The sequence below is a fragment of the Alnus glutinosa genome, chromosome 5, assembly GCF_958979055.1.
Source record: "Alnus glutinosa chromosome 5, dhAlnGlut1.1, whole genome shotgun sequence".
Classification (NCBI taxonomy): domain Eukaryota; kingdom Viridiplantae; phylum Streptophyta; class Magnoliopsida; order Fagales; family Betulaceae; genus Alnus; species Alnus glutinosa.
The window spans coordinates 12827796-12893388 of record NC_084890.1 but is presented as its reverse complement, the minus strand read 5'-3'; the positions used below and the strand labels follow the sequence as shown (position 1 = coordinate 12893388).

At 35.4% G+C, this 65593-nt stretch overlaps 2 protein-coding genes and 1 non-coding gene across 3 annotated transcripts; 2 read left to right on the top strand and 1 right to left on the bottom strand.

The window, feature by feature from the left end:
• The first annotated feature begins 8580 nt into the window (after window positions 1–8580).
• On the top strand, window positions 8581–8868 carry LOC133868987 (precursor of CEP14). Its single transcript, XM_062305975.1, has one exon. It carries the CDS (start codon window positions 8581–8583, stop codon window positions 8866–8868), a length of 288 nt encoding a protein of 95 aa, XP_062161959.1.
• A 7851-nt stretch (window positions 8869–16719) lies between these two features.
• Window positions 16720–16793, top strand: TRNAI-AAU (transfer RNA isoleucine (anticodon AAU)). The gene has a single exon. It is a non-coding gene; the product is annotated as a tRNA-Ile (tRNA).
• Window positions 16794–20352: 3559 nt separating this feature from the next.
• On the bottom strand, window positions 20353–39345 carry LOC133868819 (conserved oligomeric Golgi complex subunit 3). The gene is made up of 24 exons (XM_062305835.1): window positions 39144–39345; window positions 38797–38997; window positions 38663–38707; window positions 38500–38574; window positions 38312–38407; window positions 38043–38120; window positions 31015–31100; window positions 30784–30850; window positions 30232–30294; window positions 30006–30107; window positions 29692–29796; window positions 29448–29540; window positions 28935–29023; window positions 27310–27529; window positions 26485–26571; window positions 25260–25376; window positions 25124–25156; window positions 24749–24835; window positions 24593–24655; window positions 23622–23738; window positions 22927–23019; window positions 22286–22411; window positions 20880–20980; window positions 20353–20674 (listed from the first exon to the last, which is right to left on the bottom strand). The coding sequence occupies exons 1-24, from the start codon at window positions 39228–39230 to the stop codon at window positions 20542–20544; spliced, it is 2364 nt and encodes a 787-aa protein (XP_062161819.1). The 5' UTR covers window positions 39231–39345; the 3' UTR covers window positions 20353–20541.
• Between the last annotated feature and the right edge of the window lie 26248 nt (window positions 39346–65593).

Genomic DNA, 65593 nt, shown 5'->3' with positions numbered 1-65593 from the left:
CCTTCCCAATTCACCAAACTGGGAATTGTGTCGATCTTCGATCTTCGATCCGGTGCATGTGGGCGGGCTAGTTTTCAACGTCGTGTTGGCAATTTCTATCCGTGTTTGGCTTGTACACAAGTCAACAATGACGACCTCTGTGTTGTTGCGGTGAGGACATGTTACAAAAATGGTCGCGGGTGGTCCTCGTGGCACCAATTGTTTTTCTTGGATTGCTAATGCAGATCACGAGGGACGATTCTCTTCCATATAATATCAGCACGTCGTGAGCCTTTTGCTATTTATTTTTTTATTATTTTTTTTAATTGTTTGCCCGAAGGCTTGATATATAATTAAGGCGAGTTTATTGGGTTATGTAATTTTATTTTAGTTCTATTTAATTTTTAAGAGTTCATGAATTGTCTGTCGAAATTCGATATATGATTTTGTAACTTAGTCAATAATAGGCTTGACTTAAAGTCAGTTAAATTAAGGTTAGGGTTAAGATTTTGTCATTGAGTCTAATTTATAAGTGAGTTATTGTACTTCAATAGAAACAAAGTCGATGAATATACAGATTTTGTTCTTTGACTATCCCTACTATTCATACTTATTTATCATATTCATTTCACATCTGTTGACGTGACGTATTTTAAGTAACTGACATGAAAAGTTATTTAAAACACGCAACATTAGTGAATATGATAAATGAGTATGAAAAGTAGCATTACTTTTGTTCTTTTGAGGTGTGACTCATCTTCTTCATTTTCTCTCTTCTTTCTAGGTGGTGAGACTATACCGAGTTTTTCTTTCCTTTGGGTTGTGCGACTCAATCCCTTTTCCCTTTTCCTTCTTCTCTGATTTTTCGGACTCAATTCGATTGTTATTTCCCCCTTTTTCTGTTCTTTTTCTTTCTAATTCCTTTTTCATGTAATTTATAGAGAATCTGAATTAACGTGGGAGTTTGTCTTTATTTTATTTTGTTATATATGCTTTGTTTCCTCCATCAATATTGAATTGCTTCTTTTACTTCTATATTGGATGGCTCCCATAGGAGCACCAGTGAAGGTGATGAGGATTATAGACGTGTTGATGTCCTTCTAACTGTAGAAGAAGAAAGCAAAGCCCATGGAAAAGGTCACAAAGGTGAACGAAAACCTGCTAGATGGCCAATGGGAGTATGTCATCAAGAATCTTTTACCAATAATCTAATGGGAAGAAGATATAATATTTAAATGGAGGTTTGTCCCCTTGATGAGGTATTGTTTGGGAGTGGTTGCTGACTTTCTCTATCCCAAACAAACCATATTTTGAGCCCAAATAAAATAACAGGCCAATTGTGCAGTTCGTGACCGGCCATAAATCATGATCAGCATGGGATGGTATTGTTTAAGAATGTGACCAAAAAGAAGTGATTTCGTTTGTCCTTTTTTTTTTATTATTATTATTAAAAAAAAAAAATTCAATTAGCTCTTGATGTGTCATAAGTTTTGGGTATTTCATTTTTCAGCTCTTTTTAATTTTCACTCATCCGTTAAGATTTTAAAATTTTTTTTTTATAAATTTTAGAGAGTATATATAAGGAACATTAATTTCACTTGTTAGCTAATTAAACTAATGCCAAACCTTAGCTATACGGGTGAAATTAAAAAGGACTGAAAAATGAGATACGCACATTGCAGCCCCGTAACATATGAGAGCTAAGTAAAGTTTTCTCTTAAGTTTTTAATTACATGCAATAATTGTGAGGGTAATTTAATTTAAAAAATAAAAAATAAAAAACGGAGAGAGAGAGAGTTTGTTATGATCTGCTTAGTCTGAGGAACAACAGTATTTAAGAATGTGATAGCTCAACCCACGACACTCTTCAATATAGTGTAATATCTACTTCTAAATGGACATAAAAGGAATATCTTTGATAAATTTATATTTATCTCACAAATATAAAATTGGTTTTGAATTCATGGCCACTTTTTTTAAATCAGAATATATTATCAATTATTTTAAACCTCAACTTGAATATTATTTAGGGTGCGTTTGAAATTGCAATTTTGTAGACAAAATGTACGATTTTAAACCAAATTATAAAAAATGAAGCGTTTGACAATTGAATTTTCAAATCACAAGTAAGATGGTACTTTTTTGAAAACACAGAATTTAAAAGCTAATATTCGATTTTAAAAGCTAAATTACGATTTTACCAAATGCTGAACTGCAATTTTAAAAAATATTCTTTTAAATCACACATTTTTAAATCATATTTTTTTGAAATCCCTTAACTAATATTAATAACCTTTATCTCGGAAACATCTCGATTAAAATACAGTCCCACTTCTCACAGCTCTCATTGACCTTTTGGCGCTAAAATCTAGGACTAAACAGTTTTTTTCCCCATTATATTAGTAATATTACTTATTATTTATATTAATTAAGGAAATACTCATAGTAACTCTACCAACTTCAAAGTCAAGATTTGCATTTTATACCTTGACGAAGATTAACACTAAAAGTTAAGAAAATCCAAGAGATGTAAGAGACAATAATTAATCAAAAGATTCTGTTTAATTAGCTTCTCAATCAACCATCTTTCTTGTTTTGTTTTCTCTACTATTTGAGATGGGTTTTTTTTTTTTATTCCTATTCAAATATGAGAAAAATGAAAGGTAAAGGTAGCAAAACACAAATATAAAACAGTAAACAATAGACTATGGTAGTCATCTATTATTCCAGAAGAACCATAAACAAGTCGAGCCTTTCCTTGAATTACCGTCTCCCAACTCCTTTGAAGTCTGATTTGTTAGTGGAGACTTTTGTAACCGGAATTCGTTCTTCATCAACAGATCCTTTTTGGTCTTTGACAATGTTTCTGTAACAATAATCATCTCCCGGTGGTCATTGCCTTTAATGGTTGGGGCTCGACTTTGAGCCCTTTTGCCATTTGAGATGAAGTTGCTACTAAGCCTAGAGGTAAGATTCTATGGACCAATATTGCAGGCTTCAGTTTAAGTCTCCCTGTTCCCCTAGTTGAAAACACTTTTTTTTTTTCCCGAGCTAGGTGAAACCCTTTTGCTTGCTAGACAAAATGTCTCTTTCCAAAAAAAAAAAAACGAGGAGGAAAATGTTTCTTTCATGATGATTAAGTTTTAATAGAAGTACAACGGTAGATATGGTTTCTTGATTATGTAGCTAATTAGAAAGCCGAACCACTTCCTTGTCTTGAGCATTCTAATAGGATCTATTATTGGCATTGGTAAAAGTTTAATTACCAATGCTGTGCTAAAGGAATCCGATTCAGCAATTTGTTCTTCAGATTATTAGCAATTCGAACGGCAGATATGGGAGAGTTTTTACTAGGCTTATTTGTTTGGACTGATGAATCACATATTAACTCTCTAATAATCCGAGCAACGAAATTTCTGAAAATCTATAACTTTTCTAAACTAGGCCTTTGCCGCCACCAAGTTTCAGCACATATGCTAGGCTCTATTAATATGATAATAGAGGTCCTTGGCTCCATGCCATTGCCCTGCTCTTCTGTATTTATGTATTAATACCCACCTAAGCCCATGATCAAACTATGTTTTTTCCATTCTCGCCGGCTTGGAAAAATAATGGGATGGGTTGGGCTAAATTATTATTTTTTTTTTAGCAGAATAATAAAATCTTAAGTTCATAGGAAACTTGTCATAATTAAACCAGTCTCGGCATCTATGTCATTAGGATTTTAATTTTTATTAATTAATTTCCCGGAGTTGTTGGGACAATCCATGGGGAATTCTCAATCTTACTTGAAATCCCACTTACGGTTACATGTCTTCTGACTTCTGCTGCATCAACCAAACAGAGGGGAAGACAATTTGTGATTGCATCAATATTGGTGTGCAATGCAGTTCCTATGTTGAATTCATGATTTAATTAATTGGGTTAGATCCTTCGATCTTAGTCCACTAATTTTATGTTGAAATTTTGTCGGGTTCGCGAGTCGTATCAAAAATTGACAACCTTAAATGCTGTGTGTTAAGTTCGGATGATATCAAGGCATGGATATAAAAATATATAGTTGGACCATAATCCGACCCATTTAATTAAATGGCTCAGAGCTCTCAACTCAAACCCACTAATTTCGTAATGAGTTCGTTTCAAGTTTGGAGATCGTGTAAAAAATTGTCGATTCTTGATAAATATAAGGAGAAAAAAAAAAAGTAATTAACAAAATGAAAGGCTTGATGGCATCTATTATGTCACAGTCAACAAATATTTAGATGTCATAAGGGAAGAAAATTAATTATAAGATGAGATTGAGAGTCCATTGACAATGCAAATGTTTTGAACATGGGAGCTCTCCAAGTAGCTATCAGATACATTAATGGAATTAAAAATTAAGAACGTACACCTCGAGAGTGATTATTATTCAATTCTTCTTACTGTTACGGCTGTGCTTTTGGATGTCCACATTCCAACAACCAGCAGGAAAGAGGGGCCTCAAGATTGTTAATCCAAGTGATATCTTTGTTGGGTTTTTTTTTATTGAATGTCCTTTGGAATATCGTTAAGGTGCTAAAACAAAATTCAAGATCAAATAAAATATAAACTTTATGTTGGAATTGTTTGCCCTTATAGGTAACGATGATTGATACTAGAAGATGAATGATGCTTTTTCTTTTTCTTTTGTTCATGCGATTTTAAATATTAAACTGTAGTTTTGTTAAACAGTTAACTGCGTTTTTAAAAATCACCTTTTCAAATCGTACTTTTTAAAATTGCAAACTCAAACGGACCGTAAAGAGTCAAGAGTCTCCTGTTAGAATTAAAAACGCAACATCTCCTTCGTCACCAGAGTTGTAGATTTGGCAACAATTTTCCTTATCACAAGAATATGATCAATTCTTAAAAGGAAAACAAAACAAAATAAATTCACCAACCAGGCAAAAGGTAGGCATAGTGGGAAAACTGGTGTAAATAATAAAAGCTGGAAACAGCAGCCATGAGATGGGCGTGTGTTTTCTTTTTGAATGCCAAAGCGTTGAAAACAGAGGAATGTGGTTGAGAGTGTAAGGTCCAATAATGCTATAAGTACTTTTTGTATTATTTCTGTGTCTCTTTAAAAATGAGGTGATTTTTAAAATTACTATCGAGCTTATGATTGATCACTATTGAATTTTAATCAAATTGTAATTTTAAAAGTCACTTTATTTTTTAAAGAACACAAAAAATAACACGTGAAAGAGTTCTAAAATTAGTAGTATAAAATCATTTAAAAGTTGATTCCCAAAAATTTGCTGAAGGAATTTAGATTAATAAATATGGGAGACCATTTTGAACCATTGGGGGACCATTAAAATTCAATGAGATACTTCAGCTTCACGGTTTTGACTTCGTCCTGCCAGTTGCCAACCACAAGCTCTTTACAGCTTCTTCGGCTTCAAAAACCATATAGCTTGCTGGGGTTTAAATTCCCCCACATAATTTCTCACACACTATGGCCTTAATTGTTTCCTTGTTTGACACTTTTGCATTCGTATAATACGATTATTATTTTTTAAGTATTTGTATTTGTATCTGCATCCGTATGGTTATTAAATATAGTTATTATTTGCTATTTGTGTATAAGGTAATCCATTAGGTTACTATTTAAATTTATATACAAAACTAAATAATGCGGTTATTACTATATGCAAGCTTAAATAAATTAAGATTTCACTTGTTACATAATTCATGATTATAAATTATAGAGGATCATTGCCTCTTAGAGTAATCGGGATTTTGATTACTCAAAAAAAAAAAAAAAAAAAAAAAAAAAAAAACCTAACATAACTGAAGGTCATAAATAAACTTATCAAATTCAAAACGACATTGTTTTAATAAATTTATTAATTAAATATATATATATATATATATATAACATATATTATATATAAAGGGAATGCGGATACGTTTATTAACCGCATGCATAAACCTACCTTAAAATTGCTATCCACATTCGTATATGCAGATAATAAATTTAATAACTGCATCCGCATATACAGATAACAGATAGAAGCAGTTATTATTTACCCGCATTTCCACCCCCAATCATATGTGAGTAGAACTGACTATTAGACTTCAAATTTATTAGTGGCTATAGGGGTAAAAGTAATAGCTTTTGGCAGCATTCCCTCTTACACCTGAATTTTAATATTTTAATAAGCCCAACTTTGAAAGCTGAGTGATTTTCAATTAGAGTGCCATATTATTTAACAAAATTTCAATCACCAACAATGCATGAGTCGGTGAAACTTTCAATGGATTGGAAGTTGTTTGTTGCATTCATTTTTAGACTTTTGGCCTTTTTCAAGATATGATGGAATTTAATAATTAAGATGGTACTTTGGGGAAGCTTTGCGGGAATTGCAAAAGATTTACCGGGGAATTACGTGGAAACAACAATTAAATTTTTACATTTTTGTTCAAACTACATATATACAACGATTTTAAAATATGAAAAGTTATATTTTTTTTTAAACGACAATCAAATTTTGTTAAATTGTTTATTTATTTTGTTAGTTTATACTCTTTAATATTTTTAATTAATTTTTTTCAACTCAATTTTTAAATTTGATCTCTCCTGCATTGAAATCCTAGTTCCGACACTGTCACTTGGTTCTTAAACTACCAAACTTTAAAAAACGACACTTGATCCCTCCAACTATAACGCTAGTACAAGTTACATCGTCCGTTAGTATAATGCTAAAATGGACAAAAAAATATGTCACACGTAACATGCGACTTTTTCTTATTTGAATTGTTCAAATTATTCCTAAAATTTATTGAAAGATTAATTCTTTTAAGAAAAAAAAAATTGAGAAGAGATGGCTGAACCATCTCTTAGCTACTCCCGTCTTAACAATTTTGAGGGTGGCCAAATCACTCCAGAAACCATTTTTAGGGTGACCGAACAACTCTCAAAAGCTATGGAGGTGATTCGGCCACTCCCTTAATCTTCAAGGGTGGTTCGCCCACTTCCTTATTAGTTTGGGGGTAGAAGAACCACCTATCAACCCTAATCTGTTTTTTTTTTTTTAATAAATTTTGGAGATAATTTGGATAATTCAATTTTATTTTTTTTTTCAAAATAAAAAAATGACAAACTCGTTCTTTTTATCCATTTTAATGGCAGACGCTAACAAATGGTATAACTTGTTAAAGGTTGTAGTTTGAGAAAGCTAAGTGTAACTTTTTAAGTTTGTTAACCATACCAAACGAGTTTAGTTTGAAGGACTAAGTATATTTTCCTCTTATTTTTATGTAAAGATTTTGCTTCAAATAATAGAGAGATTGTTGTAGGTAGTAGGTACAATAAGTTGGAACTTGATACTTAGGGACGGAGCCAGGCATTTGGACGGAAAGGGGCCAAACAAAAAAAATACATTAAAATATGTGGTCAAAGTATAAATATTTTTTTTTTTAAGACCAAATAGAGCCAGACATTTGGATGGGATTGTGAGGGAGCAAATAAAAAATATATTAAAATATGTGGTTAAAGTATAAATACAATTTTTTTTAAGACCATTTTTTCTTTTTTTCAAATGAACCCCGCCATGACCCCTATCGGGCCACGGAACTAGGGGGTCAGCAGGGGCCATGGCCTCACCCCTCAATTCTCAAAAAAAAAAAAATTAAATTAAATTAAATTAAATTAGTTTATTGATCCTTACCAACAAATTTTTTTAACCCCGAGCCCCTACCCATAAGAGCTTCTAGCTCCGTTCCCTACTATCGGCCACCCCAATTTCGTCCCTGTTGATACTCTATGGTATATGGTTTCTTTTTATATGGACATACGGTATGCATGCGATATATTATATCAAATGTTTATTTCCAATATATTAGAAGAACAAGGATTTTGGGAGGTTTCATAAGCTTTTAAATATCAAAGAATTAAGATCATAGATCGTCTAATTAATCTAAGTAGGACCAACCAGGAATTTGCTTTTACTTATCACTTAACTTAATTAATTTCTCGTGTTTATCATGGGGATCCGGATCTTTATGTGACGACCACAATAGTCTAATTTATTGTTTACCCATAGTCAATTTCAGTTTCCCTTTGACATAATTTTTGCGGGAAGAAGTGGAGCTAATTAGCCGGAGTCACAAGCTGCGGCTAATCAAGCCGAGTCGAAGGGCTACAATAAATGCCTGGGTGTGGATCTTTGACGGTGCATGTAAGTACGAAATTACTAGGAAAAGGAAAACTGTATGGCCGGCGGCTTTGGCTCACCCTCACCTAACGCTCCTCCACGCGGCGCCCCCACATTCTTTTTAGTATGAAATCTCGACGCTCGGACACTCACAAATTCGCTCAAATTTCAAACCTCTTGCTCTTGACTTGGCCACCCCTAACTTGATCTCCACGCTTTCCCCTCTCTCTCTCTCTCTCTCGCCGCCGCTGACTGACACGGTGTGCATGAAATTGAGAAATTCTCCTTCTCCTCCACTATTTAACCACGCCTAACCCCTAGAAATCTCTCCCCATAAATCTTTGCCTTGCATTTCTTTCCCACAATAAAACCCAGAATCTCTCTCTCTCTCTCTCTCTCTCTCTCTCTCTCTCTCTCTGTGATGGCTCGGATTAGCACTGTGCTGCTCTTTTTCTTGGTCGTGTTTGCTGCATTTGCCTCGCGTTTAGAAGGCAGAAGGCTGCTGGATGTGAAGGAAAGCAAGAAGCGATCGGTGGCTTCTTTGGGGGACAGTTTGATTCTGAGTGCCCTTCCGAAGGGTCAGGTGCCTTCTTCTACACCTAGCAAGAAGGGCCATGCGGTGGAAGTCGAGGAAAAGCTCATAACCCGCCACCTTATTAGCGTTGATCGGATTCTGCGGTCTGTCCCGAGCCCCGGTGTCGGCCACTAATCTCTTCTTCAGGATTGTCGGGTTTCATAATCTCTCTTTGAAACATTAGTTTTCCGATTAAGTTTTGCCTCATTTAATTAGGGCTGTAGAATATAGAATTTGTATTAGTAGAAAAATGTATAGATATATAGTAAGGCTTTATTTATTTATTTATTTATTTTCCTTCATTTCCATCCCTGTAGATCAATGAGATTTCTTGTTTCTTCCAGAGTTAGATCGAGGGAATTAATTATCTTCTCTTTTCATTTTTTATTTTGGCTATAAAAGTGTAGAGTTTCAAAATTAAAGAACAACAATACGTTATCTAGTTGAGATTTAACATTTGATGCTTCTCTGTGAATATTCTTGTTCAAAAGGTCCATATTAAATCTACTGTCTAAATTACTATCAAATTATTGAACACCGATCCCGATCTTTATCGGAGATGGTTAGAAGGTTACAACCTTGAAGGGTTGTCGGAACCCCACTAGGCTCTTTATTGGGTAGCCCCTATAAAAAATTAGGCAAAGTATGAAAGGACGTTTCTCCAATATTTGTAAGTTGAGGGTTGAGACATTAGAAAAAGTAGAATAGGTGAGACATGCAATCTAAATCAGAGACGCTTTTTTCATTTGAAAAGTTTCCACAAAAAGAAAGACGACCGTACCGGCCGGCCCCGGCCAAGCTCTGAATTTAATCGAGAAAACTACGAGTCAAGAAATGGTCTGCCTGCCACTTCACTTCTTGCTTCTAATTTTTGTGGAATTAATAATAGAATCACAAAAAAAGGAGACCAAAACGCGTCACAGGAGGCTTATCCCTAGCCTTCACAACCCAACCGTCTAATATCGCTTTTTATAAAGATGGTGCTACTCTTTAATTAATTCAATCAATTTACCCATGATTTCAGATCATATATATATTAAGGGACCCAATCACTTCAAAGTCCATGGTTGATGCCATGCAATTGCCACACCTGTATAGGTTTAAGTTTTTTTTTTTAAAACCATATAATTTATATTGATGGTAAAACCATATAATTTGATTAATTGAAGTGGTAAAAGAGTGTTGACCATAAGACCAGCTAGTATAAAAGTTGCCAATTGGCTGTGGATATATATATATGTAGTTGAGTCCTACAATTGACTGGAAAAAGAGAGAAAAGAGATGGCCGGTGACGAGAAGGAAAATTAATTGTGTTTAATTTGAAGCCGGGCATCAAGAATGACTAGCTTGAAAGGTTGGGAAAGCATGAATCCACTAGAGACTAGAGTCATGATGATGATGATCAGCTAGCTGCTTCTATTTATTTTCAAATGCTTTAATAATTAGGTCAATAATTCTGAGATTAGTTGGGTTTACGTCGTCTTCGTTTCCATCCATTTTCTCGATCTTTTTAATTTAGTCAGTCTTCCTGTTGGACAAAGAGGATATTTGACCGCATTAAACCCACCCCCGCAGACTTAATTCCATGCCATGATGATATATCTCTTTCAATTCTCGATCTGCAATCTTTTCACCTTATAACGAATTGAATGCTTGTTTTAATCTGTAAAATCTCTAAGTGGTCCTTAAAAGTTAAAAAAGCACTCAAAAAGTGCATGCTCCTAACTCTTATCCAAATTGAGTTGAAATAAATCCTTAATTAACGCCTACTTTACGTACAACGTACGCAATTGCTCATGCCTTTGCCCTTGGGCTTAATTTGGTGGCAAACGACGTACATTAAACCCACTCTTTTGGCATTCTTAATTGGCTAGTATGAGTTTGACAGTTTTGACACGATTATTAAATTTGATACGAACTCAATATGAAATTAACGGGTTCTAGTACTTGAGGGGTTTGGCCTGTTTAAATATATCCAACCTATATGGTTGATCTATATAATCTTATATCCCTACATCGACACTTCCCGAATGTAACATGCATGCGATATAAGGACTGTTAATTTTTTACATGACTCATGAACTCGACAAAAATTCAATACAAAATTAGCAAGTTAAAAGTGAATAGTTTGACTATTTAATTAAATTAATCGAGTTAGAATTAACCTATATAATTTTATAGTCATGTCGAAACGATGGAATTGACACCCCGGCCAATTCTTATATGCAATGCCTTCACACATCTTGCATTATATATATTTTTTTTCTTTTCTATTTCCTTGTTACCTCTGGCCGGGCCCGAACTGTGAATTAATTCATTATCATTTTAGTATTTGCTGAATATTACGAAAATAGGATCAAATGTTTTCAAATTATAGATTAAAATATTGAGGCTGATATTTCTCTTCAGAAATCTTTTCAATTAAGTTTATGTTCTTGATCGAGAGTAAAAAGCATTAGAAATTTTATTCGCAAAAGAGTGTATAGTAGTCATGCACAAACAATTAGTCAGTCGCTCTCATGATTTAATTTGTTGGGAATATATAAGGAAATATTGGAAAAATATGAAGGCAAAAATAAAATTAAGATTTCAATGGTCGATTATAATTATAACGACAATATCTTTATAACGTATTTTGTTCCCTTTTAATATATTAAAATATTTATATTGATTTTTGGACTCATCCAATGGTCTAAAATCATTCGATCCAATTGTCACAAATTGTAATAATCAAATTCAACTTAATGTACACTTTAATAGCATATTAAATTATTAATCTCTTTTGGTAACCTCCAAATCTTTAAATAAAATATATCTCAACATTATTTGAAATAACAAAAAATAAATTTTATTTATTTAAATAAATCTTCTAACATGGTTAATGGATATCTATTTTATAATTAAAAGAATATTTTTATTTATATATGATCTTTTATAAACATCTCTAATCTATATTGTTGATTTTGCATTAAAGTTAAGATACATAAAAATACAATTATTCGAATTTGATCAAGCAGGTTTATACCACTTCTGTTGGTGTTTGGACTTTTCCAGCTCATGGCAAGATTCTAATTTGATGACAAAAACAGTAAAATTCCATCCAAAATTTGGTAGTGTATTTATGTTTTTTCTTTCTTCAAGCTACTTTAATTTATCCAACATTTAGGGTTATCTTAATTATGTCAATTAGTCACTTATTAAGAATAATATAATATCATACAAAAAAATCTTCCCTTCTAGTTCAATAAGATAAACACCATAGAACAAATATTCAAAACAAGACTTTATCTCGTCCATTATGCTCATGTAAATTCTAGCTGCAGCTCACTTTTAGTAGGTAAGGTTTAACACATAAAATATTTAATTGAAACGAGAGGCAAATGAATGAGACGTAGTTTGAATTCAGGATATCTGCTTTAATACCAAGTCAAATCATATGATCTGTTTGGGTTTGCGACTTCAAAAAGTGCAATTTAAAAATAGCTGTTTTAAAATGTGCGATTTGAAAAAGGTTAATTTTAAAAACACAGTTAAGTATTTGGCAAAATCGCAGTCTAATTTTTAAAATCCCAAGTTAGCCTTTAAAATTATACGTTTTCAAAAAAGCACCCCCTTGCATGCGATTTGAAAAAGTAGTTTTATATGTTTTCAAATTGTAATTTTTTAAAAATACAATTTTCAAACAGTTCATTTTCTGCAATTTAGTTTAAAATCTCACTTTTTGTTTACGAAATCGCAATCCCAAACACACACTACACTAAAAAAAAAAAAAAAAAAAAAAAAAAAAAAAAAAAAAAATCATCAATACTTCAACACATCTTAAACAAATTTGTAGCCATATCACATTAAGGACTAACAAAAAATCAATCATTAGAAAAATGCATGGATCATATTAGCTACCAAAAATAGAGGTTTAAAAACGCAATTCTATGCTTTATTTATTTATTTATTTATTTGGTTTTTAAGTAAACTTTGTGCTTATTTGAAGCAACATAAGGGCTCCACAAACCGCCCGTCACTTGGAAAATTTCAGCAACCTTGGATTATTTTGCCCAAAAGGTCGGTAATCTATTTATTGATCCAAAAAAAAAAAAAAAAGTCAGCCATGAAAAGAAGAGACATTTACAGCTGAATCTTTGGCCAGGGTATTTTTTCAGCAACCTTGATTTTCTCTCCAGCTGTGGGCCTGCAGGTTACTGGAGTAAGGAGACAAACCAAATGTATATACGCCCAGTTTATGTCATTCATGATATATATATGCTTAACAGCTAAGAGTTTGTGGTCTTTCCCACCGAATGGTTGAAGTATCAAAGAGGATAAGGATTTTATTGGATAGAAATGAAAAATTAAATGAAGTGAAACAAGAATTTGAACTGCGCTAGCTATTAGTATCCGATTCTGATCATGTTGAGATATGGATATACAATTAATTATATAAGTGAATTATAATTTGATTTATTTAATTAAACGAGTCAGATCATTCAATCCTAACTCGATGATTTTGTGCTTGGTTCGTATCAAATTCACTGGCCTTGTTAAAAATTGACAGCCCACATGTCATGTGTCGGGTTCCGATAATGCTGAAGCATTGATATAAAACTATATAGGTCAACGTTAACCCAACTAATTGAACTAAATGGGTCAGACCTCTCGATCAACCCAAACTCATTAATTTCATATTAAATTTATGTCGAGTTCACGGATTATGTAAAAAAATTTCGGTCATAATTTAAACATGTATGCCATGGGGAATAACAAAAAAAACCCACTTGAATTCCAGATTAAATCCTTCTCTATGAGATCAAGTCTTCACATTTGTTAACCACTGAGGGTGTCGTCTAGTGGCATTTGGGTCGTCACAATGGGGGCTAGGTCCCAAGTTCAAATCCCTCAATAGGAAGCGCTTAGGACTAGGGGTATATATGCAGGTGGATATTAACTGCCCACATCTGATATTCGCAACTAGCCGATATCAACTATCTACTATCCACATATGCGAATGTGGATGTGGTTAGCAAAAAACACTATCTGCATATGTAGATAACGGTGTATAATACCAAAACGATGTTATTTTGGATTAGATATAGGTTATGTTTATATTGATTTAGCTGGCCATATTTCTTTCTCATGTAAAAAATAAATAAATAAATCAGCCTAAATTATTTTCAAAATCATTTAAAATAGCCATAATAAAGACCGAAAGAAGGCCCAAAAAACTAAACAGACGCATTACCTAATATGTAGATAACAGATAATAACCGCGCAGATGCGGAAAGTAAAAACATAATGTGGATGCAGATATCTAAAAGAATTATCTGCATTTTACGGATGCGACTGCGAATATTGCAAATAATCGCATCTACATGTACATCTCTACTTGGGATTATTGGCTTGTACGTCATTGGCTTGGATGCTGCTATATCCCTCAGTGTGGCTGGTGTCAAGCTATGGTTCGATCGGTCTTGAATGAACGCCTGTAGTTTCCACCGTCTAAACCCCTCATGAATGATGTCTAACAGGCAAATGCTACCATGGTATATCCAAATAAAATTGTCACTATGATCGCCCCTCCAACCTTTCTAAATTTTTTTAAAAAAAATTAGTCAATCTCACCTGTTTTACAATTTCAAAGATTTTATCACCTTGAGGAGATCTCGAATAGCTATTTTTTTATTAGAAAAAAAAAAATGTTATGGGAACCAGTTGATAATTAATGGCATATGAGAAAGAATATGAGCTAAGAGCCGTGAAAGGATGCATCAAGTTGCTTTCTCAAAAGAAATACTCAAACCTTTTTCCCGTCTGAATCAAATGAATATGTGGGATATCAAAAGTTAGAAGAGCTCTCAAGTCAATGTCATCACGTGGGTACACAATAGACATCACTGACACCTCGGGTTACACCACACGTGTAATTTTCCTACTTCATTTGCCATGGAATTTTGTACAACAAAAACATTCTTCTTCACTTGGGCTAATCCATGTATATTATGTGTCCACAGGTATTTACTATTTAGTACGATCAATGAATTATCATGTTTATATTTCTTTTTCTTCTTTTTTTAATAGTTTAGATTTAATTTTATATTTTTTATAAATAAAATTAAATCTAAATCCTTGAAAAAAAAAAAATATAACACGTTTATTATAATGTTTTTTTTTTATAGCATTTTAAGTCAAATTCAAGAAAAAAACGTGAAAGGTGGTCAGATTATTAAGTATGTCGGTGCAAATGAAATTCGCTGGGAAATTGGGAATGGAGTGCATATGGACTATTACTGAACCGTTGGTTTCTTCTTCTTTTTTTTTATTCTTTTTTTTGGTTGCTTTTTTCATGAGCGATTCGTTGATTTCAAATGAGAAGAAAATTTCATGAAAAGTCATTTTTTAGAATTTGACACGGCATCTACTTTGACCGCCCTCCCCCGGTTTCAAATTCTGCCTAAACTACTATCAACTAATATAAATGGGTATAGCTATATACCTCATTTTTTTTATTTTATAATTATCTTATAATATTGACTTGTCAATTTCAATTAATTTCATTATTATTTAAACAATGATTAAATTAAGGGTTGATTGGTACTGTCACATCAGCATTGTGAAATAATTGTAAGATAAAAATGTGTTTCTAGCATAGAAATTAATGAGTAATGCTATATGCAAGACTCATATTTGTCCTTTATCCTCCAAATGTAACGTGTGGGATGGATCACTATTGAATTTTGAATCAATGATAATTTTAAAAGTTACATCACATTTGGGAGAATAAAAGAGAGATAGGAGTTTTGCATGTATCATTGCTCGAAATTAAACCTTTTTTTTTTTTATTTTTTTGAAACAAACAGAGAACTTCATTTCTGAATATAAACTCTAGAGGGAATTACACTTGACCAAAAGGCTAATACAAGACAAGAGAAGTTCATACATGCCCGAAGGCAAACACCACTGCCCGAAGGCCATTTGTGACCGGAGATAAATTAATACTTACGGTTGCATATTTAAGCAAGATATCCTCCTTTTTAATGTATTGTACATGAGAATCATATTTTTTTTAGTAGCATTAATAATAAATAAAAAAAAATGATTTTCACATGCTCAAGGGACACATGGCACTTATAGAGACTAGGTTGAATGGATTCTTACGACTCAATTTGTAAAAAAATTATATCCTTCGAGCAACCACGATAGCTTTTCCATCTATTTTTCATAACATTTTTCCCTCTATAGCTCATCCCTCTCTTTGTTTTCGCAAATGTACTTTTTTTTTGGGAGGGGGGGATGACTTGGGTCCGCCCCTAATTGAGAATAAGATGATAGTATAGGGAGTAAACTATAATTTACACTTTTAATATGTCCAAAAAAAATTGAACACATGAAACCACATTTTATGAGGTATGATGCGGGGTTTTCTAAAGAGTTTTTAACCAATCGGATTAGAATATAAAGAGAAATGCTATTTTGTATTTTTTTCATCTTTTCTTTTTAAAAATTAACTATTGAATTTGTTGGACACATTAGTGAAAGTATGGGTTTTACGGATCCAATCACTAGTTTTTTTTTTAAAAAAAAAAATATATAAGAAAATACTAAATAGCAAGTCCTATAATATAAAACATAGGACTTGAATTACGATGAAAAACCCATCAACATCCATAGTTTGGCTTAAGGTAAAATGAATTGGCCATCTTTTCTTTTCTCCTTTTTTTTTATTTTTTTATTTTAAATGACAAGAAAAAGTTTGGTCGAGTTAACTTGGGATTAGATTAGATTAGATTAGGTTAGGCAAATTTTTAATTAACCAAGAATCAAATTAACCCATGGCAGCCCCCAAATTAGTGTGTTCTAACCTCTACTTTTTTAGGAAAGCATTTACGTGACAGACAAAATAATAAATAAAAAAATAAAAAAACAAAAACACCTGTAAAAGAGGTTACATTAATATATTTTTATTTTAAATATTAATCTGTAGGTGCCATAGCAGCTGGCCTATTAGCTCAGTTGGTTAGAGCGTCGTGCTAATAACGCGAAGGTCGCAGGTTCGAGACCTGCATGGGCCACCAATATGCTTTTTATATCTTTTACTCCTACAAGCTTTGCTAAAAGCATTCAGACGGGTCCAGTCGTCTAGACACCACTTTCAATGTTTATCCTGTTATCCAATTTATTTTTTTGAATGTCAATATAATCCCCACACTGAATCTTACGGGCTAATGCCAATTGTGGTGGAGTTCATACACCAAGATACAAAGAGGTGGAAATACAGGGCTTATCAAATAAATTTTTCAAGAAGAGGAGGCTCGAATAATCTGTCAAATTCCATTGAGTCCTATGCAGGTAAAGGTCTTCCTCATATGGCAAGGTATTTTAAATGAGCTTTTCTCGGTTCGTAGTGCCTATCATATGGAGAAGGAATTACAGCCGTCCAACGTAGTGGAAGTTCTCGACAAGGCGAAGGGAATATTATTTGGAAGACTATCTGGAATCTTAAGATCCGTAACGCAAGTAAAATATTTATGTGGAGAGCATGTAATAATCTTCTTCCCACCAAATCAAATTTACTACGGGTGCGTTTGGGATTGCGATTTCGTAAACAATAAGTACGATTTTAAACCAAATCGCAAAACTTAAATCGTTTGGAAACTGCATTTTTAAAAATTGCAATTTGAAAACACAGCAAATTTGTTTTTTCAAATCGCAGGTAAGAGGATGTTTTTTTGAAAACGCATATTTTTAAAGATTAATTTACGATTTTAAAGGCTAAACTGCGATTTTGCCAAACGCTTAATTGCGTTTTTAAAAATCATTTTTTCAAATCGCACATTTTAAAATTGTTATTTTAAATCGCACTTTTTGAAATCGCAAACCCAAACGGACCCTACGACGCGGTATGGTCTCAGATGATAAATGTCAACTTTGCACCAGAGAAGCAGAAATTGTGAAGCATATTCTTTGGAGCTGCCCTTTGGCACAAGATGTATGGGGCTGTGGTCCCAAAAAATTCAAAAAAGGTACAGATGGTATCATACTTTCATTAATTTATTTGAGGTATTTATGGAGCGTTTTGATATAATGGAGCTAGAGCTTATGGTGGTTGTGGCTCGGAAAATCTAGTTTCTTAGAAATGGGGTGATGCATGGAGAGCATTTCTTCATCCTCAACAAGTGTTCTGAGAAGTGAGCATATCTCTTGATGATTTTCGAAGGATGACTGGTCCTAATTTAGATGCTAGTAGCTCTACCTCTATAGCCTCTCCATTATTATTATGGTAGCCACCTCTCACATGTATGTATAAAGCAAATTGTGATGTAGCGGTGGATAACAAAAATAGGCATATTGAATTTAGAATTGTTGTACGTGATTATGAGGGTGTTATTGTAACGGCACGAAGTACCACAAAGAATATTATGGTTGCTCATGTGGTAGCTAAAGCATTGGCAGCTTTTCAGGCTGTGGAGCTATGCAAGGAGATGGACTTCATGGATATCGTTTTGGAAGGGGGTGCTCTACAGATTGTAAGTGCAGTTAAAGCAATATGAAATAACTTGAGCATATTTGGACATATCGTGGATGGCATCATAGCTTGTTTGAGCCAGTTAAGATCCTAGAGAATTGAGCATGTGAAGCAGGATGTGAACCTAGCTGCTCATATCATAGCCAAAGAAGTTATTTTGTGATAGAGTTTAGGTTGAAAAAACCCCAATTTATTTATATCTGTGGTATTATTTCTAGGGAGCTCTATACCCCTATGTGATTGAAGTTTATTCATACAACTAATGATGATGCGTTAGTAAAAAATCTCAATCTGTATAATTGTCATTCAACTAATAATGTGTCAATAAAAATCAATCATTGGATCACTAACAAAAAAAAAAAAAAAAAAAAAAAACTAATTTTCACTGCCACATTATTGGATCAGGATTCTCTACAATTATTTGTCCGAATTTGAGAAAATTCGGTCATGTGATTGTGAGAGACAGACTCACTTGATCGAATAAGTAGTTGGATAACCCAATTTTTATTTGATCAGATAGGTTCCATAAGTGATCTCTCACAATCATTTGCCAAATTCTCTTAAATTCGGGCAAATAAGTGGGTCTATGTGGCCTCGCCGCCAAGTGACATCGACAGTGACTGAAAAAGGCAATCACCTCTTTTTTCTTTAATATATTTTTTTATTATTATTATTATTTATTTAGATTTGGTCGGATGGGTATCAAATTTAAATTTTAAATTTTATACTTGTGACAAGTTTTCTACGATGGATCTAATAAACGGCCAAGATTAAAAACTTTGAAAATCTCAAATTTAAAAAGAATTTAAGAGAATCTTGATCCTATATGCTTCTTTTTGATACTACTGCTTTATTAAAATGGTCATTATGTTCATTTACCATCTAAAAAAACAAACAAATCTTTTGCCATATTTAAAAAAAGTCGTAAAACCCCATAAAACATTGCTACATGTATATTCTTATCAATTACCATACCAGCATATCCCTTACAAAAAAAATAATAATAATAAATAACTAAATAAAATTTAAAAAAGAAAAAAGAAAAAGAAAAAAGGGGGACGGGGAAGGCATGTGGGGACAAATTCCCTCTACATGATGTAGTAGGGATTCCTTGGCAACTTGCTCCAACTTTTACGGAAATAGTTCGTAGGAATATCCCTCATTCTCTCCCATATTAGGTGGGTCGTGTGAGAAAGGGTGGGCCACGAGGAAACAACCCACCTTTGGGGGGAGGGGGAGGAGTTCCATGCAACCCATCCTCTTGCAACCACCACCTTAGGGTGGAGCGGTCCACAAACCACCTTCGCAAAAGTGGATCAAACGCCTCCATGACCTACTTATGATATGGGAGTACCCCGTAACTCACCAAACCCAAGAGAGAGTGGGTTGTAGGGGATTTTTCCCACAACCACCTCCGCGGGATGGGAGGAGGTGAATGCTAGAGTACGAAAGTTCTTTGCAAACCACCTTCGCAATGATGGGGATTCACTCGAGAACCCCTACCACCACATGCAAAAAGAGATTTTCCTCTACCACACCCACGAAAGGGATTTTCTCTCACCACCATCCCTTCCTTTTCTTTTTTTTTCCCCCTATTTTAAGAAATGTTGATATAACAAGAAATTCTTTTTGTACATGAGACAAAAATTTCATTGATTTTTTGAACGACAAATAGACAAGACCCTTTTATAAAGGTCAAAACATGATCCAAATTTGTTAGTTTTAGAAATCAAAGAGGCTTTATGATGTAGTAAACATTTAAGCCTAAAAAGAAATACATAGACAAATGCCTAATTGCAGAGAGACAAGATTTAAAGTTGATACATCTAATGATGTACATGATATCATTATTTAAATTTTTTAAAATGCGTGTCAACTTTAAGATCATGTACACTACTTTAAATCCTGACCATAATATCACTTTATATTTTAACCATGAAATAAATAGCATCCATTTTATTTGAAATTGAGAGGATCCTTATTTGACTCTTAATTCTTATGCTGCATACTCCAGTTGTCAACTTTACGCATAAATAGTTATATGTTGTCAATTGCATACAGTTAATTCTGCCAAATCAAAATGTGAATAGAATCAAAGCATCAAATTAATCAGATTCCATCTTCTTACCGACTTATGATTGTCATGCGAGTATTATCACAAGCAACATGGCTATAAGAAAAAGTTAACTACTGATGGAGATAATGAACATTTTAATTTCCTATAAACCTATCAGCAACGTCAAGATCATCTCATTGATGGAAGATTAGGCATTTTAAGTAATTCAATGGGCACCTTACAGGAGATTATCAAGTTGTGCTTGAAGATCCTGTATGGACACCATATTGATGATGTTTTGTATCTCTTCAGGGGAGTACTCTGCTTTTAACATGGATTGTACCTGTACATGGGCTTCCACAATGTTTGTCCTGCATTACCCAAATGAAAAAAGGGGGGGAAAAAGCGCTGGATTATGATGAATTCTTCAATTGAACTGAGCAAGAAGAAAATTTGACATAAGTCACAATGAACAGAATCGCAGATACAAGATTGGATGGTCCTGAATATTTCATGGATTCATTCACATTGACATGACCTTGGATTGCAAATTCCGCACGTGAATCATTAACTTACTTTATTGGTTTGAAAAGTATTGTTCGTGTTGATGGGTTCTGCAGATAAAGCTTCATCTTTGCCATTACTGGTGGCAACTCTTGCTGTATAGCAGCACTTACCTGTTCCAATAATACAGAATTAACACGTGAGCCTCGGACATCTTTTTTTCTTTTTTTTAGTAAGTAATCGAAATATTGTTAAAAAGTACAAAATGCACACTCAAATACACAAGAAGTATACAAGAGGAACACCTGACTAGAACGAAAAAGAAGATATATATATATATATATATATGGAAAGTCTAAAGCAGCTGTCCGGTGAAAAAGAGTATTGAAGGACTTTAAATTCACCACCGTCCTCTCGCGGTCTTTCCCTCTAAATATACCAAAAAAGATAGGATGGAATCATCTTCCACGCTGTTACACTCTAGGGATTGCCACTCAACCCTCTCCAAAAAGCGAACAGGTCAACCACTCTCATAGGCATTACCTGAGTACAACCAGCACGACTAAAGATAGCACTCCACAAGGCATTAGCAATCTCATAGTGTAGAAAAAGATAATACACAGACTCTCCACATCTCTTATACATTCAGCACCAATCCACTACAATGACATGCCACTTCTTAGGGTTATCCATGGTGAGGATTTTCCATAGGGCAGATGATCAAGCAAAGAATGCCGCTCTCAATGGAACCTTATTCCGTAGATACACTTCCAAGGGAAAGGAGTATCATCACGGGGGACAAGGACATTATAGAATGATCTAACGTTGAACAATCCTCTCTTTGCGGCAGGCCTTCCAAGAGAGGATTGTTTGACGGTATATCATTCTATAACGTCCTTGTCCCCCATGATAATACTCATTTCCCTTGAAAGTGTATTTGCAGACTAAGGTCCCTTGATAGCGGCACTCTTTGCTTGATTGGCTGCCTTATGAAAAATCCTCACCATAGATAACCTTAAGAAATGGCATGTCATTGTAGTGAATTGGTGTTGATTATATAAGAGATGTGGGGAGTCTGTGTATCATCTTTTTCTACACTAAGATTGCTAATGTCTTATGGAGTGCTATCTTTAGTCGTGCTGGTCGTACTTGGGTATACAACAAATTGAAGAATGAGGCAAAGACTTCTACCTCCCAATCATGAGCCTCGAACATCTTAAACATGACTTAGACAATGTCCATTTGGATACCAAGCAAAATGACCCAGGAAATCAAACATGTTACGCCAATGTACGAGATCTATTATGCGCATGTACATGGTTGAAAAGAATTTATCGTGCAACACCCTCATGCTTAATATAGTTTGTGTTGGCAAAGACAAATGGGTAAACATTTTAGAGAATGTTCCTCACTTACCTAATTGCAACAAACAGCTTTTTTATTGAGATGTCATAAATCAATAAAACTTCATGACATACCTTCTGAACAAGTTCAGCCACCTTATCTGGAGAAGCAAAAGCTTGATCCTTGAGTGGTTTGGCCATAACCGACTCTAGCTTTTGATTCTGATTGCCCGAGGATAGTGCAAATTTCACAGCTGTCACCTACAAAACAAATTGGTAACATTTACATTTTATTGTTCTTCTGGAAAGACAACGAAATTTCCTCTAATGGAAATTCCACAAAAAATAAAGTTTTGATGTGTGTGTATATATATATATATATATATATATATGAGAGAATTTTTTTCTACGCAATACATGGGAAACAGGATAGGGAATATATGAGAGAATTTAAATAACTGGTGTTCTACTTATCAGTAATTATAATGGTTAGACAGTAAACTTACACCTTAATACTAGAAATCGTGCAGTGGAACAGGGTTTTATGATCCTTTTGTGCGACATACAGACTTCTCTGCAGTCGTCTTACAACAGCAACAACAACAAAAATATGGGGTTGAAGAGGCAAGGTGTTCTATTTATAAAAATGTAATTTTCTCATGTCTTTCCCGGGGAATAAGCCAAGTCACATCAGTTTTTTGAACTAACTAGTGAAGTTTTCAGCATTATATTCTGAAGTCAGCCTAACAACATACCTAATGAGGAAATAGACAAACCTTGGTAACAAATGAAAGCATAGGATCCACGACTAGCTTAGTGACTGACATAATGAACTCCTCACATGTTGCTTTTAGGCTTTTCTCAAGTTCCTGCAAACAAATGAGTACCCGCCACATATTACAGTGCTACCTGGAATAAGGAAAATAGCAATACAAAGAAATAGTTCCAACAAATATAAAAATGACAATGATCCATCCACAGAACTTCGGTTATTCTCTCAAATCATTAGTTGGAGCAACTGGTATCCTAATTGGAAGAGAAACAAACCAATCACCATGGTCATGTAAAATTATAAGTCGGTGCTTGCATAGTCAACATCCACAGGTACCAACTGATAAATTAAAGATGCACAAATTAATGGCACCAACAGGTTTCAGTAACCAAAGCTTTTGCAGAAAGCATAAGCACTATCACCATCAATTGTAATAGTATATTAATTAAAAGCTAAAAGCCATTGCAAAAAATCAATGAAATTATATATACAAATTTAATTGAATGACTTAAGCATATAAGTTCTATGCCTTCATTATGAAGCACACTTAAATGACCTTTTACTCAGGAACACAATTTATTATCTTGCCTTCCAAACAAACCATGCGAGTGGAAGTACCACATGCTGTCAAAATGTCAACCAAGAAATATGCTGTAAACAACTCATATAAAGATTGTGTTTTAAGGCAAAGCCACAAACCTTCTTGGCATCTATTTGACTTTCCAAAACTCTGGGAGATAAAGTCCTTGCCAAAGAAGTTGATCTTGACCAGTCAAATAGCGAGGCTTGACCTCTAAGTATACGTCTTAAATGTTCCTGACAGTAGAATTCAACCAAAATAAAAATCCACTTAAGTGAAAGATAATAAAATTTCTCTAATTAGGAAAAAAAACCTGTACAAATGGCGGAAGAAATATTACCCGGAGAACTCTATGATCAAAAAGGTTTCTTTTTTTATTAATCTTTCTTTTTCAAACCTTTAATGCACCACGTTTCAGAAAATAATCCTACCACTTTGAAGGATGATTATTTAATACTTTCAACCTTTTTCTGCCATCTCAGCTTAAGTATCCTCAGTATTCTATGTAAGTGTTCCTTTAGGGTATTTAAAAGAATATTTTCAGGTAAATTACCTCTGGAAAAAAGGCCAAATGAAGACTGGAGACCAAACTATTAAGCTAACAACTCAACCACTTTTTGCCTTTGTAATCCATAAAAATCTATTCAAGAATCAACAGAATAGGTTGCAGCACCCTGATACAGCCTCTTCTTTTTTTTTCTTTTTTTTTTCTTTTTTTAATTTCTGTTTGACCTTTACAAAGTAAAAAGTACTCGAAACTTGTAGAAGCTAAACAAAATGAAGAAAGGCCAGATCGGATTTGAGGTACAATCTCAATAGAACCAAATGACTTGTGTTTGCTCATCCTCTAACAAATAACTCCAATACACATAATGGACAACAATCATGGAAGCTAAAGATCATAAAGTTCAATTATAATGCACAAGAGCATGCATTTATTCACAATGCGAAAATGATAAAACAGAGAAAAAAAAAATGAAAGGACTCAACAGAAGGAGTGCTCAAGCATGTGATTTATTCAGATGCAGATACAAGAAACACTAGGTAATGCTCTCAACTCTGGGAGAGCTTTAGCCTCAAAGATACTTACCAGCAAGTGGGAGAAATCAAGTTCCTTATGTGTAACTGAAAATTCAATATCAAAAGGTGCAATCTGGAAGACCACAAGTTATCAGTAATCACTTAAAAAATATTGTCTAATAGAATAACAACCAGAGAAACAAAAAAGAGAGAAAAGAGAGATCACCTGCTCCCTTAAAATAAGGAGATACTTTATAAGGAAGAGCTGGCCATCCATTGGTGATGATCTCTTTACAATGAGTTTGCTTGCTTTCTGTAGCAGATAGAAGGAAGCATAAATGACAAAAACTCATAGCAAACTACTACACATAAAACATGGTTTTTTGTTGACACACTTGAATATGAATCACAGGTCAACATATGAAAGCAATAATCCCTTCTTTCCATTGAAAAAGATAACACAGTAATGTAAAAACAACCTGATTTTCAACTGATATGGATAACATCATAAATATTGTATGTTACATTTGGAACTAATGCACAAAGGACTTCCCAGTATTGCATTCTACTGAATAGATAATTGTTTCTTTCACATACTCACTTGGATAGATATGGAGCAAACTTCTACTGCTTCCTGATAAAAAATCCAAACAGCCATATTTTAAACAAAATAAAGAAGAAAGGAAATCTAAAAGATGACTTGCATGGCAAAACTTATAATCCGAAGATTAAAATACCTGTGCTAAACCAGTGAAAACTGCTGCTTCTAAGCGGCGGTACAACTTCGAAAGACAGGAAAGAGTTTTCTCCAGCGGCGGATACCAAGTTTTATATACATCTGGGTTTTCCTCAGCCTAAAATTTGATAAACAAGCAGGAATAAATATGTAAGAATGTTATTCAAGAAGGATTTAAGCTTTACATCAGGGATTTAAAAAGTGAATAGATGATATATGACAACAACATCCACACGAGGGGCATAGCACACATCTTTCGACTTGGACCACAACCAATGGAGAGAATGAGCAGCTTCAACTAGGGGTGGGTATCGGTTCGGTTAATGGTGTTTTCAGTTCGGTTACCGACAAAGTTGGTTAATTCACCGACTTTATTTTGACAACCTTTAATTTTGATATTTTCAGTTAAATTGGTAAAATCAGTTAAAAAGCGGTTGGTTAAGTTGGTTAAAAACATGTGAGCATGAGTATTTGTGTAGAGCTTCCTCTACCTATTCCTTAGAATCAGTTAAAAGTCGGTCATTCCTTACTCTATAGTGTCGGTTTGGTTTGGTCGGTTATAAGTCGATTCGGTTAACCAGAAAAGAAAAGGAAAAAAAAAATTCCTATATCGACTACCGAACCGAACTGAAAGTCAAAATAAAATCTATACTGACTAACCGACCAAAATAAGTCGGTAGAAGCGGTAGGCGGTCGATGCGGTTCAGTGGCGGTCGGTAGTAGGTAGTCGAATATTTTGCCCACTCCACTCCTAGCTTCAACACATCTACAAGTCTGTGTGTGTGTACACTTCATTCACTGAAGTCTGAACTACCATGTAAGTTGGACACTAGCAACTTGCAGAAGTGTGTGTGTGTGCGCGCACGCGGACTTCACTCACTGAAGTCTAAACTACCATGTAAGTTGGACACCAACAACTTGCAGGAGTGTTAGACTTGAAGATGTGTTGAAGCTGCTAATTCTCTCCATTGGTTATATGTGTGTGTGTGTGTGTAGGTTGTCAACAAGCCATATTACATTCGGAAATTTTGCCCGAGGGGATGGTAGGAGAAATAAATGAAAGTTAAAATTATTACATTAGACTCTCCAAATTAGTAAGGAGACACTAATTCTGATATGCAGGACAATAGAAACTACACAAATGAATCTTTACCAAGCAACATAAGTATTAAAGTCACATATTTCTTAGTATAAGCTAAAAAAGGAGGCAGTGTAAGGCACATTACAGCAGAAATTTCTGAATTATTCTCAACAGATTGTTCCAGCTTCGCAGGGTAATCCAAGTCTTCATCGGAAGGAATATAGTTCTCTATCTACATAAGAAGCAAGCAAAAGGTTCAAAACAAATCTGCATATTTGAAAGAAATAGTAGCTTTCCTAGAAAGTTAGGAGAGAGAACAAGATCTTAATGTAGCAGCTACCTCGGAGGCCCAAGACAATCTATCTTTTTTGCAACTTTGGAAAGGTTTTAGCATTTCAAAAAAAGAAAAAAAAAAGTGGAAGTCAAAACATCGAGTGGCATAGCGACTTCAGAAAACTAATACTATCATTCTGATCCCTCCACAAGCACATTTACGGTTTCTAGACATGTAGTCTGCAAACTTATTGATATGTAGTAGCATAGCATTGAGATTCTAATTGTAATCAATCTAGAGTCAGTAATTTTCCAGGCAGAAAACAAAGAAATGTATTTTCCTAAAATACATCAAAGAGGTCAACAGTATTCAGTTTACCATAAGGATCGCTATGTAAGTAATCATACAGGAAGGAATCAAGTTTCCCATTTCCATTTGTTCCCCACCAATAGCCTCAAAAAATGGCATCAATGGTCTAACACGATCCTCATACAGTCATACTCAATTAAATGAAAAAGACAAGTCATTTTTAAAGTACAACATCATAGTAGAAGAAAACAAATGTACCACAATCAGTGAACAAGCTTTAAAAGCCAGTCAGTCAACAAGGAATATCTTGAATTTTTTTTTTTTAAAAAAATGGCAGGTGTATACATTGAAAATTAATATGAACTACAGCTGAAGAATAAAACGCACCTCATCACTAATATGTGTTCTAGCACGAAAAGTCAACCTCTCATGAACATCCGCTAGAATTCTTTGTAATGTAGGGCGTAGCCCAGCTAACGATTCACTCCGCCTATTTAGCTGTTCTCCCAAAACTTTAACTTTGAGGATATCAACAAGTTCGCACAGAAAATCGATATTTGTTTCATGAATAAGTTTTGGGCGGAGTGTATCATACAAATATGTAGACCTGCAGGATAAATTATCACTGTTATAAGAATTTCATATAAACTTATGATACGAATAAACAAACAAAATATTCATTGAATAACTTTAACATTGAAATAAGAGCTCGGGAGTACAGAAATCATTAATGTAATATTTCTGAGAGGAAAAAACAAAAAGAATTTTACATGCCAAACAACTTTCCAAAGGTTATCTAATACTTCAATTCTGAGGAAAAAACTACAGGTGATCACTCTTAAACACATGAAAGAATTGTCTTTTGTATACTTCTTGTGTACTTTGAGGTGCCTTACACTTTGAATGCCGTCACAATTAGTCATAAAAAAACAATAATAATAATAATAATAAAATAAAGATTGAAAGCCAACCAGTTTTAGGCAATACAAAATAAGTGAGCTTAAACGAAAAATAATAATAGAAGTAGTAGTAAAGCCAAAGAGAAATAAAGCAAATAAATGTCCACCTTACATTAGTTGTACACTTTGTATACACATTCACAAAAGAAGCTTCTACTTTTGCCCCATAACCATAATCTTATAAATGGAAAACATTTTGCCATAGTGATTTCAGCCCAGGTCACCACCATATTATATCGGAGTTTTTTCCATCTTTGGCACAAGAAAGGTGAAGTTTTTTACTTCTACAGAACTAGGGGGAACTACTTTTTACTCATTGCCATGCAGTTTGGCATAGGTAAAAACACTAACCTAGGCCATTTCATGTTAAACTCAATAGAATAGAAAATAAAATGATAGGCCCTTCCACTTCGCCTCGAGAGGTCACCGATGTCGGGGTGGTAGGTGATTCCTCCCCTCCGAGGGGTTGCATCATTCCTCTTTCTGTTGACGAAAATGGATTCTCCCAATCTAAGAAATGGCCTGTAGGTTATGATCATATCGGGGAGTTTGTAGGTTGGGAGGAGGAAAATGTTTTTTGGGATAGATTACCATTAGATTGGGCGTTGGATGAGGATTTTGCGTTGGCTGGGGACTTTGGGGAGGAAGTTATGGCAATTCGAGATGCCATGGAAGAAGAATTTTAGCGGGACAAGATGATTGCGCGCCAAAAGTCCAAAGGAAAGAGAGAGCTCCTGAACCTGCATAGCTCCATCAATTATGGCGATGATTTTATTCCTGCCAGGCGTAGGAAAGGCAAGGCCCATGTGAAGTAGGCCTTGGCGGGTTGTGTAGGGTTTTGTGGGTGTTGTTAGGGTGTTTTGTCTTTTGGGCTTGTTCTTGGGCTTTTGCTTTCTAGTTTGGTGTTTCCTGTTGTATACTTCTAGTGTACGTAGGAGCGCCTTACGCTTTCAATAATACTAATCTTACTTATCAAAAAAAAAAATGATAGGAAAAGAAAAAGGGAAAAAGAAAGAAAAATTCGGCTCTACAAAAGCAGGCTTGATAACTCACAGAGGATCTATCAATGCAGCCAAACTTGAAACATCCTCTGAAGAAGATGGAAAAAAATGATCAAACAGTTGGTGCTCAAGCTGACAGACCTGCAATTTATATCAGTGTCAATCAAAATGTCTCAAAAGAAAGGAAAGGGATCTAAAGAACAATTATGGTTATTGAGAAATGAAAGAAATTAAAAAGAAAATATTGAGGTGTAGCAAGGAACTCCAATCTAATTGTCACTCGATGGTAACCTTGCTGCGCCTTTTCATGGGGGCTTGCATTCATTATGGAATATAGGGTGAAAACTTGTGCGAACCAGGCTCATCTGACTGGATGAAGGTAGTACCCTTTTGCCCCCATAAAATTGTGAACAAGTAAAAGTTTTTATTATTTCTTAATAAGTGCATACAGACAAGAAAGTCATGAGAATTGTCATTCCATATACATGGCTTGAAGTCACAAAATATGAGGTATATTACTAAAAATCCAGTCCTTGAAGAACGTTCATAAATAAATCAACCCTACCTGCATTAGATATGCACATCCTGATCTAGTTAATGATGGCAATGCCTCTTTCTTCGCAAATTCAGATATCCGTTGATGCACTATGCCCCTAACCTGGATAGCATAAAACCAAAGGAACATATGATTAAAACCAACTGAATGCTCAAGAAAACAAAAAAATAAAAAATAAAATAAAAAAACATTAAAAGCAACAGACCAATGAAATAATAAAAATTATTTTCAAAACAACCAATCATCAACTCACCAAGGAAAGCCGTTGTTCACAATATAATCTATGGCATTCTGCAAGAAGTTGAACATATTCTTTCCTAGATGATCTGCTTTCAATTTCCTCTAGCAGTGGCTTAAGCTGCAAAAACGTAGAGTCTTAAGTTGCCTCTTCAGAAAAACAATCAAGTTATAGGACACATCTGATTCTCACATCAGAGAGATCCCAGTAAGAATTTAGAACTGTGCATTTCCTAATGCCCCGACTCCACTCACTGCCATAGCGGGTAATTTGTAATTAAATCTTCTGTTCAATAGCAGCTTTATTTTGAACCCAAAGAAAATGGTTACCTCACTTGCTGCTGCTTTGAAACGAACATATATAACAGATGCCTCTACACCTTCAGAAACAGTTGCTTTGTTGTTGCCACTAGATCGGATTGCTGCCTGGACCTGACAGAGGAAATGACCATATCACTGAGGCTTGAGCCTTCTATGAACTACCGACATATCTCTATATATGTGTGTGTGCACGCGTGCGCGCGTGTTACAATTATTCAAGTGCATATGACTTCACCTGAGAAAAAGCACTTTTGAGAACAGAAAGTACATGAGAACGTATCATTCCCAGAGCTCGAGACTGTCAAACATGAAAATTTCAAGATTCTTGAACATCAAAACAAATCATACTAGCAAAAGTTTCACACAATAGTAAAGGATGGAAATTGTTAGTTTTCAACCAATCAATCACCTTATAAAATAGGGAAAACTTTACTTATAACCCGTGATCTTTCATCGCTTTTGCAATTAAGTACTCAAACTTTAAAAAGTATCAATTTAGGGTACGATCTTTCAATTTTTTTCAATTTCTTTCAATTTCAACTCTCCATTAGAATTTTCCGTTAAATCCTATCAAAATTTCCAAAATATATATATATATATATATATATATATTTTTTTCAAAAAAAAAAAATCTAACGAATGGTTGAAATTGAAAAAAATTAAAAGATGGATACTATAAATTAACACTTTTTAAAGTTTGAGTACTTAATTACAAAAGTGATGAAAGATCAGAGGTTATAAGTGAAGTTTTCCCTATAAAATATTAACATCAGAATCACTTGTGTACCTGAAGTTGTCGGAATTTGAGCAAGTAAACACTGGATTCTGCATACTGTGGATTGCTTTCAACATACCTAAAATAGGCACAAAGTTCAAATAATGATGAGTTCTCATTTTTCATTACCAACAAATACTAACAATTCCCAGCCCCAACAACAAACTTGCATTGTTTTTAACTGAGTAATGTCAGAACCAAAGAATTATTGAAAAATATTTACTTTGAAAATCATCCACTTACAAAATGCAATCATCAAGCCGCTTGAGCAGTGGGAGAAAGTTCTCATTTCCAACATTCATATTTGGAGAATAAAAGTTGGAAGCAATCTGCACATAGTGCAATACATTATTGCAAATTGCTATGTTATGCATCATAACTTTAATCTCGACACAAAACAAATAACCAAGATTGCAAAATAACTCTATCTGAACAGAGTATGTAAAGTTTATGTGTTTACACATACATACAGATAAATACAACCCATCCAGCCATAAGGGGTTCAACCACAACCTCACCCTCTACCCCTTCTTTATGAAAAGTGGAGAAGCCATTTTGTTCAAAGACCACGGGTAAAGTATATAGGTGCTTCACACAAACTTCAAATGATGATATTCAATTCAATTCAAGCTTGATTGATACTAAAAGAAAATAAATACTACAGAGAAAATGACATATACAGAATCTGTTATACTAAAAGCGCATACATAATTTTTTTTGATAAGTAAGAAGAAAATTTTATTAGAAAAACGCAATCAAGTATACAGGGGGTATACAAGAGAGACAATTAAGAAGAAGAAGAAGAAAGCAATACAAGGAAATCGTTATAACTAATCTCTAGAGGTGCTAAATGCGCAGCCGTCCAGGAGTACAAAGAATGGAGAAAAAAGGAAATGAGCTCCTCTATGGTTCTTTCTCTGTCCTCAAACTGTCTATCGTTGCGTTCCGTCCACAAGCACCACATAAGACAACAAGGAGCCCTCTTCCACACGACCGCACTACGGGACCGTCCCCCCGACCACCAACATGCAAATAAGTCTATCACCCGAGAAGGCATCACCCAATGCAAACCGAACCGGCTAAGGATGACATACCAAAGAGCGCGTGCAACCTCGCAATGAAGAAGAAGATGATCCACAGTCTCCCCGGTCATTTTACACATGCAACATCTATCAATCACAATGACACGCTTCTTTCTGAGATTGTCCAAGGTGAGAATTTTCCCTAACGCTGCCGTCCAAGCGAAGAAGGCCACTTTCAATGGGGCCTTGGTCCGCCAAATACTTTTCCAGGGGAAAAAAGAAGCTTCTTTGCAGGCAAGAGCCTTATAGAATGATCTAACATCAAAAAACCCTTTGCGAGAGAGGGTCCACCAAAGCCTGTCCCCCCCATCTTGAGCCACCTTGGATGAATACAGTAAGGAGAAAAAGGAAGCCATAACGTCCACCTCCCAATCGTGAACATCACGGAAAAATCTGACATCCCACTGATAGGAGCCACTTACCACTACCAAATGGTCTTCTACCAAAGAATCCTTGACACAAGCTATATCATAAAGAACTGGAAAGGCTTCCTTGAGGGGCATCTCTCCACACCAAACATCATCCCAAAAACGAGTCCTCGACCCATTGCCCAAGATAAATCTGGTATATCTACAAAACAAGCTCCACCCCTTCCTTATGTTCTTCCAACTCCCCACACCGTGAGACCCAAGGGGATCTAAGGAACACCAACCAGCCCTAGTAGAGCCATACTTCGCATCCACCACGGATTTCCACAGAGCTTCTCTCTCATTTACATAACGCCACAACCACTTCCCTAACAGCGCCTTGTTGAAAATTCTCAAATTTCTTATGCCCAAACCACCTTCAGAAATAGGATGACAAACCTTGGACCAACTGACCAAGTGGTATTTGAATTCGTCGCCTATGCCACCCCACAAAAAGTCACGATGCAGCTTCTCAATGCGAATAGCAACACTGGAGGGAATAGGGAATAGAGAGAGAAAATATGTAGGAAGGTTGGAGAGAGTACTCTTTATAAGGGTAACCCTACCCCCCTTCGACAAATACAACCGCTTCCAGCTAGCCAACCGCCTCTCAATCTTCCCTACAACTTCATCCCAACAAGACTTAGCCTTAAAAGGAGCTCCCAACGGAAGAATAAGATACTTTATAGGAAGAGAGGACACTCCACAACCCAATATGTTAGCCAGACCGTCCATATTATCCACCTCACCCACAGGAACCATCACAGATTTGGCCAGGTTAATCTTCAATCCTGACACAGCTTCAAAAGAAATAAGAAGCATACGAAGATAATGAAGATGATCAGAATTAGCCCCACAAAAGACTAAAGTATCGTCTGCGAACAATAGGTGAGAAATGTTAATAGCTTCCCTGTTGCCAGAACCCACAGAGAACCCTGAAAGGTAGCCCTTTTGAACAGTAGCGAAGAAGAACTTACTAAGAGCCTCCATCACAATGACGAACAATAGTGGTGACAGAGGATCACCCTGTCTAAGGCCACGAGAGCTACTGAAAAAACCGGTTGGGGAGCCATTCACCAGCACAGAGAATCGCACCGTAGATATACAGTGCGCTATCCAAGAGCACCATCTCTCCCCAAAGCCACATCTTCTCAACATATACAGTAAGAAATCCCAGTTAACGTGGTCGTAAGCCTTCTCAACATCCAGCTTACAAAGTAACCCTGGTTCGCCGGATTTGATTCGACTATCCAAGCACTCATTGGCAATAAGAACTGAATCAAGAATTTGCCTGCCTTTCACAAAAGCATTTTGAGGGGATGATATAATCTTCTCCACCACCTTTTTAAGTCTATTTGCAAGGATTTTAGCAATGATCTTGTACACACCACTAACAAGACTGATAGGACGAAAGTCCTTTAAATCCACAGCCCCAGATTTCTTCGGAATTAAGGCAATAAAAGTGGCGTTAACACTTTTAACAAACTTGCTTTGAGAGTGAAAGTCCCATAAAACCCTCATAAGATCTGTCTTGATCACATCCCAACAGTCTTGGAAAAACGCAAGAGAAAACCCATCTGGACCAGGTGCCTTATCTCGATTCATGCTTTTCACCACCTCTAAGACCTCCACCTCCTCGAAAGGAAGTTCTAGAGAAGAGGCCTCAGCTGCATCCAAGGTGTCGAAAGCAATATTATCCATTCTAGGTCTCCATGGGAAGGGTTCTGTAAAGAGAGACTCATAGAATTGAGCCACATGCTCTCTGATAACCTGCTGGTCGGATGAAACAGAGCCATTGATGGAGAGCGACTCTATGGAATTAGACCTCCTGTTCGAGTTAGCAATCCGGTGGAAGAATTTAGTGCATTTATCACCCTCTTTCAGCCACAGAACCCTAGACTTCTGTCTCCAACTAATCTCTTCCTGCAAGGTAGAGTTCTCCAGTTCTCTGATGACCGCACATTTCCTCTCCTTTTCTACAGAAGATAAACCTTGTTGTTCCTCCAACCTATCAAGAGTACATAACTCTTCCATGTGCAATTTTTTGCGAAACTCCACATTGCCAAACTCCTGATCATTCCATCTCTTGAGATCAACCTTTAAAGCCTTAAGCTTTTGAGTGAAGATGAAGCTAGGAGAACCCTGGAAGCGATAAGACTCCCACCAAATCCGAACCCTATCCACAAACCCACCCTATCCACAAACCCTTCAGCCTTCAACCACATATTCTCAAACTTGAACGGTCTGGAACCCCATTGAATGCCACTACAATCCAGGAGGATAGGGAAATGATCAGAACACAATCTAGGAAGCCTTTTCTGAATAGACCCTGGAAACTTGACCTCCCAATCTGGAGAGACAAGAAATCTGTCAATACGAGACCAGGAGGGGTTCTCCTGATTATTGGACCACGTGAAAGTCCCTCCAGCGAGAGGAAAGTCCATGAGGCCCTGCTCGAAAATAAAGTCTGAGAACTCCATCATAGCAGCGGTAAGGCGACCTTCCCTAGACCTTTCAGCAGGAAAACGAATGACATTGAAATCACCCCCAATACACCAAGGCATCTCCCACCAAGAAGCAAGGCCAGCCAGCTCGTCCCAGAGCAACCTTCTAACAGAGTCAAGGTTAGGACCGTATACCCCCGCGAAGGCCCAAGTAAAGTCATCGGCAACACTCCTAAAAGAACAAGCGACAACAAACTCCCCCACATACACATCTAATTTCTCAACAACCCTTCTATCCCACATGATAAGAATACCACCAGAGGCCCCGCTTGAGGGTAAGTAACACCAATCAACGAAGTGACATCCCCAAAGGCGCCTCACTAAGCTGTTGGAGATGAACTCCAGTTTGGTTTCTTGCAAGCAAATAATGTCTGCCTTCCATTGTCTAATTAGGTTTTTAACTTTCAACCGCTTGCTACCCTCATTTAAGCCCCTGACATTCCACGAGAGAATTTTAGGCTTCATAAAATACCTCCAATCGCCCTCCCTTTACACCTACTCTGAGAGTTGCTTCCGCTTCTCGCATCATAATTAATAGAACAAGATAATCTATTAAGTTCTCTATTGAACTTGTTGCCCGCTTTCAGAGAAGAACCCGTCTCCTTCTTGTCATTTTCAGCAAGGATAGCCTCAAACACGGCTGAAAGCTGACCTTCATAGCCATCACACGTAACCCCCACCGACTGGCTATACTCCAGAACCGCCTTCAAGAAATCCATTGGAGATTTTTTACCGGAAAGACCCCTGAAATTATCACCCGGACAGCAGCACAAAGGAGCCGGCTCTTCCTCCGGGGGCTCAATAAGCTTCATTCCATTCATGGGCCCCAAACCGGAAGGGGAGAAGAGAGTAATAGAGGTATCTACAACTTCTAACTCCGAGGGATAAAAGCCCGAAGGCATCAAAGGATCCAACGAACTCCGACCAGCCCAAACAACCATCACTGAGTCTGAACCCATCCTAACTATGGCAGGGACTTCCGGAATTTTAGGAACAACCTCCAACCTAGAACCGGGTAGCTCAGACCCATTAAGAACCAGCGGAGAAGTTAAACTTTCCAAGGCAGGGACAACATTCAGCCCTCCGACGCAGAGCAGAGCTGGGCATATGCCGGTGTCCACCACGTTGATGAGTGGCCCGGGACCTAACTCCAACAGCTTGGAGTAGCATGCTGGAGTTTGGATATCGAGAGGAGCAGAAACACCACCGTCAGTCTCTGTGCATCCCGCAGACTGAACCGCACTCCTGGCTATATCCTTTTCTTCCTTCTCTTCCCTTGTATCCGAATCTCTGATAACAGGACGAGACCCCCGCTCTGGCCTGGAGGCAGACTCGACGCATGTGATCTCCAAAGACGTGATCGTCGTAGGGGGAAGACAGAACCCGCCAGAAGTCGACGCTCCCTCCGGAACACTCTCTGGACCTCCGGAACCCGACACTGCCAGTGGTTCTGTTACTGTAGGCGTTACTATAGGCATAGCCCGATCAGCCGTTGAAACACTTGGGTTGGGCTTAGATTTCGGAACCCAACAAGTCCTCTGCTTTTTCTTCTTTCTGTTCTTTTTCCTCTTCCGCCTGTCACCATTGGGCTTGAAGCCCGGCCCAACCAACAACAGCCCTTCACGCACACTACTCAGTGCTCGGTCCACCTCATTTTTCAACTTCTCCAGCTGGCTCTGCCAGAGCAGCAGGGAAGGTAGCGTGTCTTTCCCTCCAAACTTCTGAAATCCATCGCTTTTTTCACCAAAGGAGTAGACTGACTTGCCTCGGAAAACAGCATGGGACTTTGCTTCCGAAATAGGAAAACTCCTGTCCCCCTGCATAGCGTCGAAGGCATAACGGTCATGATGGTCTTTACCCAAGAGGTGCTCCGTCTGACCCTTCTTCAACCCTTCCTCCTCCGGTCGGCGAGGACCTGTGCATAGCACTTCAGCGTAAGATGGTGCTTTGTCTGTGGATGAACCAGTAGCATCATCAGTGCCAGCTCCATGATCGTGAACCCGCTCCATCGCAGGCGGAGTTCCAGTCCGAACCAGAACTTTCCCTGCTGAGTCTGAGAGGAAATCCCTGGTCTTACCCAGCTCAGCCAAGAAACTGCTCCATCCCCACCCATTCCGTCCTTCAGGAATGTAAATAATCCCTTTCAAACCTCCCAAGGCATAGGCTGCTACTTCGATAAAACTTCCAGCTGTGTTGCCTCCTCGCCTAACAATGAAGACCTTGGACCCCTCCCTGAAAGACCTTACAAAATCCGTCCCTGTAAACCTCAGCACACTCTCCAGGGTCGAGAGCAACCATCCGCAGCTCTGGGCACCAAGCAGTATGAGCCCTGAAAATCTCCTCCTCCTTTCCTCCACTCTTACCACCGAAGCACCTTCTATCACCGAGAAGACAAACGTTTTGGATTCCACATAGCACCACCTCTCCATTCCTAATCTACTCTAAAGAACCTCAGACTTGAAATTATAAATCTTTGGATGAAATCTAGGTTCAGGTAAGGAGAGGATGGATGGTCATTTTGACTTCAAGGCTAGAGTGCATGGCAAGAACCCACTCAGCGCATACATAATAGAGATAGTGAAATAGATTGTTCAAAAGTGATATTAAGGGTAGAAACTGAGACCAAAATTAACTGAGAAAGGAATACATATTTTTACAAATTAAGTTGTTCAGCATTAGCAGTTGAGGCTAACAAAAACTACATTATTTTACAGACGATCACAACTACCAATTAATGCTCACAGCAGGGTTAATGACGTCAGCAATATTCAAAATTAAAGCTCAGTTAGACTATATGATTTTACAGGTGATCACAGCTACGATGTGCCGTACTTAATTTAAACAATGTTATACTTTGTTTAAATGAACAGCACCTTCCAGAATTTCTTTGCACACCTTTTTTGCTAATAAATAGATAATTAATGAAGATGATGCTTTCATAATTGATATTGTAAGCACACAGCTACTACTTATCTTGCCACAGAAGATACATGAATGACCAACCTAATTTGGAGATAACTCAAGATTCCAACATTTAGAGAAGTTACTTTCTTTTAAGCTTGTGGAAGTTTGGATAAGCTAGTGTGACTTTTGGAAGAGGTTTCAACAACAACAATGACTTTAAATAGGAAGCTTCTAGTTGCTATATATCAAAATAATGTTCCAAATCTTGTCCCATTACTTCAGTAATGTTTTCTATTGTGGGTCTCTTCAACTAATAAAAAAACAATATATCAAAACAAACTCAAACTCTTGTTAAGATTGCATCCAAACCTTACATTCTCCAATTCATCAAAGTACTTGAGCTTACTATGAAGTGCTTCTGCAAATTCAATCAGTCTTTGCTTCTCTATTACCTGCAACAAGAACAGAAAAGTGAGACAACAAGTAAACTATTTTAAACAAAGGTTTACTGCCTCCAGTATTTCAAATTCAATCAGTCTTTGCTCATGTTTAGTGTTGAACCTCCAGAGAGTGCAGCAAAACTATCAAAAGATTTGTGGACTTGTGAAGTGACATTAAGATAGGAAATGAGTGAAAAACACACCAGCCGGTCACACGCATCATGAAGAGTTTTTGTCTTTATAGCTACTGTCTGGTGCTCCAGCTGTAGTCCATCAAAGCAGTGTAGGGTGTCATCCACCTGCTCAAAAGGGAACTCAGACATCGTACAACTCCAAATCCAAACGGATAAAGTACAGCTTAGGAGACCAATAGATGTCAAAATAGACTAACCTGACTAAGTAAACCATCACATGTCTGTATGCGCTCTGTTAAAGAGTTTACATACTGTTGATATTTCTCCTCCGTCTAAGGAAAGAAACGAATGAGGTGAAATAAGCATTTATTCACACATACTATGCAGACAAATATGCTACAATGAGAAATCACCACTGACCTCTGACTTCATTGCCGATTCAAGATCGTTAAACCACTTGTAAAACTGCAACATTAAGGGAAGGAAGATGAGTCAAACCAAAAGCTTTAGATGCAAGCCTCATTTATCATGGAACCAAACAATAAAACTGATACCTGGTTTGTATTGACCAAGAATGGTTGAATTGTAGGAGCAGAAACTCGGACAGAGCTGTCCTCGGCCGAAACGGAGACGGACAAGGCGTTATCCGGGTGAGAGACATGATCTTGTGCCAGATTGGGCGGAAAAGGCCGCTCCGCAACCGCATGAGACAGCGCTACAATTGCCGCTTGTTGATGCTCCGTCAGAGGAGCATTCTGCACCGGCAAAGCAAAATCAAACGAGGAAGCGGTTTCGATCATAAAAGTTCACAGATCAGATCGAGTATTAGCAAAGCAAGATTTCAAATTCAAATATGTAGATCATGAAGCAAGAAAGCGCAATTTCATTAAAACGCAGATACCTGCTCCCAAGTAGAGGCAAAGTTGTAGCCTCTAGAAATGGCCCCCGATTTCGGAAGCGTAGGAGGGCTTGGTTTCGTGCTTGCCATTTGCGCTCTCAGGCCTCAGCTGAACCGTCCTCCTCCACAGATCCAGACGTGGTGCTTCGACATGCGTATTGTGAATTGTGTGCAAGTGTAATAGATTCAGAAGAATAACAAGATTCGGTAAAGCATGCTTCTTGTTCAATGGGCCTTGCCTCTCGGTGGCATATAGCGTATGGGCCATGGAGCCCTCCATGGAAACGTGGCCTCAAAATAAAAGACATTAGATTTTTTTTGGGGGGGCTCAAAAGACATTAGATTAGCATAACTTCTATTGTTAGTTAAATTTTTTTTAAAAATAAATAAAGGACAAATATTAAGGGGGATCCGGCTTCTATACGGCACTAAAAAGTACCGCATATCTGTTGTGATTTTTTCCTACGGTTGGGATGCAAATAGCAAATGTATGAAACAAAAAATAAAACTCCGTCACCTCACTGTTACAAATAGCAAACATAGAAGCCGAATCCTTCTTGGGGTGTCCGACGTAGCAAAGTCTCTCTCTCTCTCTTTCTATCGGCTCCGTGATGATTGAAGGCAATTTTGTTGGGAAACCTCGCAAATACACAGTACCAGGCAAAAGCCTTTTGATTTCTTTCCCTTTATTCCCTCGATCTCTTTTCTGATTGAAACTTTACTCCCACCGTTTCACATGTGATTGTTTCTTCCATTTCTCATCTCACCTCCATTTTACTCCAATTTTCCTGCTCCTTCGGCTTCTTTTACCTTCAATTTCATCTGGGTGTTTCTTCTTCTTTGTGTTCTCGCACAATATCTCTAGGGTTTTCATTTTTACCTTCTTGGCTACTTTGAATCTCACATATTGTTCACTTCTCAGGTCTCATTTGCCTTAAATCTCATTTGGGTATTTCTTTCTTTTTGCAGATTTGTGCTAAAACGTCCAGCGTTTTGATTTTAATTTTGTAGGCTAATTTGATTGTCCAATTTCCTTTGTCGGGTTACTCTGAGATCTCAATTCTGAGTCTCAGGTTGTACTCCATTCCCTTTGATTCACTGTTTTCCTCTCTGAATTTCAATTCCAGTAGCAATGTCACAAGGCTATGCTATAGAGCTTTACTTCGATCCTGCCCTTGAAAACCAGGTCTTGAAGGCCTGGAACATGCTCGCTCGGAGCCAAATCTACACCCAACTTATTGAGATCGAATCTCGACCACAATCAGTGATATCACCCTCTTCTCTAATTGGGAGCCTTCCTAGTGACATTCTTTTTCTTTCGCCTACACCTTTGTTGTCGCTTCTTGAGTTCCAGTCACAAATGTGCAATGCAATGAGGTAGGAAGGGATCAAAATTGCGGAGGAGTATCGCCAGGACTCGTGGATTCCTTATTACGTAGTTGCTCAGGAAGTGTCGCGCAATAAGGAAAAAAAAAAAAAAAAAAAGAGGCTAGCTGTAATGGAGAAGTGACGGAGTTTTGTTTTTTTCCTTCGTATGTTTGCTGTTTGCTGTTTGCATCTCAGCTGTAGAAAAATCACTACAGATATGCGGTACCTTTTTAGTACCGCATAGAAGCCAGATCCTATTAAGGGCATGTTTAAAATTACGTCGAAAAATAAAGTTTTTGTTTATAAAGCTTTTGTCTGTTACCTTTTGTCAAAAGTGCTACTACTAAAAAGCTTATTTACTTATTGGATAACTGCGTGTCTTAATTGCTTTTTGGATATTACTTATGTTTGGTAACAAAACTAAAAAATGTTTTTTCTGCAAAAATGACAATAAAGTACATTTAAAGTTTTTTTTTTTTTCCATTTAATAGCAACATTTTTATATAAAAATGGTTATTGTGAACATTTTCGGTTTTTTTAATGGTTTAATTTCATATTTTTAACTTGGATGTCCAATATTGTACTTTTTTTACCTTAAAATATTGTCCATAAATAAAAAGTAATAATTTAAAACGTAACAACCTATGTAACAAAACCTCAACATTTTATTTCTTTCTTTTTTGTACCTATCTGTGATAAAAAGTGATGTCCAACATTTTTTTTCTTTCTTTTTTTTATATCCATTTGTAACAAAACGTCAAAACCTTTATAAGTTCTAAGCTATAAATAAACTTTCAATACAAAACCAAAATAATACCAAAAAGAAATAAACAAACACAAAAGGAATATGAACTAATAAAAAAAACAAACATCATTAAAATAAGAACAACAATTCAAAGTATTCGATGCATAAATTTTTTTTTAAAAAAAGCAATAACAACAACACATCAACATCAACGGCTTATAAGTATATTAGCAACACGATCACACTCAATATTCATATAATTTTGGAAAAACTACAGAAAACCTCCTGAACTTTTACTCGATTTAAAACTACTCCCAAATTTCAAAAATTCTCAAATTCACCCCTAAAACTTCTAATTTGATGCAATGTACCCCCTTCAATAGGATTTGACGCTAAATCCTAACAGTTTTTGTGAAATAACGAATATATTTCTTTTCATTTAAAAAAAAAAAAAATCAAGAACCCATGGGGTCACAAGGTGACCCATTGCTGGGTGGGTCTCAATTTTGTTTTATTTTTTTAAAAATAATAATAATAATAATAATAATAATAATTTGAAATTAAGAGTAAATTTAGAATTTTAAAAAAGTTTCAGGGGCATAAAGGTCATTTTGCCCCTTTTGCCGTCTAATTTAATGTCAAACCCTAACAGAATTGGGACATTGCATCAAATTAGAAGTTTGAGAGATGAAATTGAAAGCTTTTGAACTTTGGAGGATAGTTTCAAATCGAATGGAACTTCAGGGAAGTTTTGTAAAGTTTTCCTATAATTTTCATTGGATATCTCTGATTGTTGTATGCTCTCGTCTAGTGCTTCACATCCCCTATACTTTTAGTAGGTAGCAAATCTCCATCATCATCATATGGTTGGAAGTCAACATCCTTCACTGCATGCTTTCTAATGAAGTGATGAAGAGCCACGGACACCACCATGATTTTTACTTGTAACATTAAGGAAAATTCGGCATGTTACGCAGTATCTTCCACTTATTTTTCTAAACTTTAAATGTTCTTTCCATTGTACATCTAAGTGATTAATGCACATGATTGGCTTCCGCGACGAAAGTTTGGAAGGTGATACCACTCTCCATTGTATGGCCCCATGTATCATGTGAGGATATCCTGCGGCTACCAAGTAATACTTACCTGCATAAAATATATTAATAATGGTCACACAAAAATAGTGAAAGCATATATTTATCATGTATACTTCATAATTGTTATTCTTATTAAATACAAACTTCTAGGTGGGTGTGAAAATTGCAATCCTTCATTTCGAATAGCTTCCAAAAAAATATTTGTATCATTTGCAGTACCTTTCCATCTAGCCCAAACAAAGGTGAAATGCATATGAAAATCACAAGCAGCCATAACATTACGAGTAACAATCATTTTTCGACCAATATATGGTATTTGTTTTGATGGAGAAATTGAAACTGGCACATGAGTTCCATCAATGGCTCCAACACAATCTTTGAAGTACAACCAATACCGCTCATTATTGCGAATTTTGCTTGGAACATTCTTAAACTCCCTATCAATATGATCAATAATGTCAACCGCTATTCTTGAAACAACCATTAATACACAGGTAAAATGTCTACTAATTGTTTCCCTTGCATTATTCTATTCCCAAACCCATAGTATAAAATAATAAAAAACATAGCCACCAACTCCTTAACAGTTATGTTGTACCTCTTCAATAATATATTTCATTCAACTCTTTACACAACTAAATAAATCCATGTATTTCCATCCTGAAATTTTGTTTGCACCTATCAGGATTACCTTGTAGAATCTCTATAACCCATTTATTACCCGTTTGGGGAGAGGTCCTACAAGGTTCCTTTGCAAATATATATATATATATATATATATATATATATATATATATATATATATATATATATATATATATATATATATATATGTTCATTTTTGTCTTCATTATAGTCACTATCACTTGTATCACTTTGATTGCTGTAAAAAAAATAAATAAATAATAAAAACAAAATACATTAAACATGAATCCAGTATGCATTATATAACAATAAAGGTCATTTCTATGCACAGGACTCATAGAGGACATTAACATGAGTAGGAGTGAAAATCCGGCTGGTTATAACTGGTTAGTAACCGGGTACCAACCGGTAACTAGAAAACTAGTTTGGTACCCGATTGGAAATAAATAAGTAATTGGCTACCCGGAGCCGGTTGCCGGTTACCGGTTTTAGCATTTATATATACCCGGTTATAACCACACACACACACACATATACATACATTCATATATATACCTTTGCCCTAGGTTTTCTTTCTCATTCTTTTCCTTTCATTTTCAGTTTCAGCCAACAGCCGCACTCAAGTCTCACCCGGTCCGGTCGCCATTCTGCCTCTGCTTTTGCCTCATCCCTTAGCTCGTTGTGCCATCAACACCATAGGTTACTAAGCTGTACACTTCTTCCTCCTTTTCGTTTCTATTTGAATTCGATTGCATTCTAGTGCACGAAAAGCCTAATCATAACTTTGGTTTTTTTTTTTTTTTTGATGTTTGCTTAGAGTTGAAGATCATACTCAATTACAGCTCGTCGAACGCGAAGACATCAACGACGAGGAAGACCTATTCGAAGCGATTGACAAATGTATGACGTGCAATCTTCGCTTAGGCTCTTTGATTCTCGGTTTTCCATGTGTCTTTGCATTGATTTCATGTTTTTTACTCGACATCCAATTTGTTCAAAAGATTTGAAAAATTTTCTCGGCTTTTGTGAAATTTTGATGATCTTGTGCTCAAGTTCGCTGTGTTTGCATGTTGATGCTTAAAGTCAAATTTGATTTTGTTCTGTTTTAATATTGATTCTCAATAACCAGGTTGTTTTGTCTTGTTGGTCGCTCATTCTAGTATGGTTTCGATTTCGAATGGATTTACTTTCATTTTGTGACAATCCATAAGTACGATTGAGTATTACTTGTATTTCAATTGTTTGTAAATCCGGTCTGGATAACTGGGTACCAACCGAGGTAGCCGGTTATCGGAGCCGATTGACATTTTACAATAACTGACTACCCCAGAGTCGGTTATCGATTTTATCTAATAATCGGGAACCGACTCCGAGTTTTCACCCCTATAACATGAGTGAAGGACGATGTTTGAAAAAAGGAAAAAAAAAAAAAAAAAAACAATTAGAAAAAGCAAAGCAGTCAACTATAGAAGGGACATCGTAATCAATAAAAGTTGCACAAAAATTTGGAGAAGAGGCAACTAAAGCAATAAAAGTTGAACAACTGGAGAAGGGCAATTGAAGTAATAAAAGTCACACTGTGTTTGGCATAACTCACCGCAAAAGAAATAATTTTTCTTTTAGAAAAAAATAAAATAAATAACTTGTATCTAATTTATTCAAATGCAAAAGAGAAAAAGTATGATGAGAGAAGATGAACAAAACATTGATATGACAATACACCCACTTTTGTCACCTATTATATAGGCTCCATTATTTCATCAGCAAGAGGTCACGTGGGTTCAAAGAGACCTGTTTTTCTAAAATAATTGAAAGTCACAACTAACATTTTCACAAGACACTCCTCTCCATAGAAACATCTCACTTTCAAGCTTTCTATAACCTTCATCTCTCTCTCTCTCTCTCTCTCTCTCTCTCTCTCTCTCTCTCTCTCTCTCTCTCTCTCTCTCTCAACTTTGTTCTGTACACATTCTTCTCCACAAACACTCATGCACTCGCGTTTTAGAGGATGGTACTGATACATCAAGGAGAAGTGACCGAGAACCCCAAAAACTCGCCTCTCTTTCTTTCTCTAACCCCCGAAAAATCGTTAGTTCCAATTGAAGAGTGTTCGTACGTTAATGGCAGCCAAGACCCAAAAATTCTAAGTCGAAGGAACCAAATTGTATAGAAATTGAAAGAGAAATCAAACTTACCTTGTCTCCAAGTTGGATGTGCATTCAATTTTCTTAAAATTCTAGGCCAATTTTGAACGTCAATTTGAACGTAAAATTAAAATGCTTCAAACGAACGAGGGTGGAGAATTTCGTGTGCTCATTCCTCACCTTAAAAAATGTGGTATTACTCATCGTATTTCTTGTCGTCACACCCATCAACAAAATGGGTCAATTGAGAGAAAACATAGACACATGTTTGAGGTTGGCCTTTCCCTTTTGGCCCATGTGTCTATGCCTCAGTCTTTTTGGGCCGAAGCATTTCAAACCGCATAATTTTTTATCAATCGCATGCCTATGTTGCTCCTCCATAATAGGTCTCCTTTTGAAATTCTCTTTAAAAAAGGATCTGCTTATAAACCTCTCAAAGTATTTGGATGTCTATGTTGGCTTGTATCCGTCCATACAATAACCACAAACTCAATTTTCACTTGGTTCCTTGTGTCTTCTTGGCATACAGTCCTTCTTACAAAGGTTATTTATGTCGGGCTTTGGACTCTTGCTACACCTATATTTCACGTGATGTTATATTTGATGAGGTAAATTTTCTCTTTTCCTCACCACCTAAGTCATCTCCTTCTCACACTAGTCCATCAACTTCTATGTCTCTTTCATGTCATCCACCAACTGTGTCTTCTTCTCCTTCACCGTTACATTTGCCTCATCCATCTAGCACAAGCCCGGCACCAAATTCTTCACCACTCTCGGACTCTCCTACGTCTCCCATAAATATTTATTCTCAGCCTGAATCTTCTCAACTTCCTAACCCACTATAGACCCTTGGATGATCCTCCTCCTTGTCACACCAATGTGATGTGTGCTCGCCTTCAAAATCAGATTTGCAAACCAAAGGTTTATGCATGGTACTATTCTCTATCCAATTTCACGGGCACTAATGGCTACTATTGTTTCTCAGGAAGAACAAGAACCTACATCTTTCTCAGTTGCCTCCAAGAATGCTAAATGGCGTGAGGCATTGAATTTAGAGTTTGATGCTCTCTTCAGAATGGTACATGGCAGTTGGTTTCTCCCACCTCAAGTATGAATGTTGTTGGTTGTAAGTGGGTCTTCAAACTCAAATGAAATGCTAAAGGTGAGATTTAATGACACAAAGCTCGTTTGATTGCCAAGGGCTATCATCAACAGCCTGGTGTGGATTTTGACGATACATTCAGTCTAGTTATTAAACTGACTACAGTGCGATTATTGTTGTCCTTGGATGTGTCCTCCCTGTGGTGTATCAAGCAAATAGATGTACAAACTTTTTTTTTTGCATGGTTTTCTGAGAAAACATGTTTATGCAACAACCACCTAGGTTTGTGCATTCAAATTGTCCATGCCATCTATGTCATCTGTGGAAAATGATTTATGGGTTGAAATAGACACCTCGAGCATGGTTCTCACGATTGAGCACCAAACTTTTGCCACTACGATTCACGGCTTCTAAGGCCGACTCATCTTTATTCTTTAGGGTTAAATACCTTTTTACCCCTTGGATTTTAACAATTTTATTTTTTTTCACCTCAGTTTCACTTTTTTGATCACATATGGTACCTTGCGTATGGGCATATATCCAAATAGTACATCCGCCCATCTGCCATTAAGAAAACTAACGGGATTCCTCGTCAACCCAACCAAAACATGACACATGTCACCTCATTAAAAAATATAAAAAATAAAACTTAAATTTAAAATCAAAGGGTGGCTGAGCAACCCATAAGGTTGGTTTGGGGGTTGCCGAACCACCCCCAAGGCAAAATGGGGGTGGTTTCGGCATTGGGGGTGGCGCGGCCTCCCCCATTTGGCCTGGGGGTGGTTCAGCCACCCCCAAATGGCAAAATGGGTATATTTTTTTTAATGAGGTATATGACACATGTCATGTGTTTGATTGGGTTGATGTGAAATTTCATTAGTTTTCTTAACGGCAAATGAACGGAGGTACTATTTAGGTATATGCCTATAAGTGAGATACCACATTTGATCGAAAGTGAAACCGAGGTGGGAAAAAATAAAGTTGTTAAAATCTAGGGAGCAAAAAGGTATTTAACCATATTCTTTATTCAGACTCCAAACTATTGTATTTTTATCCTTATTTATTTTGATGACATTATTTTAACTGGATCTTCTTATTTAGCCATTAATGATCTTCTTGTCTAACTTCGAATGAAGTTTGCGGTGAAGGACCTTGGTCCTCTCCACTATTTTCTAGGTGTGGAGGTTACCAAGGTACCAAATGGTCTCATGCTTTCTCAACAACATCACATTATGTCTCTCTTACAAAAAGCTAACATATATACCACTAAGCCCATGACATCTCCCATATCTTCGGCATATCAATTGCACAAGTTGGAATGAGATTCCTTTGATGATCCAAGTTTATACTGTAGTGTCGTGGGTTCATTACAATATCTCTCTTTCACTCATCCTGACATTATGTTTGCTGTTAATAAGGTTTGCCAGTTTATATAGTAACCTACAATCACTCATTGGACCACAATCAAATGGATACTACGATATTTGAAAGAGACTTTCTCTTATGGTCTTCTTACTCAACGGTCTTCTTACTCAACAGTCTTCTAATACAACTCTCTCATATATTCTGATGCAAATTGGGCAGGTTGCCCATATGATAGTAAATTACTAGTGGTTTTTGTATCTATTTGGCTCAAATTTAATTTCTTGGTTGGCTAAGAAGCAACGCACAGTGTCTCAGTCTAGCACATAGGCTGAGTATTGTGCTCTTGCCTCTGTTACAATGGAGCTCGCATGGTTGTCCTTTATCTTAACCGAAATTGGTGTTTCTCAACCATAACGTCATATTCTTTGGTGTGATAATATAGGTGCTATATATCTCGCGGCGAATCTGGTGTTTCGTGCCCTTACAAAACACATAGACATTGATTGTCATTTTGTTTGGGACAAAGTTGCATATCGGCATCTCAAATTCTGTTTTCTCTCCAATAAAGATCAACTTGCCTACGTCTTTACCAAGTCCCTTATGTCTACACAGTTTATCAAAATCCTTACCAAACTCAACATTCGTCCCTTACCGTTGAGTTTGAGGGGGCGTTTTGAAGCACAACTCTACACAACTATATGACTAATTAAAGTTCCAACTTACAACATTAATGACAAACATCCCAATGAAGACAATGAAGATACCATTAATAGAATTTGTAAAGTTGAAGATAATGAATAGATAGTTGAAGAGATCCCACCTTTCATTAATTCATATGTTAGAATATGTATAGTTAGATAGGAGATGAATAGCTATAACCTCTCATCATTGATGTAGAAGTTGTAAGGTTGTATAGTTTTTATAAATACCAATATAGGAATCCCTCAATGGATAGTGAGAAATATTTAGAATTCACAATTCTTACACACATCACTGGTAAGCAAGCTTGTTTCTCTCGAGTCTTTGATTTCCATGTATTGATGTGCTTGTGATATGGTGTTTGCTGATGTTAGGGTTTTAGGCGTAGTCTTTGTTTGTTTGACAAGAAAATGAAAATGACTAATATTTTGATAGATTTTGCCATTTCTTGATGTTTATCCGTAATGAATGAAATATAACAAATACTTAGAATGAAATACTTATCCATTTTGATGGATTTTGACGGATAACTCTATGAATGAAATATGTTATCCTTACTGAATCAGTATAACAAATACTAAGAATTCGTAATAAAATTATACTGAGATATGTTGTAAAAAATTATTTTCTTAGAAAACATGGAATACATAATATATTCTTATAGTATGACAGTTGTATGATACATTTTTCTGTTTGCTCTCATTTTTCATTTCGCACTTAAGAATCTTCTAGGATATATGTGTTGTCTTGTATTACCTTTTTTTTTCTTTTTCTTTTTTTCGATCATCAGGATTCAGATTGAGAATTTTGTAAACTTTTTAAATCTTTTACTTGTTACCATTGGTTAGGAAATCAAATTTAATTAATTAGTTTAGTAAGTTGTTGTACTATTATTTGTGGATGAGCATACATTGGTTGTTGCTCATCCTCATTAGCCTCTTGCTGTATGAAGTAGTTTCTTGCTATATGGAGTTGCAGCATAGCAATTACGGTGATCATGGTTTGGATGCGGATGTAGAAGAGTAGTGATGGTAACCATGGCACATATAGTAAACCATATTAGTATAAACTTTTAGTAAGTTAATACAACCTTGGCCAATACTCTTAATTGTTTTGGTCTTATGAATTTAAAGATAGTCTTATATTGCGGAAAATAATGCTTTTAGTTTTTTTTTTTTTTTTATCATTTTAAATTAATAGTGTTTTGTTCTTTTATTTTTTTATTTTTTATTTTTTGTCATTACTTGAATTTTGGTTTAGCCTTTTGCTCATGTTCTGTTTTTGTATTTGTGTAAAGCGGTTCCATGGTTGTTGTAGACATTTTAAGGTTCACAAACAAGCATCTAATTCTTTTACTACTTTGTCATCTTCCTATCTTGGTGCCAAAAACAATTCCTTGTTTTCTTTTTTGCTTTTTTCTTTTTCTCCTTAGCTAACACTACAAGCTTCATAGTCTCATAAAGAAATACGAGGTAAAATTAACCTGTGCAATGGCACACTTTACAAGCTTTTCAAAAACTTCAAGCAGTGTTTTTGAAATCCATGTAATTTGGATAATGTTTCTTTTTTACTAATGAATTGAATGTCATGCTGTTTTTCACCAAAATTCTCAAGTAGTGTTCTTACCTTTTTTTTTTTTTTTTTTTTGTTAGTGTCTAATTTAATCAAGCTTTTTGCACCAGCTAAAATGCAACAATCCTGAATGTCGACAGTTGATTCAAAAGACAATCTACCTTGGAGCCAGATCAGTCTCAGAAAGAGCCAAGGTTGTTTAGTTATTTAATTTGTTAATTTGTAGTGTTGTCTATTTATTTATTTATTTTGAATACAGTGTAATACATGCAATGGGAAATTCAAGGTGGATATGTTGCGTGATCCAAACCTAGTCCACACCAAGGAAAATGCGGATAAAAGAGAAGATATTTCTGTTTTGCAAATCTTATGTTGAGGAGCAACGCCTGTGTAGCTGCTGAATGCAAATCAGCTTGAAGTGAGAGCAACGGTAAATATCTTAATTAATTGTTTTTTAGTTATTTTTAATAAGTATAAATTGTTTGAAAATTATTTGATTTTTTTTTTTTTTGTTTAATGTTTCAGAAGAGTGGGAAATTACTCCTATTTGATTTGTCATATGAGAGTTTCATTCTTCCAAACGATGGTATATGGATATTCTTGTCGAATGCCAGGTTGAAGGCAGGTTCCAAAGATTAAACACATAGTAGATTTGATGTTGGTTCCGAACATAAAGAAGTACATTTGTTGTAGATTTGTTATTCTTGTTGATATGGATATTCTTGTCGAATGTTAGGTTCCAAAGATTAAATGCAAAGTAGATTTGATGTTGGTTCCAAACATAGCGGAGTACATTTGTTATTCTTGTTGATTCCAAATAATAAACGGTGAGATCTTCTCGATTGATTTATCAATAGAAGAGCGCTTCATTGTTGAAGACCATGCCACTGCTCCATGGATTACCCTTACAAGTTCTAGCTTCCAAAGGGAATAAGCAAAGCATAAATGTACATTTTTATTTTGATTCTGTTTAGACAGTGAAATACGGAATTTCTTTTGATGAACAAAAATATATTTGAAAATGTATTGTAAAGCGCACAATAAAAGATAATACACCGAAGGCATAAGAATTATCATTTTAAACGAATGAAATGAACATGAAAGAATAAAAGCAACAAATTTGCTTCCAAACGCGTACATAGCCCAACCAAAACTCATGAATGCGAAACTTGCATTCACTCGAAATTGGCTTAGAGGGTTGATTATAGTTGAGCTCGATTGGATTTAGTTGGGCCGAATTTATGAGCTCGAGGTATATACTCTCTCTAGCCCATAAGAGATTAAAATAATAATAATAATAATAAACCAAAAAGAAAAAGAGGTATATACTTTTTCTATACTCTAGCAAACACCACAGATCACAACCAATATGCCATTGTTGACTGTTTTGCGTCATTCTCGCAGCATTTCTTGTCTAATGAACAAGGTAAGATAACGCTTAATCATTGACTGAGATATCAATAAGAGCTCATTACCAATGAGATCTCAAAACGAGCAATGCTCATCACATTAATATTTTAGTAATAATAAAATATCCAAATGGTTATTAAATATGGTGATTAGCTTGAACATAAATTGTGTGATGTTATGAGCAAAAACTTATCATTAAGAAAATGCTATCATTTATGAGAAAGAGTTTATCACCACCGAGTATAATGATCACTATTTGTAATGATCAGAACCTGAGGAAATAAGGAAGAAACAAGAACAACTTGCGAAGCTAAGGTGTACGTGGGAAGCTGACTCTTGACTAAGAGGACACTAGAAGATACAAGAAGAAGGTGGAAGGATGTGTGTGGAAAGAATTAAAGAAACATGTTGATTAGCTAGAGTATTAAACACATGTGGGAGTTGTTAGACCACTTGCATTCTGTTGGCCAGCTGGCTTGGGTTCTTAGAAGGCCAGCTGGAAATAAATGGGTGAGGCCCAGTGTCTATAAGGCTTTGTAAGACATTTAGTTTTCTGAAAACACTCACGAAAATTGTTTGAATCTTTTGTATGCCTTTTTACTTTTTGGAGCTTGGATTGGGCTCAAATCAATCTTTCTATCTCAATAACAATTCGTACTTTTCATCCTCTATTTTTCTATTCAATCTACATTTCCATCCATCCATACAAGTGTATTACACTGAGATCTCAAGAAGAACAATGCTGATTAGATCAAGATTTGAACAAGAGTAAAATATTTAAATCTAAGGAAAAGTTGACACCCCTTTCAAATTACCACTCAATTGAAAATGTCACCCTAAACTACCAATTGTTTTTAGAAAAGCAATTCTTGAAAGCATTGCATCAACCTCAGAAAGATTGGAGCTTCTAATTATAGATACTCTTTTGCTCAAAGCAATTCTTGTTAAATTAATACTTTTAACAAAATGTTTTTTTTTTTCTTTTATTATATGGTTTTGTTTATTTATATATATTTTCTCTTGCCAATAAAAAAATGAAAGTAAAAATAATTTACATTTCACTTTAAGGTCCGATAAAATTATGACAATGCATCAAACTCTTTAAAATGACATTAGAGCGTTCACATTGAACTCCCTACTTCTAACTTTTCTCTAAAATTTGAAGAGCTCAATGCGAATGTTCTTAGAGGCAAGTCCTTAATAAAACCATATTAAATTTTAGTTTAATTCGATGGAGTTAGTCTAGTTGTCAAGAATTTCCTTGCTTTTACAACTTATGCCTGTAGCCTGCACCAGCAATTGTATTCACAATCACTCTCTTCTCTCTCTTTTTCTTATATCTCATTATGCATATGCTTGTAGTTTGTCCCTCTCTCACTCCTGCACCATCTCAGGATTTCCACTCGAGACCGATGGCTTACCAATCAAACGATGCATGCTCTTTTACACTCTACGAACACGTGTGTAAGGTTGTGCGGGACAGGTTGTTATGTGCACATGTTGGAACAAAATAAATAAATAAAAAAAGTCATTTCATTTGCATGGCTTGTGTGTGTGTGCACTTGACAATATTTATTTTTCATTTGCTAAATTTATGTGTTTTTCTTTTCTTTTCTTTTTTGAGAAAACTAAGCAACTTTTTTTTAGAGATAAAACTAGGAATGTTACTGTGGTTATAGTGTAGAGTCATTCTTTCTCACGGTAGTATTCTTTTTTTTCTTTTTCTTTTTTCTTTTTTTAAGATCTACTCAAGCCATTTCTATCAGGTAAGATGCACATGCCTAACTATGGTTAGTTAATTGAACGGACTAGTCTTGCTTAAAGCCGCATCTATCCAAATAAACAACAAATGCTGTTTTAATGTTTATTTGTTAATTAATTTGTATATCAGTGTGTAACTTTGTAGTGTTTTTATTTATTTTTTTATATAGTACCCGAAATGCAAAGAGAAATTGAAGGTGAGTAGGCACGTCAACAAGAAGTGGTAAGATATAGTAGAAAAAACGTGGATAATGGAGAGGAAGTTGCTATCCTTTGGATGCCATGTTCTGGAGGTGAACATGTAGAGTTTATTTCTGCAATTGCTTGAAAGCTCGATTGGTAAATATTAATTTTTTTAATTATTTATTCTAAATAGCAATAGCTAGAAAATTATTTTATTTTATTGATGTTTTCATATGAATATCGAGATGATAGCTTTTGATTTATCAATGGAAGAAAGCTTTATTACTCAAGAAGACCATGGATATGCTGTTGGAACTGGTGTCAAAAACTTCAATTGCATTAAGTAGCTTTTGCTAAATTGTATAATATTAAACATTCGACATATATATATTATTGCTTTGCATGTACATATATGTTTTAATTTATCATATGATATACATGTAAGGCCCCTTGGATTACATTGAATATGGTCTACGGTGTAAGTAAGGAGTTATCACACAAGATCTTAGTCCATAAACCTTGTAGTCTTAAACTTATGGATAGTTCGCAGTCGGTAATAGAATTGGGCATTCTATTTGTTAAGACTATTACACATCGAATCTTTGTGATTTATCTTAATCAGGCGAAGTTAGAGGCTTCAGGTTAATGTATAGGTTATGCATTGAATGAACCTTGGGAGTTGTTTTTCCATTAAAGTACAGTCAAAAGGAAAAACTTATACTCCCAATATTACTTATGTTATTGATTCTAAATCCTGAGAGGATTATGCACTTAGATGTTAATTGTAGATAACTTTGATGCATTAATGGGTAAGATCAAATTGATGGTTAAAATACTAGGTGCGTTGGGTGATCGCAATTAACATTGTGAGAAAAGCTTTTCTCAAGAAGGAATCCAAGTCCTTTATTAAAAGGATAAGAAATTTTTCTTTGAGGTTGATTTTATGGTGTGGATTATTCTAAGTCTCTAGTTGGAGCATTTTGGTATGAGATATTGAAATACAAGTACATGTGATAAGGCTTTCACGAGTACAAGAATAATATATAAAATTAAGGGACTCAAGGAAAAAGAGGTAGAGAATTAAATAACAGTATCTTGCCTTTAATTCTGCTATAAAAGATTTCATTGAGGAATCAAAAGTCAAAATTAAGTAAATTTAAAGTATTAATTGTTAAATACAAAATATAAACTGGAGTGCAATTACAATTGTTTAGTAGAATCAATTGTAATTAAATAGTGACTGGAAGAGTCGAAACTATTTTGGCTAGTTTTTTTTTTTTTTTTCTTTAAGTCCCTCATCAAGCTGATTTAATTTAACTAGTTCAGGCATTTTATTTAATGGGCTAGTTGTTTTTATTTAATTAAAAACATGGACTAGAGAGAAACTATGCATTGGCTGCAAGGCGAGATTGGACCTTAGGATAAAAACCTAGCCCAGGAGCAAGTATAGGACGCATGGGCCATGAAGCTTATCCCTAACCCATGCGTCACATGTAATGTGGAAGGCTGATAAGTCTTGAATTATTCGATTCAAGACCCCTTAATTTACATTTGTTATACCTAGTTTGTGTTGTAAATATAACGTTTTGTTGTAGTTTTGTGTTATGTCTTATTTTCAGGTTTTAGTTGAAATTTAGTTCAAAACACTTAAATTAGACCTGAAAATACATCAAGGGCAATTTGGTCATTTCCAGAGTTCAAGGTTGATCCAGAAAAGATGAAAATTGTCCAAGGCATTTCGATCAATCGATTATTTGTACAGCCAACAATCTGATCGATCAACTTTCAACCGACCCATCTTCGATCGATCTAGATGCGATCGATCGATTCTTAGAAAATGATACAATCGATCGATCGAAGTTCGATAGATCGAAATATATTCGATCGATCGACTTCGCATCTTCCAGAAGGTCCAGATATTTCCAAATCTTTGTGCGATCCAAATCAAAAGTTGGGTTCTATGGACAAAAATGGGCGGCGACCAGCTCTGAATACTTGGCTAGAATTAACTCTTGTAGTCTTTTTGTAAATCCAATTTCCTATATATATGGAATTAGGATTTAGGTTTATTTTATGCATCTTTTGGGGGCGCTTCGATTTTCTCAGGTGTATTTTAGTTAATTTTAGTGCTTTTCATTTCCTTTTGTAATCCGAATTCTCTTAGATTAATTTAATGTTCTTAGTTTATTTAAATCTTGTTTTCTTTATTGTTTTCCTTTGATTTCATGCTTAGATTAGTTTACTTCATGTCTAGCTAAACCCTTTCTTAGGGTTTTGATCAAATCTTTTTCCAAAAGCCATGGAGTGTACTTGATGTTCTTGAGTTTTTTCTTGATATGTTTGATGATTGTGTAAGGCTAGAGGATTTCAAAACTCATGCTAAAAAGTTTTGTCTTCAATATTCCAATCCATTTATTCATGAAAAAAAGTTATACTTATCTATGAGTTTTCTTGATTTCTTGAATAAAACCAACGTTCTTAAAAGAGAACGATGTCTTTTGCAATGGTTCTATTTAACATGTTATGTGTTTACTCACTAGAGTTACCTTATAGGGTATGCCAGGGAGCACTGGTCATTTCATACGTTTGGTAGTATAAAACGTCTTTCCATTATAGTTTAATCTTTACATGGAATAGATTAGTGTGAAACTAAGATACCTTATCATTATGGCCTAATTAGGGTGTTCGTGTATCGTGTATGCTTATTAGGATGTTTTATAGAGTAGTAAGCTAGGGAGCATCAATCCCCCACACCTTTGGTAGTGTCATTGCTTTTTCATTGTAGTTTAAATCTTTATGTGGTAAGTGTTTGATTGAAACTAGGTGCTTTATCATTATGTCTTAACTAAAGTATGTTCATGTCGAGGTCATCGTAATGGTTGACGCCCATTACGCGCTTATATCATACATGTTAGGAAGATCCATTTAAACTTTAAGCATTCCATTAGTTGAAGATTTGATAAAATCATTACCCTAAGTTTTCTTTTAAGTTTGCTTTCATTTTCTTGTTTTTATCACTTGATTCGTTGTAACTTCAATTCTACAACTTTACTTTTAGTTTCATGTTCAAAATTAGATTGAATACGCTCTTTGAATATCCCATTACGCAAAACAACCCCCCAATCTCTGTGGTTCGATAACTCTTACTATAGTACAATTGATTCGTACTATTGCGAGTAGTAAACTCATATAAATTTAAAATCCACGTACGGAGTCGTCTAGACTCGACGTACCAATTTTTGGCTCCATTGCCGGGGATCTAACGGTTGTTTATGGGATATTTAGGATTGTATTTAGTTTGATTTAGTACATATTGTAAATTTTGTCCAAAAGCTGTTTTCGTTTTTGTATAAAAACTATTTTTATTGTTTTTAGTGTTTGAATTAGGTTCTGTCTGTTTTCTGCAGAATTCTGTTTCTGCAGAAAAGTCGATCGATTGACTTTAATAATCGATCGAGGGACTTTCGATCGATCGATATAATATTAGATCGATCGATTTTTGTTTTGAGCAGCACTGTTTTTCTACTGTCTCTAGAATGAACCTACATTTAATTTCATACATCCCTTTGCATATTTAATATTTAATTTTGTTCATATTTATTTTTCTGCATTTTTCTTGCATTTTTCCTTTCTGCAGATAATCGATCAATCGACTTTAAAAGTAATCGATTGAAGTTTTGATCGATCGACCAAAAGTCAATCGAGCGACTTTTCCTGCAGTAGCACTCCAGTTGCTGCTGCACTGTCTCACTACAAAATCGGTTAGTTTTTCTTCCTTTTTCATTTTATTTCTTTTTTGTACCTTGTATATATATAGATTAAGTTTTGTTGATGCATGTTTGGTCGTCGTTCATTATCATTGCCTATTTTTTCATAAGACCCAAACTTAGAGCGGATTTCTAGACGAAGTAGATCCAAACGGAACTCACGTCTAAATTGCTTGTCTTATTTTGCTTGTGTCTCCTAGTCTCCTAGTATTCTGAGCCTATAAATAGATATGCCTGTAGTTTTTCAAAGCTAAATAATTTTGCTAATAGTTCTCTAGTTTTAAACTAAGAACTAAGAACTAATATTCTTGAGTTAACTCTCGAAAATAAGTTTAATATTTTGAAGTTTATTTTAAAATAGCATTGTTCTTCGCATATTTTTCATAAAGTTCATTCCTAGATTTGGGAATTTTATTTTCCATTGCGCAATATTCTTTTTGCAATCTAATTCCCAACATATGCTCCATGGATAACGCTCTTAACTTCTGCTTCATTTATATATGGGAGTGGATACTTTGATAGTTTCTATCAGTTCGAAGCCTTCCTCCCTTGATAAATCAACAGCTATCATCTTTTAAGAAAGTTGAAAGTCTTTTTTTATTTTATTTTAAGAACTGTGAAATTTATTCCTTTCTTGTGTTGAAACTGAAAGAAAACTTAAAACTAAAATAAAATAAAACGGAATAATAAGAAATAGAGACAAGGATTTTACGTGGTTCGGTCAATGACCTACATCCACAGGATAAAGCCCTAAGGCTACATTATGCTGTTATTGCTTGATAGATTTACAATACAAATGATCCCTATTTATAGGGATATAGAGAGAATATAAAATGGTATGTAGAGAGAATATAATCAAATCAGAATTGAATGTATTCAAATCTGATTTGATTATAATCAATTACAATTAATGAGGATTAAATCAAATCCTTTAATATATGGAGATTACCGTAATATATGGTATCAATATATTCTCTAACATCCCCCTGCAAACTCAAGATGGAAGATTCTGAAATCTTGAGTTTGATTTTTTTTTTTTTAAATATTGGGTCGGATATAACCCAGTTTGGAGAACAACTTTCGTCTTCTTCTTCTTCGTCTTCCTTCTTCTTCATCTTCTTCTTCAAGCCAACTGTGGGCTAAATGTTTCTTCTTCTTCTTCTTCGTCTTCTTCTTCTTCTATTTCATCTTCTTATTCTTCAAGCCAATTGTGGGTAAATAAGCCTAGGTAGCGAGGTTTTGGGTAGTACCTCAAAGGCTAAACACATAATGGGCCATCTATGGGCCAAAGAAAAATAAGCCAACTATGGGCTGAAATGGGCATGGGTTTTTAAAGAATACCTCAAATGCCAAAAGAAATGTGAAGCCATCTATGGGCCAAAATAAGAGCCAACTATGGGCTAAAATGGGCCTGGGTTTGAAACAATACCACAAAGGCCGAATACAAGTAATGGGCCAACAAAGGGCCAAAAAATAATATGGGCAACTTCGGCCTCTTTTAATGATTTTTTTTTAAACCTTTTCATCTTCTCGAGAGAATACACAACTACCCATTCACTACCAAAACTACACCTTTATCTCTCTCTCATCATCATCATTTTTTTTTTTTTTTGCTTTTAGAAAGAGAGAGAGTACACAATACACCTTCTTTTCTCTTTTAGAGAGAGAGAGTACACAATATAGAGAAACAAAGTTGAGCCTTCGGGATGGAATGTAACCCCAAACAAGATAACAAAACACAAAAAAAAAAAAAAAGACTTGCAGGAGCGAATCTGGAGATACGAATCTGGACAGATTTGTGGTGAACGGTGGCTGAGAAGCAGATGAAGCTGGTGGATCTTTATGGGCTGCTAGCGGCGCAGATCGCCGGAGGGGTGCTTGGTGGCGGAGATCCGTTGTGAGATGTAAAGCACGGATGAGGTGGTGATCAGATCGTGCACAGTTGGTGGGGATGCCAGCATGACTGGGCCAAGGTTGGTGTTGCTGCTGTAGATCGACAATGACGAAGACGAAGCAAGATCTGATATTATTGATCTGCGATTTTATTGATACCGTATATTACTGTAATCTCCATATATTAGAGGATTTGATTTAATCCTCATTAATTGTAATTGATTATAATCAAATCAGATTTGAATACATTCAATTCTGATTTGATTATGTTCTCTCTACATACCATTTTATATTCTCTCTATATCCCTATAAATAGGGATCGTTTGTATTGTAAATCTATCAAGCAATAAGAGCATAATGTAGCCTTAGGGCTTTATCCTGTGGATGTAGGTCATTGACCGAACCACGTAAAATCCTTGTCTCTATTTCTTATTATTCCGTTTTATTTTATTTTAGTTTTATGTTTTCTTTCATGGTATTAGAGCCGGTTCCTTTGATAATGATAGGCATTTCCCTCCCGTTGTTGAACACGTGTTTGGCCAAAGATGCCACACGTGAGGAGGCGTGTTAAAGTGTCTCACATTGCTAAGAGATCCTTGTCTTGTAGACTTTATAAGCCATGGACACCCCTCCTCTCTCAAGGCGTCTTTTGAGAGTGAGTAAGGCTCATGGATTTTTACATGGTATCAGAGCAGGTTCCTTTGACAATGATGGGTCTTTCCCTCCCGTTGTTGAACACGTGTTTGGCCAAAGATGCCACAGGTGAGGAGGCGTGTTAAAGTGTCCCACATTGCTAAGAGATCCTTGTCTTGTAGACTTTATAAGCCATAGACACCCCTCTTTTCTCAAGGCGTCTTTTGAGAGTGAGTAAGGCCCATGGACTTTTACATAGTATCAGAGCAGGTTCCTTTGACAATGATGGGTCTTTCCCTCCTGTTGTTGAACACGTGTTTGGCCAAAGATGCCACACGTGAGGAGGCGTGTTAAAGTGTCCCACATTGCTAAGAGATCCTTGTCTTATAGACTTTATAAGTCATGGACACCCCTCCTCTTTTAAGGCGTCTTTTGAGAGTGAGTAAGGCCCATGGACTTTTACATGGTATTAGAGCCGGTTCCTTTGACAATGATGGACCTTTTCCTCCTGTTGTTGAACATGTGTTTGGCCAAAGTTGTCATACGTGAGGGGGCGTGTTAAAGTGTCCCACATTGCTAAGAGATCTTTGTCTTGTAGACTTTATAAGCCATGGACACCCCTCCTCTCTCAAGGCGTCTTTTGAGAGTGAGTAAGGCCCATGGACTTTTACAACATCCCTATCCGATTGCACATCCAGGTGTACATGCAGATATTGATCAAGAGATTGATCAAAAGATTCACCATATAGTTAAGGATACAAGATGAACATCTACTAGACATCTACCGAAGTCTTTCAATTGCGTTTGCTCTTTGGCATAGAAGTTCAATAGTAGTCATTCTTTATATGTAAAAGTACTAACAACAGCTTTCTTACAGCATTCTCCATTCATTAAATATATGTAAAATATATATAAAAAATGGTTAAGTTCACATACCCACCCTTAAATTACTACCCAATTGATAATATCTTCCCAACTTTCAATTTGAAGAATATCTCCCAAACTACCAAAAATTGTCAATGTTCCACCCAATGACGAAAATACCCTTAATAAAATAATAATAATAAAAATAAAAATAAATAAAAAATCTAAAAAATAAATTAAAAAATAAATCCATAAAAACCAAGGGTGACCAAATTTATTTTTTAAAATTAAAATTTTTTGTTTTTTTTAAGGAAATTAAATTTTTTTTATTATTTTCTTTTTCTTTTTTTTTTTAAAAAAAAAAAAGATTTTTTTTTTTTGAATTTATTTTTGTTTTATTGAAAAAATTGTAAGGTCATTTTTGTTTTTTTCCTAGCCTTAGATGTACATTGATAATGTTTTAGTAGTTTGGGGGGACATTGTCCCAATTGAAAGTTTGGAGGGGGACATTGTTAATTGAGTAGTAGTTTGAAGAAGGTATGTGAACTTTTCCCCTATAAAAAAAAAAAAAACAAAAAACAAAAACAAAAACAAACAGTTACCTTTAACAGCTTTTCTATTACTTCCATAAACATTAGGAATGCTATAGTGCTACTCAATACATTGGGTAGTATTTTAGCTTCTCTATACATTATTTTAACATAAAATATCTCTCATCTTTTTGCCTTTGGAATTGTGTTAGGATTTTGTAAAAAATATGAGGGAATGTAGAAAACTTGTGTTTTGTAAAGAAATAATATTTTAAATAGTAGATGGAAAGATTAGGGAAGTTATTATAAATTATATTTGAATAGAGAAGCAAAAAGTTATTTTATTTCTTAAATTTAGGGAAATCGAAATTTGCAGCTATCAAAAACAGGTGACGAGACTCACTAGCTCTCAAATTCACAGAAGGGTTTGCAGCCCTCAAAATCACAAAAGATGGCGTAAGGCATAGAAAAGAAAATGTATATATATTGGTATTGTTGTAATTATGTGAAACCTCTTTGGATATTTTTGGCAATGTGTGGCTTTCATTAAACCCAAATTGCGTTGCCCATTTTTTGTTGGAAGTGAGTTTGAACAAAAGCATCAAATTTTAGATTTGGACTAAACGCAATTTTTAGCTTTTGAGAGAAGAAAAAAAAAAAGAAAAGAAAAAAAAGGTGCTTTGTCAAAAGATACCCCAAACTGTAAGTTTTTTCGTTGAAAGCATATTATGGAGCTTAAAAGCACGTTTGGGGCTTTGAAACGCAAATCCAAATAAGCCCTAAGCGGACATTACATTAGCTTAACCATTTTAGATAGCAACTCAGAATGATTAATAGAGCTTCTCTAAACACAGTGCAAAATACATTTGATTTATAGTGCCTCCCCAAACCTGGGGAGACATTATAGATTTATGCAAAATTTGTTTAATCATTTTTCTCTCGCACGAGTACTTTCTTTATTTTTATTTCTCTGTCTGTCTGTCTGTCTCTCTTTCTACTGAACACCAAAATCCTTTACTTTTGCGTCTATGTCGAACATGAAGCAAGCAGCGGAGCTCAACACACATTGCAGACGCCAAACGATGTCGTAAGGAGCCACTGCCACCACGGTGTATAGACTCCTTGACGTTAACAAGAAAGCAAAATCGCTAGTGCATCTAAGTCGACGAGTTATAAGTTGAGTCAGAGGAGCCATGCATGTAGAGGGGATGGTTGCTTAGGTCTTTGGAGACCGTGAATAGGTTTATCATCGTTGAGGATAAGGGCAATATGGACTCCATTGGAGCGAATGAGAGAAAACGATTAGGTGGATGCTTTCTAAATATTGTTTACTTATTTTGGAAATTGTTTACTTGCTACTCACAATCTCTCTATAAATAGAGATTTATGTAATATTGTTTCATATACTTTAATACAGTCAAGATGTAGCCCATCACTGTCTCACTGCTTCACCTCTCTCTCTTCTCTCTTTCATAATATTATTCACATCATATATTTCTATAGCGGATCAATGTAGGGTGCATTTCAAAAGCCATTAGCTAAAATAACAAAGTAGTTTTTGTTAGGTATTTTAGATAGAAATTTTAAGAACCGGATGCAAATCACCTTATACATAAAGTACTTTTATTTGTAATTAACTCTCAAAATAAAATTGTCAAGATCCAGGAGCTTATGGTTTTTATTAGGGCTACTCAAAAGCTTGCTTTTTCAAAATAAAACTCGCCTCTAACCCAGCTCCAACCCGATCAAGTTAGTTTCCGATAATGGACGAGTTATTTTTATTTATTTATTTATTTTTAATTCCAAAAAAATCGAAACGGAAGTCGGAATATAGGTAGAGTTTTTTTTTTTCTTTTTTGCGACGAGTATGTATTCATTATTTTTGTTAAATTTAACCCTCGTCCGTCACTTTTCTCTCTACGTCACAAACTTTCTATTTTTAATCTTCTTCATTCATCATCGTTTCTCTATAACCTTTTCATTCTCCGTTCTTCGTTGTCTTCATTCTTCTCAAGTTATCCTTCATTTCTCTCTTAATTCATCACCAAAGAACTCAAATTTATTCTTTTTCTTTGAAGATAAAGAACATGCCTTCTTCATCTCGATTGAAGACATAGAACAAATCTTCATCTTCGACTTGTCATGTTCTTCATCTTCGATGAGAATCTATTATTTGTTTTTCCTGGTCAAAGATGAAGAGATGAAGATATGTTCTTCGTTGACGAGTTTATCATCTTTAACAAAGCCTAAAGAAACACCCAGCAAAGCCCCTTCCCCCCCCCCCCCCCCCCCCAAAAAAAAAAAAAAAAATCTCATCAAGCCCAACACAATTCCAACAATTCTAACCGACTTTTCAAAGATGACATTAGTTTAGAAATTACCTCCATCGAATGTGCCATCAAAGGTTTCCATACCCTCTCGATTTCGAGCAAAAATGAAAGCAGGAAGGAGCATTTTTGGGCAACCTCCAGCTATTATACCAAAAGTTTTTGAATTTTTTTGTACTATCACTAGAAGAAATTATTTAATAAATCCTTTGATATTTGGTCCTTTATCAAATACTTTCTTGAATTTTTATTTTTATCTTTTAATTCTTTGTGTTAATTCCTGTTATCAAATCAATATTATCATCCATTTTCTATACAAAGTCCTTTTTTATGGAGCCTATACAAACTTACGGTTATATTTTCTCTAAAAAAGAAAAAGAAAAAATGAATGGGTGGCCATGAGACATCCCTATGTTTTTTGGAAAACGGAATAATTGTAGTTTTATGCGAATTTCGTAAAAAACAATTGATGAAATCTATATGGAATATTTGGACATAATGATCACTTTAATTAACGGAGACAAACTCAATGAGCTAAAACATAAAAATAGAAACCCATGAAATAATTTGATAATTAAAGGCCTAAAACTCAATGTGTAGCAACCCTAATTCTTTACTAGGGTGGATATATATGATATATTTTTTTTTTAAAAAAAAAAATCTAGAAATAAATGTAAAATAAGTATATGTGGTTGGCCTAAATGTCAAATCCCTATTTACGGTATAAAAAAAAAAAGGGGATAAATACATAATCTGTCTATGTGGTTAGCCTAAATTACAAATCTCTCCCCTACAGTATAAAAAAATAATTCAAAGGTCTTCGGGGCAAACGAAAATAACAATTTACTCTCTGCAGTCAAATTCCGTCAAAACACTTGATGGATTCTGTTATTATGTTCTGCAGTACCAATAGAATGATGACACATGTCACTCTTAATAAAAAAAAATTATATATTAAAAATATAAATATAAAAAACCTAAAATTAAAAACTTAAAAAAAAAAATTAAAGAAAAAGAAAAAGAAAAAGAAAAAGAAAGGAGGTGGTCTATGAGCCACCCCTATGGGTCGGGGTTGGCTGCACCCCGTCCCAGTCCTTCTGGGGTGGTCGAGACACCCTAGAGCAGGCTGGGGTTGGCCTGCAAGCCACCTGCGAGCCACCCCCTTCCCTAAGTGGGTGGCTAATTTTTTTTTCTTTTTTTTTTTTTTAAAAAAATATTTTTAATATTTATAATTTTTAGGTTTTATGTATTTATATTTTTAATATCTTAATATATTTTTTTAAATAAGAGTGTCACGTGTCATCATTTTATTGGTATTGATATGGCACACAAATAGAATCTGTCAAGCGTTTTGACGGAATTTGATTGGAGGAACTAAATTGTTATTTTTTAGACTAACCCAAAGACCTTTGAATTATTTTTTTATACCGTAAGTGAGCAATTTGTAATTTACGCCAACCAGAGGATTGATTTCTTTCATTTTTTTTTTAAAAAAAAAAATAGTCTTTTTATACTAATTAATAAATAAAAATGGTAATTTTGATTTTTTAAATGTTCAAAATAAGGGCACTTTCGGAAAATTTTAGTCAAATTTGAATTTTTCATCAAACATAACGATTAATACTAACAGATGTGGCTAAATAATAACATATTGACAATTTGAAGGGACAAATCATGACACTTGTCAATTCTGGATGCTTAAAAAATGGTTGTTAGTTTAGGGGAGTAAATAATATTTAACCCTTTAATGAAGTAATCCATGTGACGTACTTATTTATTAACTGCATATTACCCATACATTTAATCATTCCATAGTTGAACCAGAGTCCAAACATTGTTACTTTGTTCACTACATTTTTCCTTGATAACCCAATTTAATTATATTGGTACAGTTTCTGGTATGGTGACGTGTCGCCTTGTGATTCGTCCTTTGTCTTCCAAATTGTACTTTCCTCACACTTGCAAAAACAACAAACAACTAGTTGGGGGTGCCGACTACACCACTCCGATGCCTAAGTCAGTTCAAACTTGTGACTTTCTATGGAGAATCCAAAATCTCAAAGCTTAGAGAATTTGTGTGTAAATACCTGGAGTTGTAGTCTTATTTATAGACTCACAGTTATAGACCTACTGGAGTTCTTGAAGCATAATTGGACTAGGAGTTTGAGTGCTAGATCGCATAGGTTTCAGCCTTTTTCAGGGAGTTTGAATTAGGTGGTAGAGTCCAAGTTGGGTAGTACTCTGCCTTTTCAATCTTGGTTCCACATTATTAGCAGTCTTATCCCACTGATTATGGGATAGAGACTTATCCCGAGGTTCCCGGGATAAAGGCCTTATCACATCGTGTG

What these genes read in the sequence shown, in the direction of transcription:
- LOC133868987 (XM_062305975.1), top strand. Translation starts at nt 8,581, where the DNA reads ATGGCTCGGATTAGCACTGTGCTGCTCTTTTTCTTGGTCGTGTTTGCT.
- LOC133868819 (XM_062305835.1), bottom strand. Translation starts at nt 39,230, where the DNA reads ATGGCAAGCACGAAACCAAGCCCTCCTACGCTTCCGAAATCGGGGGCC. An exon ending in TGCTTTCATTTGTTACCAAG is followed by an intron (nt 22,412 to 22,926) that starts GTTTGTCTATTT and finishes TTTGTTTTGTAG; the next exon opens with GTGACAGCTGTGAAATTTGC. An exon ending in TGGCTGAACTTGTTCAGAAG is followed by an intron (nt 20,981 to 22,285) that starts GTATGTCATGAA and finishes TTATTGGAACAG; the next exon opens with GTAAGTGCTGCTATACAGCA.